We start from the raw sequence: 72,089 nt of genomic DNA on the forward strand, positions 1-72,089 counted from the left end.
ACTCAAACATTGCGTTAATACAAAAAAAATTGGACCAATCGTTTTGTGGAATAAATTGCATAAGACCGTCAATAAAAACAGAACAAATACCAAAAATCAGCGCAAGTTGTGAGTCCCTTTAAGATGGCACAAGATTGCTACAAAGCTGCTTACCCAAAATTTTTCTAAAACTTTTGTGTGAAAAATTTGTAATTTCGATTAATTTTTGAGTTACAAACTCCATACCCGGCATTTTCTTAAGATTTCTATTAAAAAGTTTGTAATTTGGAATTTTGAATTTTTGATGGATTTTTTTTAATTTTGTACGAAAAGAGAAGGCTTACTGTATTATACTGATTTTGCCTACCTTATACGAGTACCTATCATAACTAGGAATTAAATTAACTAATCAATAAAATTGAAGTTTTCATATGTTACACGGAAAAAACTTAACCTGAAGCTGATACGATTTGTTCCATAAGTTGCGAATATGGAAGTAAATTATTGTTTACTACATCCCAATTTCTAGAATAATAGGGCAAAACACTTAAAAAGTGCCATAGGGTATTCATTGGTAATCCAAATAAAATGTAAAGTGATACAAATTTTAAATATAGCTTAATGAAAGACTGAACATTGGGCTTAAAAGTTTGAAAGCAAAAACTTTTGTAAAATTACTGTGCGGTCATGAGGAAATACATATTTTATCAGCAATCTTGAAAGCCCCGTATCAATGGTTTTAATCAAATCTTATAAGTTATTAAAAAAATATAAAATTTTGACGTCGGTGCTCTCGACATCTCGAAATCTGTTACCTAATTGTGACTGTCAATTTTCTAGTCCTGTTGATCTACTTAATTCCTAGTAAAGGTGGGTATGTAAACTAGTATAACTCGAGTGCCTTGAAAGACGTGAATAATTGCAATAAGTTGTTTTTGGGGGGTGCAAAATTAAAGGCGACGTATCGTCTCATCGTCAATCATATTTGACACTCGAGAACTAGGCAGCTGCAGCAATGAAGAACGCAAAAGTCAAAATAAGAAATTTCCGTCACTCAAAACCATTTTCTTTTATTTTAGAAACTTAGTCAATTTACGCCACCTATTATGAAGCTTGACATCCTCACGCAACACACCCGGAATTCGGATTCGGAATTTTCTTATCAACTTCAGTCAGTTATGTTAGAATAATCATGTGAGGAATTCTCCCACACTAAGTTTTAGGTAGCTGGAGTCAAAGAAGGATTTTGACTCTTCAGCATCTAACTACCATTATCGCAAACTATGGTAATGACTAGTACCTGTTTGTGTTTCTTTTTTTTTTTGTATTATCCCTGTTGCTGATATTAAGTAAAATAAATAAATAAATGGAGCGTACACCCTTTTTGGGTGTTTGGCTGCGCTCCTCCTACTATTTGTGGTGTGCGTCTTGATGCCGACTCCTAACGGCAGATATTTTTATGAGGAGCTTTTTCATGGCAGAAATACATTCGGAGGCTCGCCATTGCCTGCCGAAGGGCGACCGCTATTAGAAAAGACTTTTTCTTCATATTAGTCTTTCATCGAGATTCGAACCCATGTTCTCTCTGAATTCCAAATGTTAGTCACGCACAGCCCACGGCCACGCACGCTAGGACGGCCGAAATAATAAATAATATTAGTTTGGGGAGAAAGGAATCCATTATTTTCTCGGTAGATGGATAAAGTGATAGATATCTCGTAAAGTATCGATCAAATAATTTAAAGTTAGTGCACGTTGTTAAGGTGACATTTCACGCTAAAAAATTATTTTCCGGGTTTTTGATTGATCCATTTAGTTGTGAGGTACAGGGTGTTAGCAATGGAAGTCAACAAAGAGAAAATTCGGTACATTTAACAGTTTTCCTTTAATAAAGGCGAAAATGCAAGCCAGCCCGCTGAAATTGTGAATGGTGTATAGGTGCCGATACTGTAATAGGTAATTATGTGCAATTTCGGTTTCATCGATTCCATTCAGACATTTTTAATGTTAAGATGCACCTTGCAGACCCGTCGTCAAAAACGTTGATGAAATCATGGAAATAATCGAAGGTGACCGGCGTGTTAGTAGTCGTGGCATCACCCAGAAGCTAAAGATCGACCATAAAGTAGTTTTAAATTTTACGCAGAAATAATGGATTTCTTTTTCCCCAAAGAATATGAGGTATCAACCAGAACATAATATTAGAAATTATAACACAACATAACATCACATAAGTTGACATAGCATAACAAGGATAACATACCAAAACATAACAAAACGTCACATGGGATGACATAATAGAGCATAAAGTAACATCACATACGATGACATAACATCAAATTAGGTAACCTAACATAGCATAACATAACAACCATAACATACCACAAAATAGCATTACACAATATATTAAAACATAACAAAGCATGAGATGGTATCTTTAATTCAACTATTTATTCTGTCGGATTAGATCTTGGATATTGCATTAAAACCTGGTAATTTTACTTTATTATTTCGGTATTAAAAAATTGCTAAGTTTAGTTAAGTAACTTTGTCAAAAGCTCACAGGTATGATTATTATTGCTTCGTAAAGCCCAGCTTTTATAAACCAAATAAATTTAAAAAAATCGTCTAAACTGATTTAAAAATAAAAGTAATCTAAAAACTCGTGTCGTTTAATAATTATTTAATTGCATCCCAAAATTTACATGCAATACATACAAGCAGTTTTATTAACAATCACATTTCCCCCACTCGATGTGACCTTGACAACAAACTCCAAGTTCAATTGAGTATTTAAAAAATGCATGTAATGCTGGGTATGTATGCACACACGCGCATGCTTCATCCATAGAGGAGTATGAGTGCTCGAGCGTATAAATTGAAGTGAGCAAACCATATGGAACCAATAAGCAACAACACCAAGGCAGTCAAATATCTAAATATGCAAACGAATACAGGCTGGACGAGTGTGCTTGCTGGCGGACGGGGCACGTGCGAGTGCGTAACGGTGATGCTGCAAACGTATGTGTTAAACAAAATTGTTTACACGCCCCAAAGGCGGCTATGTAACAAACAAGCAAAATAATGAATTGAAAAATAAAAAATAAAAGCAAAAATACTTAAATTCAAAGAATGACATGGGAAACGCAACCCGCACAATACAAGCCAGGGTGCGTGCAACAAACAACACAATCACAATTCCAATCAAAGCTTGTCGAACAGCGACCTCAACGCGCCGCGCACAGTAGTGCGATTGTCAATACACAAATGCCATGGGCGAGCGAGCCTAGCTGCCTCAATATGTATGTATGTATATCAATATGTATGATATGTGTTTTACAAGTGTCCAACAGTTATTGTCCGACGCCCTTGAGTGTGGCAGACTTGAGCTGAGAAATAGGTTAGCCGGCCAAAACAGCGGCAGAAAAAATGGCATATCCACATATTTGTCAATACAAGCACATGGGCATGTGTGGTTGTGAGCCTGAGTGCATGCATACATGCATATGTATGTATAGCAGTAGGTTTAATATGCTTTGAGTTTTCAATCGTTTTGTGCTTGAACCCATACGTAGATACACAAACATATGTATGTATATATGTTTGTAATTCGCTTGTGACGCACAATTGGCAATAATTAGTTGGCCACTTTTTTTACGCTCACCACATTTTGTGGGCTAACGAGCGCCACAGTTAAATCTGTTGCTGGTAAAGCACCACTTTTAGCCAAAGTAGATTACTATGCGTATTAAACATTATCCGCCGGCTTAATATACATATGTATGCATGCATGCATGTACGTAATTGCCTTTGAGTGGATACATGCAGCAGCTAAAACGTTGGCACAGCCGCAAATTCGTGTCTTCGGTCTCTCGATGATTTGCTCGGCCATTGCTGATCACCGATTTTGTGCGCCTTGAACGCGCTTTCGTTTTTTTCTGCTATTTTTTTTGGTTATTTCCATTAGTGTTTCTTATTTCTTATTTTTAATTTGGATCCTTGCTCATTTTGGTTATTTTTGCTTATTTAATTTTTGTGTTTTTCTGCTAATAGCTCGAGTGCCCCTTACTTACTTACTATGTAGTTGCAATTTGATTTGCGAGTGCAAATTAGCTAGTTAAACGTAAAAGTATCTGCATCACATTGCAAGCCGGTAATCAATTTAACACTTAAAAATTTCTCAGTGTGACCGATGTTGGTGTGCTGAGAATTTTGAGGTATTTTTTCGCAACTAATTAAAACACAATGACCGTGAACATATTTGATGAAAACATATCTTAGATTTTTCTGAAGTACCTGCACAAAAAAAACTGCTATTGAGCAAAAATTCTAGCTGATTCGCTCGTTTTTTCACTAATTTATTTATGTAGTTCAATTCCTGTGAGAACTGATAGTGCACAAATGGCAAATGTTAGAAATTCAAACAATTAAAAGCTTACATACAGGCACATACATACATATATATTATAACTGGTGTTATTTTGAATAGCCCGCTATTTCGATAGATTGCACTTTTGAAGCTGTCGTTTTTCGGTATTTGACAAGTAGAAATTAAGAAGAAAATTAATAAAAATTGAACGATACACGCTTAAACAACGCATTTAATTTATTAAAATTGACTATAAAAGTGGTGAAAATTTGGCAGAGACGGTTCATAAAACTCGATCACTTTTGGGCCATTGTGAAGCACCTTGTCGGACCCCAATACAGAAATTGGTGAAAAAATTCGAGCTGTTGGGACAAGTTAGTGATGTGAAGAATAAAACCCGTACACGTCGCTCAAGAACAGCCGAAAATATTGCTGTTGTAGCCGAAAGTGTTGAAGAAACCCCAGGTTTGTCCATTTCTCGTCGTTCTTTGGAATTCAGCATTCCACAAACGTCATTGCATCGTATTTTACATAAAGATTTGGGTCTTAAGGCTTTAAAGTCCAGTTAACACAAGAACTCAAACCGGGCGATCATCAACAACGTCGTGTCTTTGCAGATTGGGTCGTTGAAATGCATGAAAATGATCAGGAATTCCATCGAAAAATCATCTTGACTGATGAGACCCATTTCCACCTCGGTGGATTCGTCAACAAGCAAAATTGTCAGATCAGGGGCTCAGAAAATCCAAGAGTTATTGTTGAAAAGCCTCCCTATCCTCAACGTGTGCGGTTTATAGTCCGGCGGAGTCATTGGATCTTACTTTTTCGAAAATAAAGCTGAAGTAACAGCTACGGTGAATGGATTGTGCTATCGACAGATGATTAACGAATTGGCCGGAATTGGATGGTATTGGTCTGGACAACGTGTATATTCAACAAGACGGCGCTACGTGGCACACAGGCAACGAAACCATTGATCTTTTACGGCAAAACACCTCTTATTGGAAAACTTCTTACATAGACGGCACTAATTCTATTAAATTCGCCTCTTTTTCAGTTAGTACTAACCTTAAAAAGGTATCTGTTAAAATTTTATGATGTTCTATTCATTGGTTCGGGAATTATTTCGCGAAAAGTGACGCCATGTTGTTATTTTCAAAACCATGGATCAAAAAGAGTTTCGTGTTTGAATTTTACACTGCTTATTGATGGGAAAAATACCGTTCAAGCGAAGCAATGGCTTGAAAAGTGTTATGGGGGCTCCGCTCCGTCAGAAATAACACTAAAATGATAGTTTGCTGATTTCAAACGCGGTCGTAGAGGCACCGATGATGCACAACGCATTGGACGTCCGAATGATACGGTAATCCTAGAAAACATCAAAAGAATGCACAAAATAATTTTGAACGATCGAAAAGTTAATTTGCGTGAGACATCGTAAAGATATCAAAAGGTCGTGTTGGCTTGATATTGCATGAGATGGTTTTTTATAAGAACTTTTTCATGACAGTAATACACTCGGAGATTTGACATTGCCTGTTGAGGGGCGACCGCTATGAGACAAAACTTTTTCTATCATTTTACTGTTTCATGCACGGAGATTAGAACCTACGCACTCCCGGATGGTAGTCACGAACCACAGATGGCCGCCGTAGCCAAATGGGTTAGATTCACTTGGAGTACTTAGGTTGGAACCTCCGTGAAATACCTAAATAAGGAAACCTTTAGTCTAATAGCGGTCCCCCCTCGGCAGGCAAACGCAAACCGCCGAGTGTATTTCTGTCATGAAAAAGCTTCTCATAAAAAATATCCGTCGGATTAACACCGTGGGTCCATTTGAGGGACAACATCAAGGCGCACGCTACAAATAAGAGGAGGAGCTCGGCCAAACACACAAAAAGGGTGTAAGCGCCAACTATATACAATATATTATACTTGTATAAATATTAGTGGAATTTTTTTTCTCCAAAAGAGATCGCAATACCGGCGCGTATCGAGGTAATGTTTAGTTAGTAGCATCCCCTAAAAGAACACACACAATGTCGCTATATTTCTTTGTGAGTGAGTGATTTTCCTTTTCCATCACGACAACGCAGCACCTCACGCCTCAGCAGTTGTGGCCGCAAAATTAAAGGAAATAAGCGTTTCACATCCCCCTATTCTTCAGACTTGGCACCCTCGGAATCCTTTGACTACTATTTGCTCTCCAATTTGAAGAAATGGCTGGCGGGAAAGAGATTTTATTCAAACGAGCAGGTGATTGCAGAAAACAAAAGCTATTTTCAGACTTGGGTAAATCCTATTATTCGGAAGGGCTCAACAAACAAAACGTATTGGACGAAGCGCAAAAGCGTAAAAGGAAACTATATCGAAAAGTAATGAAGGTTTACCCCAAAGAGTTAAGTAATTTTTATTTTTGTAGTTTTCTAGCTCTTAAACTACCCTCGAGAAGTAACTGTGTGAACGCCAGTCAATACTTGTGTGGTTGTGATATACCCAGGCTCAATTCCTAGCCCCTTTTCCAGGCGTATGTTAACCTTTATGTTTACCTGGAGTAACAAGGCACTTTAGGCTGCTTATGGTTGAACCGCAGAAAAGTTATTAAATTAAATTATATTTCGAATTTTACTTTACCTTTCACTTCAGTAATTTGAATATAGGACTAGCATTTCAATATAACGAAAACTATATTATTTTCTCACGCAATAAATGATTGACGTTGTTATACGTCTAATTCCTTATTCAGCTGCTGAATTTTTTCTGTAGCTATAGTAAGTAAGCAGGTTTGCATATCGAAGCTTCACAAAAACTCATTCCGCTCATGACTCAACGCCTCTTGCATCGGTTGGCCGGCCGGGAGGAGATTAACCGTTGGGGTTATTATGAGTATTATTATTATTATTATTATTATTATAAAATGAAATCAGAAAAGAAAATAAGCAAGGGGAAATTGATTGGATTTTACTGCACGCACTTTTACTTTCGCACTTTCTAAGCAGGTTACGCGTGCAGCCAACAAAGTAAGCCAATGCTATCTAATGCATTAACTACAGCTGAGCTAAATGCAGACTTATACACACACATAAATATTTCTTTGAATTTATATGTGTACGCTTGTATATCGTAAAAAAAAAAATTAGCTAAAGGCTAAACTAAAGCAGTCTGCCGGAAAATACTTTCACCGCGATTGACTTTTTCCGCATATCTCACTTTTGGTATTCATATTAATACGCATACACCTCTTGCCACACCCCTTTTAGGTTGAATGGGCATTTTGTGCTTTAGCTTGCAACTAATTGTTTAAATGCTAAATGGTGTCTATGAAAGTAAAAGACTTTATTTTTAAGTTATTCGTAAATGACTGGTAGTCATAAGGGGTCTTAAGCATATAAATGATGGGTTCAGAATAGGTTGAACAAAGGTATAGCCAACTGAAGCAACGACTTGTTAAGTGACCCACTTTGAAAAAAAATGATTTTTATTTGTAGATATTTATATACATATCTACTTTCGAATTGCACACATCAGATATCTACGAGTAGTTGCAGTAAACAAGCGGCTATAAAGGCAGGAATGATAGTAAGAAGAGGAACATGGACGTGAAAGGATTAATTGGTCGCCTCTGCAGGCATTTTTTCTTCTTCTCTTCCAACCCAGAAGCTCTTAAGATAAAATTCCAGAGTAAAAGTTAAAAAAAAAATGCTCTAAGTTGTTCTACAAATCGCGAAAACTACTATTTAAACTATTTAAAGCACTTCCGAATGGCTTAAATAACCCGATTTGCCATTGACTGGATTAACTACTGAACATAGAAAACAACTCGCTATAATTTGAAATCTCATATACACCGTTGTTACCGTAGAGGATATAAAATGTTTCGATTTTCGATTTTTTCTGAGATTATATTACAAAAATAATGCATAGTGAAGAATAGTATTGGCAAAACCCATGACGACCTCTTGAATTTACTTATTTTTTAAGAAATTGATAGATGCGGTCCAGAGTCCAATTTCGTATACATATAAATAATGTTAGGTACGTAGGGAAAAATGGCAGTCAGACTCTAAACCAACTCACTTAGACCGTTGGCGACGCATTGTGATTAAAACATTTTTTTCTTCTTAAGTGCAAACCCATTGATCTGGCTGACATTTATAGGATATCCCTAAGGGGATCAGTATCATTCAATAACGATGTGCCGAAGTGTTTAAACCCAATGGCATGCTACACAGGACAGTAACAGAGAGCATATTTGACAGACTCCTCATCCTTCTCATTCTTGCGGCTTCTGCAATAGTTGAAATGAGGTACTTTGTTCAATCGTTCTAGCAAGTATCGCTTCGAAGTATTTTAACCTAATTTCTGCCTGCAATTCGTATGCTGCATTCCAAATTACAAATCTCGAAAGTCACGCAATTGTTGACATGTAATCCCGATATTTTTAGCATACATATATAAAAAACTGGGATTTTCAGATCTAGTGAATGATATTTCTCGCATCGAACCCAAACCGATTCAACCCACTCGTTTACGGTGCGGATATCAGCTACTGGTAATAAATTTGAGTACGTCTGCCACAATTTTGCTCCCAAAATTATAATTCACAGAGCTTCTCGCGTTATTAGAATTTACGAATTGTTGCTGGTACAGCGCCCCTTGTGTACAGAGATTGCAGCTAATTTAAATGAAACTGGCATTTAAACAACAATCTCTAGTCACTATTACTGACCACTAATCATTAAAATGACTATTGGCTAGCTTTTGAATGCCAGTATAAAGACGTATTATATAATATTCTTGAGAATATAATTTTGATTACCAATATTTGTAGTTTTCTTTGTATGATTGAAACCTACATACATACGTTTTAATTTCGAATAAGTGGTAGAGGGTGTGGCAGCTTAATATTTTCAGTGGAATTATTAAATTCAAATATTCAATAGATTTCGTTAAATTGTGGCCTTTAATAGCTATGTTTTTTCGCAATTTAAATCAAACGGAAAATGTTAATCAATTCGAGATCACCTTACAAATTGGCTTCGGATAGAGGATGTTCTATATAGTGTTTTATTTCTTCATATTTTTATTGCTATAGTGCATGAATTGCCGATTTAAATTAATCTGATTTAATTATATACAAAACGCCAGGTGTTCCTACATTCTCTAAATTTAGGAAAATAATTTGACAATAAAATTTTGTATAATTCATTTAATTATATCGTATCGCTTTAAAATTTGTCTTCTTTCGCATTAATAATCTTATGATAACGAAACATCAAATTATCAAAATATTTTTCAAAAACATTTGCCGGAATCGACTTCAGTTTTTGCCGCGAATAAGTTTTTATATGATGGGTCAAAAATGTTGAAATTCTGGTTTTCTTGTAATACATCCACAGTACCATACATGGATTAAAGGAGTTTCCGAAGTTCCTATTGCTTAGGCACCTATATGTTCTTCTATATAGGCGATACTCGAGTGGTATACTGTAAATATGACTTTCGGTGCATACAATTCTTACATAAAAATAGCTCGTCGATCGTTTTATATCGATACAAAATTTCTTTTATTTTACCTTAACAATGAAATCGCAAATAAGTGACCACAAAGCGTCTGAACCGTCAAGTGTTCGAAAGGTGTCAAATATGCAAAGTGTCAAGTGCAAGTGCTTAAACTTTAATGTCTGTAAGGTGACTTTATGCAATTTTCCTCTTTATACGACTTTCTTTTACTCACATGAACAAATACATGCATATACAGATCCCTAACTATTTCTACAGACTGACAGTGCACTACCCGCAGTTCGTTGAGCGGATTTATGCATATCAGAAACCGATTTTCTCACGAGGCAAAAGGTACCAGGTGATCACTGATGTAAATTTTATCGAGTCTGTCAGTCAGCAGTCAATGTCACGGAAAAAGGGACAGCAGCCATTGTTTACAGCTCAACTAAAACTCAAGTGACAGTTGAAGGTGATTTTGAATTACAGTTGTCTACATAGCATCACAATTTGTTGCCCATCAACTGAAATGATAAGAAAGAACAGCATAGAAAAGTAAACTATGGATTTACTGAAAATTTTTAAATTCACCACCTGTTACAAATTTTTTTATTGCAATGATATTTCGTGCGTTTATTGCCAAATACCTCAACAATGTTTGCCACGCGATTAGTTGTATTGACATTTAGACAGGCAAGCTGCCAAATCAATTTTAGCCAACGTCTGTCATTGTATGCATTCATTAAGGGGCCTAGCACTTAAGTTTTCAATGCAGCAACTGTACATCAATCATTTCACACCGATCATATATTGATCAAACGTGATTTAGTCTCTTGGTAATTTCCCGTCAACTTCATCGCTTGAGTGTTTGTTTGGAATTAATTTGCGCGATATGAAGTTTGTCAAATATTGATTCTTTTTTAAAGATTTTTATTTGGTATTTATGGTTTTTATATTATAAAATGGTAAAATTTAAAACTAATTCTTAATTAAATTTCTTAAATATAGGGTCCGCCATATAACTTTACGGAATTAAAAATGCTTTAAAAAAGAAACTACTCAATATTTTTCCAAACTGTTTTTTTTTATTTTGAAGTACAATCCTTCCGGTTAATGATGGAACACAACTTCATTCATATGGCTGCCTCGGCTAGCCATACACCTTCCCATACGATCGTTCTAATTTTTCAACACATTTTCGATTGTATGCGGCTGTGTTTCAGCTATGACATCGCGTATGTTGGTCTTCAGTGCATCAATTGTTGATTCGGGTGTACGCACGGTTTTTGATCGGTCACGCGTTGGTTTGTCAATAAGCAACCCAGTTTCTCTTACTTTTTTCGCAAAGTAACGCACATACGCTTCATTCGGTGCTTTTCTTCTTCCCATTGCCGTACGTAATTTTCGTACACATTCTGCAACATTACCATGATTTTCAAAGTAATGTCGCAATATTTCCCAGCGTTCTTTGAACGTGTACACAACCATTTTCGTTCAGCGGAAGAATAAAACTAATTTTCTGTCAAATCAGATGACAGCTAGGTGTTACCATTCTTCAAATAATACCTAGTTCAAATCCGTATCGATAGATGGCGGTCCCTGTATATGTGAGGTCGTTAGGTCACGGTAATTGTTAAAATATTCATCATTCGGATGCCTTGAAACTAAGTGTTCATGCTCTGCTAGCCACCACAACCTGTAGGAGGCGTTCCTACACCAGTCGATTCAACAGTAACGTAACGACGCGAATTTACATCCGCCCAGAAACAGCCACTTCCCCAACTTTACCTAAAAATGTATGGGTAGTATTTTGTACTATTGTAACAGAACAACAACAACCTTAGAGAGAAGTAAAAGAGTTTCACAGTTGTCAACAAGTATAAAAGTCGTATCCTGCTGCCGCTCAGGGTCAACAAGAAACTGCAGGTCCCTCCATTTGTAGGGCAGTCTTAACACGGACACCACAAATTGGAGGAAGAGTTTGGTCAAACATCTGGTGAAAGAAACACCGTGCAAATATAAAATGGGTGATTACTAAACAAGGAAATTGAAGAAGAAATAAGTATGCGCCAAAAATTAGAGACCGTCACTGTAAGCAAATGAGTATAGCCATAACCTCCATTAAATTTTGCAGTCCCTTTTTTGTTGTTCGTTACCCGGAAAAAATGTTTTTCGACATACTATTCGACGACATATTACCTTCACATTCTTGCTGAGCTACTTGAAAGAATGAAGAAGAAACAATATATTCGGAATAAAAAATGCAGGACCTCTAATTAGCAGGTTGATCAATAAGTTTTGCGGTTCGATAAGCAAAACACAATTTTATGGTTCAAAATACACTTCATTATTCAGTATAGTCTCCCTGAACATCAACACGCTTCCAATTTATGAATTCGATCCCTGAAGTGAGAATCTGGAAACACTGGAAAATACGTTTCCACAGCTGTTATGATCTCATCATTCGATGAAAAACGCTTTCCACGCATGCATTTATTTAAGTCTGGAAACAGATGAAAGTCGCTAGGGGTAAAATCTGGTGAATACGGTGGATGCTCAAACAATTCGAGCTCTAATTCATGGATTTTAGCCATTGTCAAAATGATCTTGTGACACGTGGCATTGTCCTAATGAAAAATATTTTTTTTTTCTTTTGCAACGAATTGTTCATTCAGTTGATCTAAGAGGTTACAACAATATTCCGAATTTATTGTTGCACTAGTTTGCAAGTAATTCACAAACAACATCCCTTTTGCATCCCAAAAAACATTATGCTAACACCTTCTTGGCCGATTTCTGGACACGAATTCGTTTCGGACTATTCTTTAGCTTCTTATTTTTGATTTAGGAACATGGTGATATACCAAGTCCCGTCCGCAATGATTCATCGATGCGCAAAATCCACTTTATCCTTTCGAGAACACTATAAATTTTGCTGAGTAAGTTGCATTCGTATGCGTTTTTGTTCCATTGTTAGCGAATGCGGCACCCATTTTGCACAGAGATTTCTGAAACCCAATACTTCAGTCAAAATATTGCTTAAATTGCCCAAAGAGATGCTTAGGGCTTCCACTAAATCTCTTTCAGTCACTCGACGATTTTCCAATACGATATCCTATATTTTTTCTACGATTTGTGGTGTTATTGCAATTTTGTACGTCCTTGACGTGGATCGTCTTCAAAGCTTTTACAACCAAGTTCAAATTCGTCAACCCATCTTTCTACTGTACTAATTGATGGCGAAAATTTGTTATTCACTTTCAACATTCGTTAAAAAATTTCGTTTGCTTTTAAACCTTGCAAAATAAAAATTCGATCACCGCACGATACCTCCTTCGTAGAAAACTTTTGAACAAAGAATGATTTAACATTACAAAAGAAATATTGGCTGGTAGCAAAGCCCTCTCTTATCGAATCGCAAAACTTATTGAACCACCTAGTACAATACTAGAACTCCAACATGATTTTGTATGTCTTCGTCAAGAACTGAACATTTTTTCTTCACAATGTTGAACAAAAAATATATTGTTTTCACAAAAAATTGTATAATTCATTCTAAAATTAAAAAAAATATATATAAGAGCTCAACTATTATTTTAACATTTTCATTCCCAATTTAAAGGAATTTCATTCATTAGTGTTGGTATTATAACTGATTTTGTTAGAGAAGCTTTTTTTTATTTACGAAATGAGGAAAATCCGAGTTTTGCGTCTGGATTAAAAACGATTTTCTGATGAGAAACGACATTCAGACCAACAAGTAGTTGAATAAATGTTTTTCAATACTCGTATCCGCACCAACGGTAGAAGTTGTATTGTGGTTACCAAACGTGGTTATGCCTCCGTGGACCCAAAACTAAAATATATTGTTGATTCGGAGCGTAGTTTGAACTTCGATGGATGTATGAATCAAACATCCATCCTGAAGCTGATAGGAGCCATCTTATTGGTGGTCCGAATACAATACGTCTTATAAAAGATTATAATAGATGGATTCGCCACATTATAAGAATGCCAGATAAGAAAATTCAAAGAAAATTGTTTACTTTACGTCTAAAAGGAGGAAGAAACAGAGGCCGACGAAGAAAGAAATGATGACGTCGCAGCAGACTTGAAAGAGATGAACGCTCGTAATTCGAAAAATGTTGTAAAAGAGGGAGTGAACTGGAGGAGGATTGTTGATGAAGCTATGGTCCACCACGGACTAAGAAAAAGAAGAAGCTATCATTCATTCATTGATTATTTGGGATTGGTATTGCGATGGGATTGGATAGGTTGGAAAGCACCGTAACTGGTGCCTACTGAGTTATATTACTCGAGTGTTTGAAAAAAAGCAGATCCATGATAAAAAAAACTACTGTTCAAGCACGACACAACTCCGACACAATGAACCGCCAAATTTTAGAATTGATTTACCTTTCTCCGTATGCTTAATTTCCATACATAAAGAGGTCTAACCAGTTGAAAAAACTGACATAGTGTGCAAAAAGACGTTGGAAATTTTTGACTGGAATTTTTAGCTGCTTAAAACTGGCACACTACTTCACTAAACTTAAACAGCCCAAAAATTGCGTACGCAGAAATTCTAAATAAAAGGTTTCAAATTTTAACTCAAATTTGTTATTTTTTTTTTTTTTAATTGTGCACAAAGTTTCAAACTTTGAGTTAAATATATAGTTTCTTTGTAGTATGAAATAATTTATTGTCGAAAACAAAAATTATTTAAAACTATATATATATATATATATATACGCGCGTACACCCTTTCAGGGTATTTGCCCGAGCTCCTCCTCCAATTTGTGGCGTGCTTATTGATATTGTTCCACAAATGGAGGGACCTACAGTTTAAGCACATATTTTTTATGAGGACCTTTTCATGGCAGAAATACTCTCAGAGGTTTGCCATTTCCTGCCGAGGGGTGACCGCTATTAGAAAAACTTTTTCTTCAGTTTGGTGTTTCACCGTGATTCGCACCTTTTCTCTCTCCATTCGGCTACAGAGGCCGAATTAAATAATTAGATAGTCGAAATTTTCCCATATTTTTATCCAAACCTTGTAAGCTTTAATTCTTTTATCATCTGATTGAGTTATTTAATAATTATGTAATTTTAAAAAATAATTTCTTTTACAATAAAATTTTAATGTATTTTGAAATAAGTCCAGCTTACATAAATCTTAATATTTTTCCGAAATATTTTGGCAGAAGCCTTAAAATCTAATAGATTTGATGATTCCGGTAGGAAGATCGCATTTTTTTAAGCACTCTAATGCACATATCTTTAAGTAGGGTAATTAAAAAGCATCGTTTGTGTCTTTATTTTAAATCGACAAATTTAAATTTCAAAGGAATCGCCGGCGTGCTAATAAGATGATATTTGAAAGGTTTATCAGTCGGATAGTTGTATTCGATATGAAATTGGCGGACCAAATTGCCCAACGTCAATTCCATTTCCATATCCACAATACGTTTGCCAACACAACTACGCGGACCAAACCCAAAAGGCAGATTAATAAATTTATTCAAATTATCTGCAATGAGGCGCTTGCCATCACTTGTCGCTGCATCCTGTTTGCGTAACCATCGTTCCGGTATGAATTCACGTGCACGCGGAAAGAAACGCTCCTCATTTGGCAGCATATTCGAACTAATAAACGCGGGCGTCCCTTTGGGCACCTGATAGCCACTCAATACTAGATCAGCACCAGTTTCACGGGCACTGCCAAAGCCAATGGGATATATGCGTAATGCTTCCTTGATGCAGGCGCGCAGATATGGCAATTGTTTCATATTCTCAATAGTGAAATGGTCGTCTTTGTGTGGTAACACAGCACAGAGTTCTTGGCGTAGTTTGAGCTGTTTTTCTGGATTTTTAGCGATGCATAGCAGAATGGTAGCGAACGCACTAGACGGCTGTTGAATAAAAAAAATATATTGTAATATAACCATATGTATGCAAGTATAAATGTAAGTGCGCTTACCCCGTCAACACCTGCCATTAGCATATCCATAGCCATTACGATAGCAGTCTGCCGATTGATTTTTAATAACTTTTCCAATACACTTCGTTCTTCACCCTCCTTGGCGGGATTTTTTTCTAAACGATCCAACGCTGCGTTAACATAACGATTTGTTACATCAAACATAAGATCCATTGACTTTTCAAAACGTCTGTATGTAGGTGTTTTTATGTATTTGTAGAATGATGGTTTGATTCCCAAATCAAAAATGGACTCTAGAAATGCGCTCATATTTTCGCAAAGTATCTTGGCCTCCTGTGAGTCGGGATTCTTGCGTATCAAACCGAATTCATGATCCAATGCAACTACAGCAACCGAATCAAAGGCGAGATGATTGATGTCGTCCAGAAAGTTTTCCGGCACTTCCAGGGTCTGTGGGTCGCGTATATCGCGAATTCTAAACAGAATTTGAGAAGTCAAAGTGAGAAAAAAATAAAATATTTTTTGGTTAAAAGTTTAATCAACTTGTTGAACTATGAAAATATTTTTATTTAAGGTCAAAACGGAATGAAAATGAATACGAGAGGAATCGACTTAGCCATTATATTCCATTCTTTTGCTTACCTTTCCGTCCATGCATTTAATAATTAGAAAGAAAGTGTAGACGGTAGGTAGATAGAAGTAGTAGTCGGTATTTAAGCCGACTCATATAGACCTTTACCAATCCTTTGTAATACCAGAGTGGCAGATTACCTGCCATTTAAACCATTTTCTTTTAAGCGCAAGCCCATTGATCTGGATAACACTTACATCCCTAAGGTCATCGGTATCATTCAAGAACGATAAACCTACTGACATGACACGCAAGGCTGCCACAAAGAAGATGTCTAACAGACTCTTCCTCCTCCTTTTTACTGTAGCTTAGATAATAGTTCAAATGAGGTACATCTGGACTGCCATTAAGACCAAATTTTTCCGTAACGTTACATGCCAGACTATCAACCCATCTCATGTTGGCTGAAGAGGCAATGCTACTTGCACAACGCAGCTTGTAGGTTCAGAGAGGTATACCTACAGTCTCCATATCAAGATGGAGCCGAGTAGTACTGTTCCCTCGCTAATTCATCTATTCCGCCATCTTGTTAATAGATGTCTGGCATTTGTGAGGAATGATTGAATTAGTGTCGGCCCCACCAGGAAATTTATTCGACGCGTGGTTACCAGAATAAATATAGATTTTTCTGAAGGTAGTCACATTTTTGCCTAACTAAACGGCTACGTGAGTAATGACTAGAATTTCAGAAATGCGCTACACTAATTAGGAAGATGAATCGAAATGCTTACTTTTGGTTTCTTGCAGTAGACGCCAGAGCAAACTTTATCGTGAAGCTTCGAGCCATCAGTAAAGAAGAAAGTATATAGTTAGCCCACTTACGTCTAGCTGGGATTCTTAAACTAAAGAACCTATTAAAATATGGTTCATCCAAACAACAGTGAACAGGATTTGTTGAACCCAGAGTATTATGGGCGAGTGTGCAACACCTAAATCGCGCCATTGATTAGTTGTGGCAAGCCGAGCAGCAGTGTTCCCTGCATTATTTTTCCCAATCATCCCAAAGGCATTTAGAGCATCAGAGGGTGTGATTCTAAGAGCGCCATACGTTGAACTTTCTGAAGGCGATTTCTAATCGCAAAATTTAGATACCTACAATAAACTTGGTATATACTCGTCTATTACCTTTAGGACTATACGCGTCTCAAAATCGACTGTTTTCGATTTGGCCAAATTTGGTTTGACTTATAGCTGTCAAACGGGTCCTGAAGCCATCGCAAGCTACTAGCAAGTGGTTTTACGGTACTTTGGTTTTTTCCAATGCAGCGCTTGCTTGAGATGGTTGATAATTTCTTTAAAATACTCGTAACTCAAGTAGAATTTGAAACTAGATCAGAGGTTGCATTGAAAGAATTTGTCAAGGAAATATATGAGTCCTATTGGAATGGCCAAGGCCTACAGCAGAAATATTTATCATCAGTCGTTATGATTTAGATACGCGGAAATGAGAGGCCTTCTTATCATTTTATTAGGGTCAAACAGGTTTTAGGAGAGTTTGGACGCGCTTTCCACCGAGCGGCAACGCAACGAGGCAAGAGTCTAAGTACAGCCCGCTCTAAGACAACCGCAATATGGAATGCTATCAGAAGAAAAAGTTTTCCATTTAATTTTCCCTGTTGTCCAATGTAATGGCCTTGATCTATATGATCTCAAACTATACCATTCTCAAATACAATTCGCAAGTGCGTAAATTCGTTTCTCTGTTCATGAAACTCCAAAATGATAAAAAAAAGGTGTTTTTCTAGCAGCGGTCCCTCCTCAGCAGGCATTGGCAAGTCTCCGAGTGTATTTCTGCTATGAAAAAGCACCTCATAAAAATTATCTGCCGTTCAAAGTCGGCTTAAAACTGTATGTCCTTCCATTTGTGAAAAAAACATTAACGCACACCAGAAATAGGAGGAGAAACTCGACCAAGCCCGCAAAAAGAGTGTAAGCACCTTATATTATACATACATATAGGCATATCAAAATTACCTTTCTATAAACTCCAAATTCACATTTTGTAGTGGCTCCAAATAGAGTTTTGCATTTTTCGGTTGCATCAAAACAGGATTTACCAAATGTCGGAATGTGCCCCACTTTTCGCCGCTATTTTGGAAGAAAAAGCAAATATTCATATATTTAAATAAACGATCTAATAAGTATAAGCGCTTATGTGCAGCAAATAGTAAATACTTAATAACGAAAATAGGTCAAAATAGAGACACGGTTTTCAATAACCCTTTTCTCTAAGCTAAAATATTACACTTTGAGCTGAGTAACAAGGTAAGAAAATACTCAGCGCAGTATTTGGGTACTAGCTAAATAATAGACAGCATTCAATATAAAAAAAAAAAATTTAAAAAATAATTATTATATAAAATAATAATAAAAAAATTATAAAAAAAAAGATTTTAAATAAAGCATTCATTATGCATTTCATGTTTAGTCCTTGGAAAACCTTCTTGACTAGACAAAGGTTACTTTAAATTTATGAAAGTTTATAAAAGTATATTTTGCTGTATTCAATTCAGATACGCGCTATTTCTAAAGAAAACTATATTACTTCTTTCTTTAATTAGAAAGCTTAATTTTTTCTAGATTTTCGGACAGATATTTGAAAAATCATATAATATTTTGACAAATATAAGAACTGAAAATTCAAATTTTACATATTTTTTCGTACTTCTCATTCAGACCCATGGTTTCCTTGAAAAAGCCATCCTTTCGCGATTCACGGTAATACCTGACGGCATCTGTGCCTGGCCGAGTTGGCCAAATACCTTCGGTGCGACAGACCTTCGCGAAGTCATCTACATTAAAGAGCACTACCGAATCTGGTTGCCCAATAACGCCAGCCATGCGATAAATATCACCAAATCGTTCACGACATTTAAGAAGAAAATCGTTTACGGAGAGATCAACGAATTCCCCTAAAGAGTAAAGAAATATAGAAAGCAATCAGATATGTACATCAATAATTGAAATGTAAAGAATTTCATTATTTAAAACAAAAACAGTTGTGTATATACTGTCAGCGTCAAAATGAAGTGAACACCCCATATTGATAAGTTTTGACTATTTATTTATTTATTTTGTAATTTGAATTATTTTTCTATAAAAATATAATATAGTTCATACCACAAGAGGAACCATATAAAGCGAAGTTTCGAACGTTGTACACAATTTATAAAAATTCGTGAAATTTTTATCAAGATTTCAAACTTGTTAATCAGAAAGTGCACCGCGTCTAAAAAATTCTTAAAAATCAGTGTAATTTTTTATCTACTTGAAACTTATACTTTCTAATGCCAAAACAATCTATTAAACTGCATACCCGAAATTTTTCTAAAAATTCTGAGTAAAAATTGGTTGAAATTTTAATTAAATGTCGCCGAATTTTTAAAAATTTTATATTCGCATGAACTAAATAATTGAAGGAAGTATGAAAAATAATTGAAATTACATTTATTTATTTAAATAGTCAAAACTTAACAATATATGGTGTACATTTTATTTTGACGCTGATGGTATGCTACGAGTAAATATGAAAATCGTTACAACTATTTTTTACAAAGTTCGCTGAACCTTTTCGACTAATACTAAACATCTATGTTTTTTTTTCAGGGGACTAAAATTCCTGCTGTCCAGCATTACTCATTTTGGAAAACATCTCTAATTCTCATAAACTTTAATTTCGTCTTACCTCCTTTCACAAAGCCCCGAAACATTTGGTATCTCGTCAGTCTGGGCATGGATTTGTAAGGTAGCGCTTGCTGCCACTCCAAATCGAATGGGTTTTGTGCTGATTTGTTCTCAGCATTTTCAATCTAGAATACAAAAAATCGCACATAATTGGTTGCTATAAAGCTGTTAACGGATATTTTCTTAACAGACTATTCAAATGAGGGTTTCACACTCCTTTGGTTTACTTTACCTTGTCATTGCTGGCTGTCGACTGCAGCACTATTTGGTATTGCTTTAATTTTTGTTGCTTTTCACCGAGTACACACATTCGAGCGAGAGATATGCCGGCATTGCGGCAAATTATTGACATTTTCAGTACACTCACATAAATACTCCAAATATGAACAAAGAATTATTCTATAGGACAATGTATTTGGCTGTACGTATGTGTGTATGTATGTATATATATCTGTTTAGCAATTTAAATCGTTTTAGTGTTAATAGAATAGCCTCACTTTGGAAGTGTTTCGTTTGAGTTATGAAATTGAACTGATAGGTTCATAGGTTCGCTGCATTCACCACAACCAGTGAGTTCAAATTCCCATAGCTGATGTATGCAAGTGCTTGATAGTTGATGCAAGCAATTATCTTTGCAGTAGCAGAACAGCACGGAGGGGACAATGAACAAGATAAGATAATTACAAGTATATGGAATTAATTGGAAAAAGTTATAAGTTGAAAATTGACATTATTTTACCAGTGGCATACTTGCTGCACTTCAATATTATATTATATCTAGACTCTGATAAAAATGTACGCCCATCGGTGATATACACATACTCGTACATATACATACACACATACATATGTACTTATAAAGGGTGATTTTTTAAGAGCTATAGGAAAGTTTTTCAAAAAAACACACGTAAAATTCAGAAAACTGCGCGAAATTTTTATTTAAATCGATAGTACAGGCCATATAATTTAATGTTTGAAGATCATTTCACGCAAATGTTGACCGCGACTGGTCTATCCGCTTAGTCCAATTTTGGCATAATCTTTCCAATGTTTCGGCCGGTATCTCACATATAAATGCTTTAATGTTGTCTTGCCTGCTTCAAGCTTGTCTGAATAGCCATGAGTTTTAACATAGCCCCACAAAAAATAATCTAAAGGCGTTATATCGCACGATCTGTGTGGCCAATTGACAGGTCCCGAACGTGAAATGAAATGTTCACTGTACTCGTGTCGCATGTGGCACCGTCTTGCTGAAACCACATGTCATGCAAGTCAAGCTCTTGCATTTTGGGCAAAAAAAATTACAGTTTCGTTACGAATCGCAGCATCTTTGAAGAAGTTCGGTCCAATGATACCTCCAGCCCATAAACCGCACCAAACTGTGACCTTTTCTGGATACACTGGTAGCTCTTGCAATTCTTCTGGCTGATCTTCACTCCAAAAGCGACAATTCTGTTTATTTACGTACCCATGATACAAAACTGAGCATCGTCGCTGAACACAATTTTTCGGCTTTAAACTTTCTTAACAGAACACGCATTTTTATAGTAAAATTCAATGATTTGCAAGCGTTGTTCGTTTGTAAGACGAAGATGTTTGACAGTGAACCAAAACACGAAACGTGCGTCAGCTGTTTAAACCAACTGTTTAAAAAGATAATAGCTAAAAAATCACCCGTTATTTGCACATTGGAAATATTAGCTGTTTTTGATTCTTCTACCCCTCAGCGAGTAATGAATAAAACAAAGAAATTCCCTTGAATTCAATGGGCATATGATTTGGCATAATCGGATTATTTTTGTTTTGACAGTTCGCAAAGAAAAAATGTGAATCAATGCATTCAAACATATGCAAATAAGCAGTGAAGTATTAAATTTGGCAAAAAATACTTGCGGGTGTGGGTTACGAGGCTGAAAACATAGTTATAATACGTTCACCTTGAAGTAGATGATCTACTTTTTCGTGCTTAACTCCCAATCCGTAATTAAACAGCGAGATTTCTTATACAAAATTTCTCTCCCAAAATCTGAGATTATAAAATAATTCTAGATAATAAGCTCACTTTTAAGCATACAACCCTCTGTTTTCTGTGTAATAGATCATTTACGCGCGGAAAGAGAAACGTCAAAATTAAAACTAAATAAAATGAATTCCGGCAAAGAAAACAGGTTTGTAGACATAATTCTAATAAAATGTTCGTTAGGTATTATTAACTATGCATTCATATAACATAAAAAAAGCGTGTGTCCATAAACATGAGTCCTCTTATCACTTATTATAAAATGTAACATCGAATTTCGAATGCGTATTGCTGCCATAATTTTTTGCAACCCAGTAGACGTCGTTTACGTATTTCCTCCAACTGTTTATTATTAGCAGCCAATTGCGCGATTAAATCAACTATTCCTTCTCCTTGCCTTTTCTTCATATCGTTAATAATAATTAAAAAAACCAAAAATACCGAAATATTCGATCCAAATAATTTCTATGAAGCAAAAACCTTTCACAACAGTATTGACAGCTGATTGTCAATTTTGCAGGTAATCTGCCATATGTGAACAGGTACTCGATATTCGAACTCATTAAAGGTATCGAAGAAAAATATCGACTCTATAAAAATATCTAATAGAAGTACTCATTAATTACTGGCATCAGACTAATTCCAAAATTCACACCGAGAATGTGCCTTTAAGATCTTCCTATTCTTCTGGTGGTTTTGTTTTTAAGAGGGTATATAGTAGATATATAGTATAGTCTAGTAGGTAGTAAATGTTTCAAAACTTCGTCAAAAGCATTTCTCGTCATTTTGTGCCTAAACACGAGACCTGAATGTAATAAAAGCTCCCGAATTTTAAGAACTGGTTTTGAATAAAAAAATATTATATATACGTTTGTATATGCAGCGATGTTTCTATGGGACTCTACATGGCCGAATCGTTTTTCCAGCTTCGATATACCAGTATTGCCAAACCACTACATCATGATTCATGTATGGCATTTTTAATGCAAGTGAATTCCTAACCTGGTACTCGAGTATATTCGTGTATACTCACCTCAGGGTTTGCATGAGTATGAAAACTAATCAATAACATAGTTTAACAAATTATAGATTATTTACTCGTAGTTACACTTAACGGTGAAACTGTTGTTGCTTTCAAATACAAAATTTTCGCTTGCCGAGCAGCGGAATTCTCAAGCCAACAAAGAAGTGGTGAATCGAAAGTAGCTATTAACAAAAAATTATAAGTTTGATATAGAGAGTGAAACGAGATGCAATAAAACCAGTTTTAAAAACATTGTCAGCTTCAACTCGCTGATCTCCGGAATTTGTAAACCAAATTTGATGTAATTTTCACTGAAGAGTAGAGGAGTTTTTTGAGCATACTAAAAGAGCTCGAAAGCATTCGAAAGAAAACTGTAAACATCCTTACAAATGAGCCGGTTCTAGTAATATTTGACCCACAACAACCTATAGAATTGCACACTGATGCTAGCTCAATCGGTTATGGTGCCATGCTTTTACGTCGTATCAACAACCAACTTCACGTTGTAGAATATTTCAGCAAAACAACTTCCGCCGCTGAATCTAGATATCACTCCTATGAGCTCGAAACGTTGGCAGTATTTGCGTCCGTCAAACATTTTCGTCACTATTTGTTTGGAAGTGGCTGTGATTTATACTAATTGCAACTCATTGAAGGCATCACGCACTAAAATAGACCTAACTCCTAGAGTTCAAAGTTGGTGGTCCTACAACAGCAACTCGATCCGGATATCGTCAACATTGTTGGCAAGCTGAATTCCAACGGGATACCAGAAGGTATAATTAAAACATACGATTTAAGAAAAGGGATGTTGTTTCGCAAAATACAGAAAATGGGTAAAACACGATGTCTACCAGTCGTGCCCCGAACTTTCAGATGGTCAGTGGTAAATCAGGTACATGAGTCGATCAATCCTAGAAAGATAACCTACGATTAACCCTAGAAAGATAACCTACGTCGCAGAGGCGCCTGCGAAATAAACATATTGCTATCTCTTTTTATTAGGCGCGCGTATTAACTTGTCCTTCTCAGTCAACTCAGTCGTTGGTCTACCCTGTCGCGGGATTACACTGACTATATTATAGTCTACTAGTTTTTAAGGATAAAACACTAGTTTTTGTGATATTTTACGGGATTTGTTCCCATAAACCGAAGACTGTTAATTTTTGTTAATTTTTCATAGAGGTCTAGTGATTTAAGTTTAAAATTGCTCAAAATATAAAAAAAATATAATATAAATGCATTTTATTTTTACAATAATGCCAAGGGTATATTCAGAAACGCATTATAATGCGCAAAGTATTTTTGCAGTGTTGGCAATGCGTTCAGAAATGCAAATATGGCAGTACTGCAAATGCATCGCTTTCCAAAACGCCATTTTTGTATCAAACGTCAAGCATTATTTGCAGGAAAAATTTTAATACTGCCGCTGATTACGCTAATATGATGTCTGATGAAGAGTGAGTATAAAACTAATTTTTTTAGCTTTTAATGCAAAGATATATTAAATATACGTTATTAAAACAATATTTTATTACATTTTTCTTGATTTTAGCGATTATCTAAGTACATCGGAAGTAAAGTTGCTTCTCAGAGTCCGACTGAGCATGGAAAGTGAATTTGCTTCAGGGAGGAGGAAAAAGAGTGTTTTGTGGAATAAGATGGCGGAAGAAATAAAAAAAGTGAATAAAGATTTCAAAATAGACGGGCAAATCGCGCAGCGAAAATTTTCTAATTGTTTCAAAAAAATGTTTTTTTTTTTTTTTTTGAAAATTGGAAAAGTAATGAATTACAATCACAATAAATTAAAAAACATTAGCGACTAGGAAAAAAAGATATATTTTTGGGAATTTTTCGTTTTAATGAACATCTTGCTATATGTGATTTTCTTTTTAGCTTTACACGTCTTTTTTTTCTTAAATTTAGCAAAAAACTATCACTTTTTACTTCAAATATATCGTCAACAACTAAACTCAATAATACTTCCATTTTAGTGTAAAACACGTTCATAAATGCAACAAATCTTTTTGCAAATCGTCAACAAATCTATCAATTGCATCACTTGTCACATTGGCGGTGTTGCCAGCGCTGCAATTACTGCGCATTTATAATGCGTTTCTGAATATACCCCAAACCTTTAAAATGACTAGATTAACTTAAATAAATATCCATTGTTAGTATAAAATTGACGCCTTAGAAAAGCATGCGCCTCTGAAGCGTTTGGTTATCTTTTACGTACGTAGGGTTAAAGACGAATTTCTTTCTTTTTTTGCTTGAACTCGTGAGGCATCATTGAATGAAACCCCATTAATGAATGTGATTGAGAATCGTTTCATAATCGCAATTAATTTTTGTTTATAATCGCGACTGGTTTGGCTACCGTTCTCCTTCAAAAGTGATTTGAGACGTTCTTCATCGAACTCAGAGAGCCATCCGCTGCGGAGCGTGTCATCGACGTCAAATCGAGTCGCCATTTGTGAACTTTGCAAACCATGTCCGTGCTGTAGACTCACCTGTGACACCTTCTCCATACACGTCGTAAATGTCCCGTGCTGCTTTGGCAGCGTTTTGAATTCGATGAAAAGCAAAGAAGAGCTGGTGTCGAAAATGTTGATATCTGCCGCCTGGGTATTCCATTTGTAAGCCTCAAAACTAATAAAAAACTAAATAACTCACAAATACAATTAACATAGTTTTATAGAGCAGAAAGAGATCTGAGATGAATACTTACCCTTTGCCAAACAGCGAATAAATCCTTGTAAAATAAAAGAAAATATAAAAACGCTATGAACTTATTCCTCCAACCCAATGTACTCGTATAGTTTCTTTGTAGTATGATATTTAAAAAATATGAAGTGGTAGTCTAAACTTCGCAATATTTTCATGCAAACCTTTTAAGCTTAAACTCTTTTGAGGTAATTTTTTAGGTAATTTTAAAAATGAATTTCTTTTATAAAAAATTTGATTTTCAGGTATTTTAAGTCCAGCTCACATAAGTAAATCTTAATATTTTTCCGAAATATTTTGGCAGAACCCTTAACACATAATATATTTGATGATCCTGGTAAGAAAACTGGAATTTCTTTTTGTAAAGCACTTTAATTCACATGCCTTTGATTAGGGTAATCAAACAATAAAACAAACATCGTTTACGTCTTTATTTTTTTAAATCGACAAATTTAAATTTCAAAGGAATCGCCGGCGTGCTAATAAGATGATATTTGAAAGGTTTATCAGTCGGATAGTTGTATTCGATATGAAATTGGCGGACCAAATTACCCAACGTCAATTCCATTTCCATATCCACAATACGTTTGCCAGCACAACTACGAGGACCAAACCCAAAAGGCAGATTAATAAATTTATTCAAACTATCTGCAGTGAGGCGCTTGCCATCACTTGTCGCTGCATCCTGTTTGCGTAACCATCGTTCCGGTATGAATTCACGTGCACGCGAAAATAAACGCTCCTCATTTGGTAACATATTCGAAATAATAAGCGCGGGCGTCTCCTTGGGCACCTGATAGCCACTCAATACTAGATCAGCACCAGTTTCACGCAAACTACCGAAGCCAATGGGATATAGGCGTAAAGCTTCCTTAATGCAGGCGCGCAGATATGGCAACTGTTTCATATTCTCTATAGTGAAATGGTCGTCTTTGTGTGGCAACACAGCACAGAGTTCTTGGCGTAGTTTGAGTTGTTTTTCTGGATTTTTAGCGATACATAGCAGAATGGTAGCGATCGCACTAGATGACTGTTGAATAAGAAAATATATTTAAATTGTTTTACTTTATAAACTATTACATGTTTGTATACACGTAGTGCCCTTACCGAATCAACACCTGCCATTAGCATATCCATAGCCATTACGATAGCAGTCTGCCGATTGATTTTCAATAACTTTTCCAATACACTTCGTTCTTCACTCTCCTTGGCGGGATTTTTTTTCTAAACGGTCCAACGCTGCGTTAACATAACGATTTGTTACATCAAACATAAGATCCATTGACTTTTCGAAGCGTCTGTATGTAGGTGTTTTTATGTATTTGTAGAATGATGGTTTGATTCCCAAATCAAAGATGGACTCTAAAAATGCGCTCATATTTTCGCAAAGTATCTTGGCCTCCTGTGAGTCGGGATTCTTGCGTATCAAACCGAAATCATGATCCAATGCTACTACAGCAACCGAATCAAAGGTGAGATGATTGATATCTTCCAGAAAGTTTTTCGGCGCTTCCAGGGTATGTGGGTCGCGTATATCGCGAATTCTAAACAGAATTTGAAAAGTCAAAGTGAGAAAAAACAATTTTTTTTTGTGTAGTTTTTGAGGAAATAAAGCAGTCAAGTAAAAAATAGTTGGATAAAAGCTTTTATACCTCTTTGACTTAGACAATATTTTTTTTATGATCACAACGGAACGAAAATGAATACGAGAGGAATCGATTTTGCCATGACATTAAAGTGTACTTTTCCGCCCGTGCATTTGTTAATTATAGCGAATATTGAGATGGCAGGTATGTAGGAGTCGATCTTTATACCAACTCACTTAGAGCGTTACCATTCCTTTGCAATACCAGAGTGTTTCCTGTTACTCCTTGTTAAGTGCAAGCCCATTGATCTGGGTAACACTTACATCCCTAAGGTCATCGGTATTATTCAAGGTATCGATAAACCTACTAACATGACACGCAAGGCAGCGGCACAGAAGATATCTGACAGACTCTTCCTCCTCCTCAGTATTGCAGCTTCTCCAACAATCCAAATGAGATACATCTAATCTTTGAGCATGCCCACCTAGCAGACAGAGGCCTGTGATCAAAGCAACTAGCAAAGAGACATTTTTCCTTGACCGATTGAGTAGCATTTTTGAGCACCTGACGTTCCAATTTTAGCAAATTCTCTTTGTAGTATTACATGTCAGACTATGAACCCATCGCATGTTGGCTGAAGTGACAATTCTACTTGCACCATCAAAGAGGTACACCTACAGTCTCCATATCAAAAGGGACCTACATCAAGTGGATGCGGAAAAATTACGTCATCTCGTTAAGAAATGTCGGGCATTTCTGAGCAATGATGGAATTAATGACAGCCCCACCAGGAGATTTCATCGCCGCCTGGCTATCAGAATAATTATAGATTTCTCTGAAGGTAGTCACCTCTTAGCATTTTGTTAATCTCAAACTGGTTTTAGGAGAGTTTGAGTGCGCCATTTGTGGAACAACATCAAGACGCACATCACAAATAGGAGAAGGAGCTCGGCCAAACACCCGAAAAGGGTGTACCCGCCAATTATAAGTATATATGTACATATATATACCATTCTCAAATACAATTCGGAAGTGCGTAGGTTCGATTCTCCGTCCATGAAACACCAAAATGATAAAAAAAGGTGCTTTTCTAGCAACGGTCACTCCTCAGCAGGCAATGGCAAGTCTCCGAGTGTATTTCTGCCATGAAAAAGTACCTCATAAAAAAATATCTGCCGTTCGGAGTCGGCTTAATTATATATATATACAAATATCTCAAATTACCTTTCTATAAACTCCAAATTCACATTTTGTAGTGGCTCCAAATAGAGTTTTGCATTTTTCGATTGCATCAAAACAGGATTTACCAAATGTCGGAATTCGCCCCATTTTTCGCCGCTATTTTGGAAGAAAAAGCAAATATTCATACATATATTTAAATAAACGAGCTAAAAAGTATAAAAGCTTATGTGTAGTAAATGGAGAATACTTAATAATAAGAGTAGGTCAAACAAAATAGAGACACGGTTTTCGATAAGTCTCTTCTCTAAGTTAAAATAATACACTTTGAGCTGAGTAACAAGGTAAGAAAATTATCAGTGCAATATTTGGGTACTAACTAAATAATAGGCAACATTCTATATTTCTTCTTAAAACAGAAATTTTTTGCAAAAAAATTATTAAATAAAATAATAATATAAAAAAAATTATTAAAACCAAAATATTTTAAATAAAAAAATTATTATGCATTTCATGTTTCATTAGTCGTTGGAAAACTGCTTTCGTCACTCCGATACTCAAATCTGGTAATCTGAAAGCTGTGAAAAACTGCAGACCCATATCTAAGCTTACTTCCTGCTCATAAATTTTGAAGAAAGTGCTGAGAGCAATATTATTTTATGCTATTTATCAATAGTATAATGGAACCACATCAGCATTGGGGGCATTCCATATTCTCATTCTAATAACCTAGTAAACAATCTAACAGCTTCTTCAGAATCTTGCATTTCGTCTGGATTTCCGATGGACTTTAGTAACATAAATCTTTCAAAAGGAAAAATATTCTACTTATTTAGTTGAAACTTGGAACAACATATATGCTTTCATTCCTCATTCTAGGATTTGGCCGGTTAATAATATTAAACTAAATCATACGCACTTTTATTTGACATTTTCATTAATAACATTGGGGCTTGTTTTCATCATGCAAAGTTTTTTCTTAATGCCGATGACTTAAAAGTTTTTAGTGGAAGCTCTAGTTAGTCGAAATTTACTTTTTACAAAGTGATTTAAACAAATTATATGACTGGAGTATTATAAATAAATTATCTCTTAGTATCAATAAATGCTTTCGTATCACATTTTCTTAAATAATAAACTCAATATCATTCGCTTCTTTCAACCGCTCAGTGTTCCTTTTCCAATCAATTAAGGTTTGAAATTGATTATGGTTTTTCCATTTCTACCCTTATCAGCTTACCTTCCAAATTCACAATTCACATGTTTGCAACTTCGCCTAAGGTCTCGTTATTTGGTCTTCTGGAACTGATCAACTTTAATATTCCTTACAGAGTCCTGCGTTTTCTTTTTCCGTTATGTGTAATAGTTGCTAAGTCAGATTATTCTAATTAGCTCGCATTTCGAGAATAAATAAATAATTTCCAAATAACGCCGCATATCCGCGCAGCGTGGTGACCTGAACTGTGGAAAGTTTTTACAATCAGCTGATATTTTAATTGCATAAGTAAATGCTACATATAAAGCCAAATTCAGCACAGCTATCTAAAACAGAGTTTGATAAGCTCTATCTTGACTAGACAAAGGTTACTTTAAATTTATGAAAGTTTATAAAACTATATTTTGCTGTATTCAATTCAGATACGCACTATTTCTAACGAAAAATATATTACCTCTTTCTTTAATTAGAAGTTACCGAATTTGTCTTTGGAAAGCTTAATTTTCTCTAGATTTTGGGACAGATATTTGAAAAATCATATAATATTTTGACAAATATAAGAACTGAAAACACAAATTTACATATTTTTTCGTACTCGTCATTCAGACCCATGGTTTCCTTGAAAAGGCCATCCTTTCGCGATTCACGGTAATATCTGACGGCATCTGTGCCTGGCCGAGTTGGCCAAATACCTTCGGTGCGACAGACCGTCGCGAAATCATCTACATTAAAGAGCACTACCGAATCAAGTTGCCCAATAACACCAGCCATGCGATAAATATCACCAAATCGTTCACGACATTTAAGAAGAAAATCGTTTACGGAGAGATCAACGAATTCCCCTAAAGAGTAAAGAAATATAGAAAGCAATCAGATATGTACATCAATAATTGAAATGTTAAGATTTTAATTATTCAAAGAAACACTAGTTGTGTATATACTGTCAGCGTCAAAATGAAGTGAACACCCCATATTGATAAGTTTTGACTATTTATTTATTTATTTTGTAATTTGAATTATTTTTCTATAAAAATATAGTTCATACCACAAGAGGAACCATATAAAGCGAAGCTTCGAACGTTGTACACAATTTATAAAAATTCGTAAAATTTTTATCAAGATTTCAAACTTGTTAATCAGAAAGTGCACCGCGTCTAAAAAATTCTTAAAAATCAGTGTAATTTTTTATCTACTTGAAACTTATACTTTCTAATGCCAAAACAATCTATTAAACTGCATACCTGAAATTTTTCTAAAAATTCTGAGTAAAAATTGGTTGAAATTTTAATTAAATATCGCCGAATTTTTAAAAATTTTATATTCGCATGAACTAAATAATTGAAGGAAGTATGAAAAATAATTGAAATTACATTTATTTATTTAAATAGTCAAAACTTAACAATATATGGCGTACATTTTATTTTGACGCTGATGGTATGCTACGAGTAAATATGAAAATCGTTACAACTAATATATTTTTTACAAAGTTCGCTGAACCTTTTCGACTAATACTAAACATCTACATATGTTTTTTTTCAGGGGACTAAAATTCCTGCTGTCCAGCATTACTCATTTTGGAAAACATCTCTAATTCTCATAAACTTTAATTTCGTCTTACCTCCTTTCACAAAGCCCCGAAACATTTGGTATCTCGTCAGTCTGGGCATGGATTTGTAAGGTAGCGCTTGCTGCCACTCCAAATCGAATGGGTTTTGTGTTGATTTGTTCTCAGCATTTTCAATCTAGAATACAAAAAATCGCACATAATTGGTTGCTATAAAGCTCTTAATGGATATTTTCTTAACAGAATATTCAAATGAGGGTTTCACACTTCTTTTTTATTGTGGCTACATACGGGAGTTGCTATTTATATTTTTGTCCTTGGGCACTTTTAGTGTTGTCAGGTGTCATCTGACCTTTCATTGTAAAGCTTGACATATTTTATCATAAACGAATTCAAGTGTTTTGATGTGCGAACCATATTAATGCTTTTCATCACGCCGAAAAAACGGTTTTGAAGCGTGAACATTTTCGTGGAAATAATTTCTCATGACTTGCGACGTGAATGAACAAGACAAAAATACATCTAAGAACTAAAATGAATATGCGATGAGCAAACACTAACGTTTAGCACAATAAAAAACTGATACAATGAATTTTCTCCACATTTTGTGGGATTAAGTAACACACAATTGCGTTGTTCTCGATAGAAATTACGTTGATGAATAAAGTTAATTTTGAACAAAAAAAAACGTGTTTTCTTTGTTAGGCCCGAGACTTTTCAGCCCAAGTGCTATGATGTGCCAAATTATAGTGAAGTTGCTGAAGTCAAATAATTGCAAAGCTATTATTTCCAGAATACCAGGAATTATAAAGGCTGTTCCGGCACTACTCCATAAGATCTGCACCAAATTTTATTAAATAATCATTATACCTTGCCTAAAATTGCTCATACGTCGTTACACTAAACCCAACCCGGGGTTGTTTTATGTTAAACCTGTGTGAAACAAAGTACGGGTGGTTAGTTAAAATTACAAATAAGTGTTGAAGTGGAGAATTAACCCTAATCCCATGTCATTCCATTTGCACCTTAATCCCATGTCGATGGGTCGGCCCTTATTTCTACTATATAACGCCAACAGAAAATTATAAAAAATTTCAGAAGGTATCTTCTAAGTTTTAACTAAATTATCTAAAGAAATTTTTTCAAAATTTTTTATTTTATCATATACAAATGGGATGAAACATGCACCGTGAAGTAGTTTCATAAAAAACGGGCCGGACGCGAACGACCATCGACATCTCAACTTGATAACTAGGAAAATATCCATGTAAAATAAGCCCCTTATAAGTTGAGAAACCTATAACCCGTTCGCTAAAATGCTATTGGAGATTTGAGAAAACTATGTATTTCATATCAAATGCATCTCAAGTTGATATCAAAGAAAAAGGTTTGTTGGGTTACTTTACCTTGACATCGCTGGCTGTCGACTGCAGCACAATTTGGTATTGCTGTAATTTTTGTTGCTTCTCACCGAGTACACTCATTCGAGAGAGAGATATGCCGACATTGCGACAAAGTATTGACATTTTCAGTACACTCACATAAATACTCAAAATATAAACAAAGAAATATACTATAGGACAATGTATCTGGCTGTACGTACATATGTGTGTATGTATGTATATATATCTGTTTAGCAATTTAAATCGTTTTTGTGTTAATAGAATAAGCCTCACTTTAGAAGTGTTTCGTTTGAGTTATGAAATTGAACTGATAGGTAAATTATTTACAGTAGGCTCTGTTTTTATGCGGCTTTTTTTTATGCGGTTTTGAAATAGTGCGGTTTTTTTTTTAATTACAAAATGCATGTCGACCTATCGGGAATTGTACATATAAACAAGATTCTAAACCAGCTAAGCAAAAACTCATCACAGATTACATCATAAATGCTAACCCTACAAGTATGGAACCGCCTGCATTACTACATATCTAGATTAGACGTGTACATTTCCTCAAGTGACGAAAGTGATTTTACGCCAAATCCTAAACGAACGCGCAACATGTGGGTATTGTCTGATTCTATTTCTGACTTAAATTCATTTTTCGATTCTGACGTTTCTTAAATAAAGATATAATTTTCAAAAATACAATATTTTGTTTATGCGATTTTATTTAATTATTTCAGATTCATGCGGTCTATGGAACGTATCTATAGTTATAATATGGGACTAGTGTCCTTTTTTATGCGATTTTATTACATTATTTCAGATTTATGCGGTTTTAGCACTTTGAAACGTATCTATAATTTTACTATAGAACTAGTAGCTTTTTTTATACTGTTTTTTTTTTTATGCTGTTTCTTGCGGAACGTATCTACCGCATAAAAACAGAACCTACTGTATTTTATTTTCGTATTGCGCGCTGCATTAACCACAACCAGTCAGTTCGAATTCCCATAGCTGAATTATCTTTGCAGTAGCAGAACTGCACGGACAGGACTATGGAGAAGATAAGATAATCACATGTACATACATATGTGGAAATAATTGAAAATATGTAAAAGTTGAAAACTGATATTATTTAATCAGTGGCATACTTGCTACACTTCAAAATTTTACATATTGTATCTATACTCTGATAAGGAATAATCTGGCCACAGAGTGCAGATAAATACATCCGATTCGTACTAGCTCTGTCTAGAGAAGAAAGCAGAACTATCGTAGATATGCTGACAAGCCACAATTTGATAGCGGCGCAGGTATGTATGTATGATAAGATTGCTTGCTAAGTAATATAATAAAATGTTGTTCTTGGTCGTAATTTTTATCTGTAAACAAAACTGAGTTCAATGCTGCGTAGATTTCTTGTTGTTTATTTTTTCTTTTCTTTCAAATAATCATATGTACATATGTATGTGGATACATACAGTGGACATACATACAGTGGAAAAGCTAATTTGTTTGTTTGTTTGTTTGTTTTTGTTTTTGCGATCTGGTAGTTTGAAAGGCAAAGGTCACTATGCTTTTCTATTGTTCTAACGGTAATCAAAAATAAGAAGAAGAAACAAGCGGGCATCCAGGATTTTCTTTGGAGGAATTCTGTGTAAAATAATCCCATATACATACATAAATATGTATGTATAAAGAGGGTTGCCCTCTATATTTGCGCATTTACAACACATTGTGTGATCAGCTGCGATTTGATACTTACATATGTATATCGAAAAGTTTGGTATTTTTTAGAATAAACTTACAAGCTACGTTTTCGCTTACGATTTACTTGGTATTTTTCTCTAAATCATCGGACAATTCCAACGTTTGGGCGATATCAATTTTTTATCTCACTGAAAAGAGAACAAGTAAGACTCGCATGTGAAAATGTTACATGTAAGTTTAGCCCAAAAAATACCAATAAACAATGAGATAAAAAACTCATATCGCCCAATAGATGGAATTAGCTCGGGGCAATTTTCGTACGATCATCTACTACGATTTTCGATATGGATTATCGAGACAGGAGTGAAATGATGAACTTACTTCGACTTTTGGTTTTGAACCACCACACTTAGCCAGCGTGAAACGATACTTGCTGAATGAATTTCGTAAAGGCTGCCTAAAATCGATTGTTGTTGTAGAAACAATCGATGTTGTTCATCAATTGGTAACGATAGATCGACATGTGACACAACGCGTGGTATAGGAAAAAGTTTATTGCATAAACATTTCGTTGGCAAGAAGGTTGGTTCTCGCATTATTTGACAATTGACCAAAAAAGGTCTAGTCGATTCGGTTAAAGAAATGTACAACAAATTCAGTTGCGGTGCTTCAAAGCATGTCTATAGCATCGGAACAGGTGACAAATCTTGGATCCATTCAAATGAACTGAAACTTAAAAAACTTCAATCGGCATTTTGGGCATTCCAAATCGAACTGAAGTGGTCGCCAGTTTTCTGATCATGAGTGATCTGAGAGTGGTACACAATCACTTTTTGCCAGAAGTTTTCAGATAATTAAGGAAAACCAACCACCGAAAGCCAATAATCCTTCACCAAAATAATGTCAGATCACTCAAGATAGTTTTTGAGCACTCAATAGATCAAATTAATGGTTCTTCCACCTTACGCCCCTTATTTAGCATTTAATGATTTCTTTTTGTTTTCGATGATAAAAAAAAATTGCGAAGTCAACGTTTTTTAGCACTTGAATAGCTTGCCTTTAAACAGCTATTTCTGGAGGTATCCACTTCGAAGTGGAAAAAGTGTTTTGAAAATTGGTTCAAGCGAATGCAGAATTGTATTGACTTCCAAGAAGATTATTTTGTAAAACAATAAAGCCATTTTCATTATTACTTTACTACGTTTTCATTGTTGAACGCAAAATATAAAAGGCAGCCCTCGTAAAATATACAAAATTAAATATTTATAGTTTATTTTAGAATAATTTATTTATAAAACGTGAGGAACCCCTTATAAATAGACATACTTATTTAGACGCATAACAACATACTAAGTGCACTGTTCTAAAAACACTATAATATTAATAATAAAACAAACAAAAAACGTATTTAAAAAAAAAAGCTGAATCTAAATCGCAATTACCAACATTTGCTGGAACGAAAATACAAAAAAAACTATAATTTGATTTCGTCTCATCGCTGGTCTGCAGCAAATTTGTGCTGCTCCATTCAACCTCTCTTGTGAAATCGTAGATCTCATCTCTTATTTTCGCAAGTTGTTACGGAAGGGAAGTTAATAAATTATCATATTCGGCAGTGTATTTTTTACCGCACAGTTCAATGACTTTTAGGTGGCGAATAAGCCAGTATTGATTTTCAACCTTTTCCACTAAGTGAAGATATGCGTCTATGCCAAACGAATTAAGTAGCGTCTAAAACACGATGGCAACCCGTAGAATTTGGAGCATAATTTTTGCCAATCACGGTAGTCTTCAATTTTTTGTTGTGAATTTGAAGCATAAAGCCCTCTCCTATGCATCGTTAGATATTAAATTTAGATATTTGAAACAAGCGAATTTAGTGATTCCAGGTAATAAGGTTCCGTTTTTGGGTACTGGCTTCTGAGTCAGTCATTACACAGATTAGAGTACGAGTACAGGTACCGCTGCCTGGTGAAACCTCATATGTCTAATAGCTCCTGGTGACGCTCGAGCATGCATGTCCTGCAGCTTATATGTATGTATGTACTATGTGTGGGTGTCGGGTGCATGACGCTAATATCTAAAATTTTTGATTTTCATCATGGAAAAGCCGACAACAAGTATGCGTGACACGAAGCAAGTACGAGTGTCACCCGTCGCGCACACATTTAAGCCTGCTGGACATGCTATAAGTGCCAAAATAGCCCGGATGTTACCCACTGTGATCTGGCTGTCGCAATTAAACAGTTCTATTGTATACATATACTTAATTCTCATTTTCTATGACACACATACATACATATGTATGTACGTATACAAATATGCCTCAGACTCTGAATCAGGACTCTATTTGCAAGCTAGAAAAATTAAACAACATCTACATATGTATGTATGTCTGAGCTTGTTTTGGCAGAAGATATTTATGTAAGTTGAAAATCTAAAGAAAACACATTTTTCTTCATTACTTTCCCGATGTGTTTTTTCTTTCTGTATTTTTGTTTTTTGTCTGTTTTTTTTTGTAATAACATTCAATATATATAATATACATATATACATATATTGTAATATAATACTTTTAACATTCAATCAGTTCACTACATAAACATAATCTAATACATACAAGTAAATCTCTCAATAATTCAAATCAATAAACTTAAATTTCAGTGGAATGCGTGGCGTACTAAGAAAATGGTTTACAAAAGGCTTATCCGATGGGTGATTGAATTCGATTTGGAAGTGTCGCACCACATTGCCTAATGACATTTCCAACTCCAGTTCCACAATTCGCTTGCCCACACAACTACGTGGCCCGAAACCAAATGGCAAATAAATAAATTTGTTCAAATTATCAGCAACTAATTTTTCGCTTTCGGTCGTCGTCGATTCAGCCGGATGGCGCAACCAACGTTCGGGTAAAAATTCCTGTGCTCGTGGAAAAAACTGTTCATCATTTAGTAGCATAATGGAAGTCATAAAAACACGTGTACCCTTTGGCACTTGATAGCCACCCAATACCAAGTCAACGCCGGTTTCACGTAAATTACCAAAAGCAAGTGGGTAGAGACGTAGCGCCTCCTTGATGCAGGCGCGCAGATAAGGCAAGTTTTTCATGTTCTCCATGGTGAACTGGTCATCCTTGTGTGGCAGCACATTCAAAAGTTCTTCACGTAACTTTTGCTGTTTCTCTGGATTCTTAGCAATGCACAAAAAGACGGCTGCTAGTACGGAAGATGTCTGTGAGAATTTGTAAAATTCAGAAGAATGAGGTTATGTACTATAATTGTTGGCACTACTATGACTTACCGTATCCACAGCAGCCATTTGCATATCCATCGCCATTATGATAGCAATTTTGCGATCAATTTTCAGAAGCTTCTCCAACACACTGCGCTCTTCTCCCTCATTTGAAGGATTCTGTTCCAAGCGCACTAAAGCGTCATTGACAAATCTACTTGTTATATCGAATATTGAGTCCATCGATTTTTCGAAGCGTCGATATGTGGGTGTTTTTATGTATTTGTAAAGTGATGGTTTCACACCTAAATCATAGAATGATTTCATAAAAACGTTTAAATTATCGAAGAGCATTGCGGCCTCTTTTGAGTCGGGATTCTTGCGAATCAAACCAAATTCATGATCCAAAGCCACCACTGCGACTGACTCGAAGGCGAGTCGATTCATGTCATTCACAAAGTTGTCTGGCACCTCTAGGGTTTGTGGATCACGTATGTCACGAATTCTGTGAAGGAATAAACATACATACTTACTCCATTAAGGCACGTCTAACGAATAAAAGTAGTGAGCTTTACTAACCGAGCAGCTAAATTAATCCTAACTTTAAAGTCACCTTTAACTACTTTCATTTTCTTATTTGTCTAATAACGTTTTCTCAAGTGACCACAATTAGGTCGGAGTAAACCCTGGAATTCTGGAAGGCTTGGCTTGTTTTTTAGTTTGGTTACAAAAACAAAAAGTCCTTCTTCTCCTTCTTAATTGGCGCGATAACCGCTTACGCAATTTTGGACGAGTTTAACAAAGCGCGCCAGTCGTTTCTTGGACACACCAAGTGAAGCCAAGTCCTTCTCTACCTGATATTTCCAACGCAGAGGAGGCCTTCATCTCCCTCTGCTACCACCAGCTGGTACCGCATCGAATACTTTCAAAGCCGGAGCGTTTGTATCCATTCGGACGACAAGACTCAGCCAACGTAGCCGCTGGATCTTTATTCGCTGCACTATGTGTATGGCGTCGTAAAGCTCATCGTTCCATCGCCTGCAATATTCGCCGTTACCAACGTGCAAAGGTTCAAAAATTTTACGCAGAATGTTTCACTCAAACACTCCAAGCGTCGCTTCATCGTATGTTGTTATCGTCCACGCTTCTGCGTCATACGTTAGGACGGGCATGATGAGAGCTTTGTAGAATGTTAGTTTTGTTCGTCGAGAGAGGTCTTAACTACTCAATTGCCTACTTAGTCCAAAGTAGCACTTGTTGGCAAGAGAAACTCTACGTTGGATTTCAAGGCGTACATTGTTATCGGTGTTAATGTTGGTTCCTAAATAGACGAAGTCTTTTACAACCTCGAAATTATAACTGTCATCAGTGACGTGGGTGCCGATACGCGAGTGCGCCGACTGGTTGTTTGAAGACAGGAGGTACTTTGCCTCTTTATCCAGTTTGGAAAAGGCAGAACTAACAGCGCGGTTGTTAAGGCCGATGATGTCAATATCATCGGCATACGCCAACTATTGTACGCTCTTATAAAATATTGTGCCTGAGCGATTAAGTTCCTCGTTTGGTATCAAACGGCTCGTAGAGGTCCTTCCCAATTCTGACGGCGCTGCTGGTGTTGAGCAACGTCATCTTGCAAAGCCGTATTAGTTTCGTGGAGATACCAAATTCAGACGTCGCGGCATATAGATAACTCCTTTCCGTACTGTCGAATACAGCTTTGAAATCAACGAAAGGATGGTGTGTGTCGATTCTCCTTTCATGGGTCTTTTCCAATATTTGGCGTATTGTAAATGTTTGGTCCATGGTAGGCTTTCAAGGCCTAAAACTCCATTGATAAGATCCAATCAGTTGGTTGACGGTGGGCTTCAGCCTTTCCCACAATACGCTCGCTAGAACCTTATAGGTGATATTTAGAAGACTAATCCCGCGGTAATTGGCACAGATTGCAGGACGGCCCTTCTTATGGATTGGGCAAAGCACACTTAAATTCCAATCTGCAGTCATGCTTTCATCCGACCATATTTTGCATAGAAGCTTATGCCTGCTCCTTACCAGCTCTCCGCTGCCATGTTTGAATAGCTCAGCCGGCAGTCCGTCGGCGCCCGCGGCTTTGTTGTTCTTTAGCCGCATTATCGCTACTCTCTTCTCGTCATGGTCGTTAGCGGAACGTCAATTCCGTCGTCGACGATTGGGGTATCGGGATCTTCACATTCTCTGTGACATGCGCAGTTATCACTGTTTAACAGGTTCGAAAAGTGTTCCCTCCATAATTTAAGTATGCTCGGGATGTCAGTCAGCAGATCGCCGTCTTTGTTCTTATAGGAAAACGCCCCGGTATTGAAACCTTCTGTAAGTCGCCGAACTTTTTGGTAGAATTTTCGGGCGTTGTTCCTATTGGCCAGTATCTCCAGCTTCTCGCACTCACGTATTTCGGCCTCTCGTTTCTTCTGTCGTATAATACGTCTCTCTTCCTTTCTTAGCTCTCTGTAGCGATCCCACATGGCTCGCGTTGCGTCCGATCGCAGCGTGGCTCTATAGGCAGCATCTTTTCTTTCTGCGGCAGCATGACATTCCTCGTCGTACCAATTGTTTTTTCGGGCTCGCCGGTTTGCTCGTGTTGCCGGTTTGTTGGGCAGTACTCTCTAAGAGTAGGAGTGAGAGTCGAGTGGCGAATCTTCTGGCTGTCTGTTGTGATTGCAGCATTTCGATGTTGAACATACTTTGCATAGGTAGATGTACGTTTTTTGGTGAACAGAGGCGCGTGCGCAGTTTGGCTGCTACAAAGTAATAATCCGAGGCGATGTTGGGTCCTCGGATCGTACGTATATATAAAACACTAGAAGCGTGTCTTCCATCTATCACAACATGATCGCTCTGGTTTCGCGTTTTTCTATCAGGAGATAGCCAGGTAGCTTGGTGTGTGTTTTTATGTTGGAATCTGGTGCTGAGACTACCATGTTTCGGGCTCCGGCGAAGTCGATCAGCCTCTGTCCATTACCGGATGTTTCGTTGTGCAAGCTGAATTTTCCGACTGTGGGACCAAAAATTACCTCCTCCCCCACCCTGGCGTTGAAGTCGCCAAGCACGATTTTTATGTATATTATTATGTTTTATGTCGTGGCAGCGCTCATAGGAACGTTCCAAGCGCTCATAGAAGGAATCTTTGGTCGCATCGTCCTTCTCTTCCGTCGGGGCGTGGGCGTAAATTAGCGATATGTTAAAAAAACGGGCTTTGATGCGGATTGTTGAGAGACGCTCGTCCACCGGAGTGAACAACAGTACTTGGCGACGAAGTCTCTCTTTCACAACAAATCCGTCACCTTTACATGGCAGCTGTAGTAGACGTCGCAAGGTCCTATGTTCTTCTTGCCTTGCCCCTTCCATCGCATTTCTTGCATGGCAGTGATGTCAGCCTTTACTCTCACGAGGACATCAACCAGCCGGGCAGAGGCACCTTCCTCATTAAGTGCCCGGACATTCCAGGTGCATGCCGTCAAATCGTTATCCTTACTTCGTTTGCAGGGGTCGTCATCAGTAAAGTAGTTCTCATCCGACTTTGTAAGTCTTTTCATTGGGGGGGATTTTTAAGTGGCGGGTCCCAAACCCTCACGTTAGCTCATTCCCGAACGGGTGTTCGGAAGCTACCCAGAGGATACGTGGGTTAATCCCACGCTTGAACTTTACGCAGAGGAATCGTCCTGACCACTCCCAAGTGAATGGCGGTAAGTAACTTTCCCCACTTGCGTGTACTTCTAAACATGGAACCATCCTCCAACAAACAAAAGGCCTAAGTTACAGAAATCGGCATATCAAATGAGATATTAATTTTCTTTCGTAGATATTCTGTGGAAACCCATGAAAAATTTCCTTTAAAGTTGTTGTCTTATCATTCATAGTTTTATATGCAATGTAGCCTTCCATTTGATATCTACATTTCCATACCTTGTACAATTTTAGATTTATACGATTTTTTTAAACCAAATGAACCTCAAGAGAAACTTAAACTTAATCAAATGTAAAGTATGGACATAATTTTCTTACTAAAATCCCATGTACAGAGATTTTACAATTACCTCTGTATAAACTCCAAGTTAACCTCTTGCATGGGTTTCAAGTAGAGCTTAGCATTTTTCGGTTGCATTAAAATGGGATTCACAGCATGTCGGAATTTGCCCCATTCTTCGCCGCTATTCAAGTAAGAAATAATTTAAAAAGCATAATGATTTATAGATCAAAAACTCCGTTCATTATCCGTATTCAACCTACTGCGCGGCCAAGCCAACCGTTTCACTAAAAAACCCGTCCTTTCGCTCAAGGCGATAATGTTTCACCACTTCACCGCCGGGTCGTATAGGCCAAATACCCTCAGTGCGAAATATTTTTTGAAAATCGGTTACATTAAAAAGTACCACTGTGGTTGGCTGTCCAAAAACGCCAGCCATGCGAAAAGTGTCACCGAAACGTTCGCGACATTTTAGGAGCAAATCATTCAGCGACATATCAGCAAAGTCGCCTAAAAAATGAAAAGCATCACAAAGTTCGTTATTAGAAGAACAAAAGTTATTAAATTCTAAACTTACCGCCTTTCATAAAGCCACGCACCATTTGGTATTTGGTGAGGCCTGGTATGGCTTTGTAGGGTAGCGCCTGTTGCCATTCAGCATCCAAAGAATCCACAAATGATTTGCTGTCTATATTGTGAGTCTATTGAAAGGTAAACATAAACAAAAAATTTTAATTAAAATTTGTTCAAAAATAATAGACCAAAATTCGTTTAAGTACTCGGGTCAGTTAATAAGCAAAAATATAAGAAAAATATGAGAAAATATAGGAAAATAGTTCATTAAATTTGTTTAGTCCTATACACTTATTTTCAACGTAAACAAAAGGGATATCGGAAAGCCCTCAAAATGAGAAGGCATATATCGTCTTGATTCGACGTGAACAGTTTTCCAATGCCCTTTTTTTATTCTTAAATAAAAAAGTTACATGGGGGCCAAATTGGTGAACTTGGTGAATCCCTTAGTAATTAAGGGGAGGTATTTAAAGTTTAAACTTTTTTTAAATTCATAGTCACTATTAAAGAATTCAGCAATAAATAATCTCTAAAGTTGGAAAAATGTAGAAAAGGCAACATTTTTGATCTTTCTCGATTCTGACTCGAAAATAACTAAAGAAACCCTAGGTATTAGTGTACATCCCTGTCTGTTGTTATTTATGATGTACACTAGAAAACTACTTCTTTTAAGACGTCTCCAGAGATTCACTGTCACCCACTAAATTTTCAATACCTTTCACAATTTTGTCAATCTCAACTATTGTATTTGTAATTCATGAAAGTTGAGTGTCTTTGTAACCAAATTTATCTGACGTCCAATTTTTCATGCCAAATTTAAAACTGTAATCTATAGCTTTTGAGAGAATACAGACACTAAGTATTCCGCTACCAGCTACTCAGTTCTCTCTCAGTGAATTTGATAATCCCTGTTCTTCTTCTTATTCTTCTTTACTGGTGCAATATCCGCCTAAGCGTAGAATATCACATCATTGCAATAGCTATCTGGTTGAGTTAAACAAATACGTTCCAGCAAATGATAACCTCTTTTCAATAAGCTGTGCAGAGAGCAAAAGTTTCTATCGAGCAACTGGTGAGGTAGAATTGTGAAACTTCCCGGACTGTTTCATGAGAAAATTCGACCCCACACTAATCTTCAAGCTCACTAGCAAGATTTTTTGTTGAAATCTGCGGATTCGCGCCTACTTCTCTACACCAAATACGTTCGGCGTGGTCAGGTATTTTCCATGGTCATCAACATACAGATTTAGTCTCCAGCCTATTTTCATTGTATACATTACATACATATTAAGCTACAAATAATTTGACTGGTTTAACAAAACATTTCTGATAACTACTGCAAACTTTTACCTATTGTATAATTTTAATATATGTAATATAAGCGGCCGCCATAGCCGAATGAGTTGGTGCGTGACTACCATTCGGAATTCAGAGAGAACGTAAGTTCAAATCTCGGTGAAACACCAAAATAAAGAAAAAGTTGTTTCTAATAGCGGTCGCTCCTCGGCAGGCATGAAAAACCTCTTCATAAAAAATATCTGCCGTTCGGAGTCGGCTTGAAACTGTAGGACCCTTTTTTGCGGAACAACATCAAAACGCACGCCACAAATAGAAGGAGAAACTCGGCCAAACACCCAAACAGGGTGCATGTGCAATTTAAATATAAAGGGTTTTCCAATAAGAGGTGTTATTCCCGTAAAAAATCAATGGTTTCGTTGCTTGTGTGGAACGTAGCGCCGTCTTGTTGAAAATAAACGTTGTCCAGATCAATACCATCCACTTCAGACCATAAAAAATCGTTAAACATCTCTCGATAGCGCAATCCATTCACTGTAACTGTTGCTCCAGCTTCATTTTCAATGACTTCGCCGGACTATAAACCGCACCAAACAGTCACACGTTGAGGATAGATGGCTCTTCAACAATAAGTCTTGGATTTTCTGAGCCTGGTGCGACAATTTTGCTTGTTGACAAAGCCAACGAGGTGAAAATGGCCCTCATCACTCAAGATGATTTTTTGATGAAATTCCAGATCATTTTCATGCATTTCAACGACCCAATCAGCAAAGACTTGACGTTTTTGATAATCGGCCGGCTTGAGTTCCTGTGTTAATTGCACTTTATAAGCCTTAAGACCCAAATCTTTATGTAAAATACGATGCAATGACGTTTGTGGAATGCTGAATTCCAAAGAACGACGAGGAATGGACAAACCTGGGGTTTCTTCAACACTTTCGGCTACAACTGCAATATTTTCGGCTATTCTTGAGCGACGTGCACGGGTTTTATTCTTCACATCACTAACTTGCCCCAACTGCTTGAATTTTTTCCACCAATTTCTGTATTGCGGTCCGACACGGGGATTCACGATGACCCGAAAATGTTCGAGTTTTACGAACCATCTCTGCCAAATTTATACCATTTTTATAGTGAATTTTTATAATTTCAATGAGTTGTTTAACCGTTTGAGTGCGATTCGTCGATATAGCGACGATAACTAATTACTCCAAATTTGCGGCGCGTTGCTATAGCGACGATTGCATCCCTGTGCATTTGGCGTTCGGCTAGGAACGTGTTGAATATTATTTTGCGATATTTATAAAAAATTTATGTCATATAAAAGTATAAATTAGTTGAGACCGTTAAAAACAATTTTTATTTTTCGTTCAATATCGATATTTTGAAAATAAATTGCGCAAATGTGTAGTATGTAGTGTAAAAGGATCTAAAAATCCAAAGCGTTCCCGGCTAATATGCAACATTTGCAAAAAAGGTGTGCATGGTACATGTGTGGGGAACCACAAATGTGCCAAAATTTGAATAATAATGCCGGAACTTGTTGTAAAAAAAAAAAAGATGATATTAAAAAAATGTAAATAAGTTTTTCTTATAATCATAACTAATAGTTTAGTCTACAAAATAAAAATAAAATTATTGAAATATGTAATTTTTTGTGTTCTCTATGCTTATATTTGTAAAGCCATCATATTTCAGTTTTCTTAGACCAAATTTTGCTTCGCAATTTTCGTATGTATTAAAGAAAATCGCTTAGCACTCAAACGGTTAAGCGTGTATCGTTACATTTTTATTAATGGCGTAGTTTCTACTTCTCAAATATCAAAAAATAGCAGCTTCAAAAGTGATATCTACTGAAACAGCGGGGTATTCAAAATAACACCTGTTATTGGAAGACCCTTTATAATATACCGACCGAGTCAGCTCAAACGATGTCCATTTTCCAGGCATTTTTGTATTGTTTATATAATATTTTACGTACGATTTGATATTTTGATCAACAAAGCACTCTCACTATCATTTTCTGACAGGTCGGTGATTAACGCGTGTGTAAAAACTTAGTGAGATAACGGTTTATCGAATCACCTTAGCGAATGATGCCGCAAATGATATGTAAAACACTTTCTGAACAGCTGAGAGATACATTTGTTTTGTTTTTTTGATTTTGTTTGTGCTTGCTTTGTTTGTGCTTGCTTTGTTGGTGCTTGCTATGCAAGTTAATGAAAGAATTTTGTGAGTGTAAATGACTTGAATATTTGAGTATGTCAAAACATTTTCTTGACAAACTGTATAGTATACAACAAACCAAATACATATGCATTGTCACCAAATCAAAGTCAAGTGAGGGGATGATCGATAAAATTCCTTTTGCTTTGTTACAAAAACCCTTTCGAACGAGTATTCGTACTGAAATGGAATGGAATGCGTCAGTTGACTGCCACGATTTTTAATCAATTCAACTAATTTTTTTACAGAAACTTAAACTTCATTTCGACCTCAAATCGATTATTTAAATCGAGAACTTGATCGAGAATAGTTACAGAAATGACCCACAGATACGCCATGAACTTCATGAAACTCAGCTTTGATCTCTTTCGATTTCAGGTCTTTAATATATGTATAAATATTTCATCTCCACATTTGTATCAACGATAATAAAAATTAATGAAATAAATGTAGCTAAAAATCTGAACACTTATTATATAGTAACCATTTACGTTGCAATGAGCGCCATCTTTTGCATTTTCCAAAGTCCTATCGATCTATGCTTGTACTACCATTGTAAGTAGAACACAGTAAAAACAAATAATTCACCTTGACATTGACAGCAGTCGATTGTAACGCAACTTGCATTCGTGGTACTTGCTGTTGTTGTTTTCGTACGTTTGTGCACCTCGACGCTATTACTCGTACAACGCCGGCATTGCGTGCACTTCGAATGGATAACATTTTCAAGTTGGCTGGCGAGAAAAGTTCCGCCTGCAGTTGATATGTATGTATGTATGTGTGAGCACGTATGCGTATGTCAAAACCAAAATTCTCGTAAATAATGAATATCCGTATTCACAGATGCAACAAAATCTCTTATCGCAGTACTATTGTCTTGTGTGTTCGCGCTTGGAGCAACCAAATTTAACTAAATATAATATACATATGTATGTATGAATTGAAGGGTAACAACAATTCATCCATACGAATTTCACGGGAGTATTGCACGATAGCAACGTAGGCGATGCGGTTTTTATAGAAATTCAACAGTGTTCTGAGTCGGTTTGGGGCGTACAAAGTTATCAGTGCAGTGGTGTCATCAAAGTGGGTTAGCTTCGAGGTTTAAAACAACATTTCGACAAATGTTTTTGAAAACTATTTAAAAACTTTAAAATTCGTAGTATTTATATCTTCTTCTTTTTAATTGGTGCGATAACGGCTTACGCGATTTTGGTCGAGTTTAACAAAGCGCGCCAGTCGTTTCTTTCTCGTACTAACCGGCGCCAGTTGGACACTGCAAGTGAAACCAAGTCTTCTCCACCTGATCTGTCCAACGCAGAGGAGGCCTTCCTCTTCCTCTGCTACCACCAGCTGATACCGCATCGAATACTTTCAGAACCGGAGCGTTTGTATCCATTCGGACGACATGACCCAGTCAACATAGGCGCTGGATCTTTATTCGCTGCGCTACGTCTATGTCGTCATAAAGCTCATACAGCTCATCGTCTGCGATATTCGCCGTTGCCAACGTGCAAAGGTGCAAAAATCGTACGCAGAATCTTTCTCTCAAACACTCCGAGCGTCGCTTCATCGGATGTTGTCATCGTCCAAGCTTCTGCGCCATACGTTAGGACGGGCATGATGAGAGCCTTGTAGAGTGTTAGTTTTGTTCGTCGAGAGAGGACTTTACTACTCAATTGCCTACTTAGTCCACAATAGCACTTGTTGCCAAGAGAGATTTTATGTTGGATTTCAAGGCTAACATTGTTATCGGTGTTAATACTTGTTCCTAAATAAACGAAGTCTTTTACAACCGCGAAATCATAGCTGTCAACAGTAACGTGGTGAACGCGAGTGCGCCGACTGTTTGTTTGATGGCAGGAGGTACTTCGTTTGTTCTCGTTCACCATAGTAGTATTTATATACCTCTTATATAATAATAAAGGTCAATTGGTGAATTAGTTTAATTATATTGTAATATATTACTCGAAGTATATGGTGTGTATATACTCGTATGTACTAAAAGCCACCTTACTTCTTTAACACTCCTCGTATATTACTGAATGACCCATAATGATGGCATACATTGGTACAACGTACTGGTGGTGCTACCAAAAATTTGACTACATCTACATATAAGTTTCTAGTATAAACTGGCAGCTTCCATTTTTTTTGTTTGAGAAGCAAAAGCAATTTTGAGCTATTCAACAACACATCGGAACGGTTTGTCGCACACAAATTAAATTTCCAAATATTTTACTAGTTTTTATGCTAAATAAAACAAATCACTTTCTTGCTTCCTTTAAAATAAAAAATTCTCCGCCTATGTTTTTTAATTTATGTGGGCACACCTAACGCTCTTTGCTACAAGAATGGCTTATCTTAAAAACATGCAAGTGCAAAAAATTCACCAAAAACGCTCAAAAGCGCTTTCTTATGCTGCAGAGAAGACGAACCCGGTTTAAACTATAAATCAATGTTTAGTTTCCTACTAAGAAATTTTTCAACATGTATAATATTTCTGCTTAATTGAAGTAGATTAATTAAAGCACGATTATTTAGTTATGATGTTCTCTTCATTCATGCTCTCGCCGCTATTAAATATAACGATATTATTATATTGGGCCACTAGAAAACAAAACCTGTTTTTAAGCGCTCAAGATTTTATAATTTGAGAAAATCATGTACTTAATCCACCAAGTGCAAGAGAGTAATAAATATTAGGAATATTAATATGGAAAAATTATATCTCAATCCCAGAAACTGCTTAGCAGTAAAAAATTGTATTTTTGTTTAAAGCAGAGATTGTAGCTATTTGTCATTAAAATATAATTAAATTGCATATGAAGAAAGTATACACAAATAAAAGAACGCCTTATAAGGCAAACTTTCGTGTGACAAAACCAAATTGGAATCACTAATTTATTATACATATTAGGTTGAGGAAAGCGAAATCCATTACTTTCGTGGTAGATGGCTTTAGAGATCAATATCTCGGAAAGTATCAATCAAATAATTTAAAGTTTACACTCCTTGTCAACATTCCACACTAAAAAAATCGTTTGCTGTTTTTTGTTTGTCCCATTCAGTTGTGAGTTACAAAGTGTTTACAATGGAAGTCAACAAAGAGAAACGGAGAATATTTTCATTTCATTTTATTCGTTTCTAAAATTAAATTTCTTTGTATGATACGAAGCGCAAAAGCGTCTCACTACATGAGACGAGCATTATGCGAAAACAGCTGATAAGTTCGCAGCCTAAGGCATTTAATGAGTGAAAAGTATGGTTTTATAATTATTTATATATATTATATATACTATAATATTTTTAATGTAATCCCACGCGAGTGAAACACACTTTTAACATTGTGTATATACTGCCTTTATTCAACTGAAACAATTTTACATAAGTTTCTCTTCAAAAAGTGTTTCTTCGGCCACCTTCAATTTACTATCATCCATAAACTCTCATCCCTTACCTTTTTTTACTTTAAAAAGAAAAAATGGCACTAGGAAGCCGGTTTGGGCTATGGGGTGGGTGTCCTATATTTGGATATTTTTTAATTTTTGAAGCATATTTCGTAACTGTAGCGATGTGTGTTGTCTTGCAGAGACAGTCCTACGCCTGTTAACGTAAAGGGTGTGATTTTCATACTAACAATAACTGTGAGTAACGAGTCGACGAGTCATCGCTAAGTGCCTAACATGGGTCCCGGGACACGTGGGTATCACGGGTAATGAGACCTCTGACTCCCTTCTGCGGCCATCACAGCCACGGTTAGCAAATGGGTAACTACCACCCACAAGTGAGCTTGGCAGTCTGAGAGAGCCTGCAGATGGACTAAACTGATGTTACCTGTCATGTCCGATCGACTGTCGCAAACCCTTCTGTTATTAAGCAGAGGAGAGTGTAGACGGCTGGTTGGACGATGACGGGCCACTTTCTGTGGGCAAAGCACATGAAAAGGTTGGGCATCTCAGACAGTGTACTCTGCCCAGCCTGTGAATAGGAGGATGAGACGGCGGTGTGCCTGCCCCGCCTTCGCTCGAATCAGGTTTGAGGTCTTTGGCACTGATATGTTAAGAAGCGATCATCTTGGCTCCTTGGCATCACAAGATCTACTCAGATTTCTAAGGAGATCGAGTAGATTTAAAGAAAATTAAAAGGGAATCCAAGTGTAGTACAATGGACTTAATTAATGTCTGAGTGCTGCACTTGCTAGTTGTCCCGACAAAAAAAAATAGTGCTTTAGGTCGCGACAGTACGATACGTCCTTCCTAAAAGTGAGTGATTTCATGTTAAGTAGTTTTGTTAAGTTTTGAACCTTTCCAAAAAATTTTGGGAAACGTAGTTTAGTATTTGCAGGCTTGGGTATTATAAGCGATATATTAAAATTAATATATTTTCAATATCAATAAAATATTCAAAATTAATATGATGAAAATTCTTTAAGCGAAATAAATTTTTACTTGTTTTTTTCTGTTTTCAGGATAAAATATCATTTTAAAATATTTTAATTTTTTGCTAAAGAATTCTATTAAATATTTTTTTTTGTGATTTTTCAAAAACATGCCCAGACCTAGACCTTTGTTTTTCTTAATAATAGCTAAGACTATGCTCAGTAATTTCTCTAAGTTCCATAACGGTATTGCATTAACTTTTCGAGTTATATCCACCAAATACGAACAGCAAATCAGTGAAAATTACTGGAAAATACAATCAATGATGTTTGCTCCAACTATACGAATACACCCGTATGTATAAAGTATATAAGTATGTGCGTGAGCGGTTGCATACAAAGTGCACCAAGTATTTTTGTCATTTTCGTAAATGAAAATTGATTTATTAATATTTGGAAAAAATTTGAAATTTATTCAAGGTAGAAAATTTTTATATAATATAGAATTTGTAAGTGAAATGAATTTATAATTTTTTTTAAGTTCTTATGATAAAATATGCTTTTTATTTTATTTTTAGCACCGTAGGCCTAAGTAGCTAGTGTGCTCTATCAATTAGTGTTATATTTCATATGGCTCTAATAAATAATAATAATAATAAAATTTTATTTTTAATTTTTTATTTACAATTTTTGAGAATTTTTTTTTGTCATTTTTGAAAAAAATTAGTATTAATTCACGAATGAAAAGCTATACAAAAAATTGGTCCCTTAATGGGGGTTTCTCGCTTTATGACTTCCGTGAAAAATAAATCGATAAAAATGTGGAAAAGTGAAAATTTTATTTCTTACGTTGTGTATCGTATCATGTTTTTACATATACATACATAAAAATAAAATTAAAATGCACCCAAATTAAACACTTCCGGGAGGCTGGTACGTGAAATACCTTCACAAATCAAAATTGGCATACAAATCATTTAAAAAAATTGACAGCAATTTAGCAGAACAATGTTGCGTTATCATACGTACGAATGTACGTACGTAGGAACGTGCCACCGGATACCAATTCGTTCGCCGAACTAGGGTTATAAATTTCACGAAAAACACATAAATCTAATTTATTTGTTTGGCGAGAGTAAAGTGTGCAACAAAAATCAGCTTAGCAGTCGACAAGAAGCAACAACACTACTGATAAAACTGCCAATAGCCATCAGCTTTAGTTGCAATAAAAATGCACATACGGACACTCGTAGAAGGGGAATGCAAGAGAAAAGGCACATCAATCAAAAATATGTAATTGAGTCACATAAAATGCACGAGACTGCTTCCGCATTTATTACATTTTAAAAGAAAATTCGAATAAGAAATAAAAATTTTAAAAATTTATTATATTGTATATTACATTTACATTACATTAAATAATATAAAGTAAGGGTTGTATAATTTTGTTATTTGAAACAAAAAAAAAAAAAGAAACAATTGTTAGGCTCACTCTAGCGCACCGCCCTCTATGCAGGTAAATATTTTCCACACCTGCTTTAGCTTGAAAATATATTTGTTTATGATTATTATTCTTGAACTTTGTTGAACATCCAAGTACATACAGTGAGCTTAATACCTATGGCTTATTTGTGCGAACGACCAAAAAAATTAATTCAATAAACTTTCACAAAAATATAGCACTTCTTCTTCAACAACCAGGGGCAGTGCGCCAACTTAAATTCAATCAATCTTTCCATTACATCAACAGCACTGGCTGGCTGTAGATATCTGCCCGTTCTATACATATTGGCGTACACCCTTTCTGGGTGTTTGGCCGAGCTCCTCCTTCTATTTGTGGCGTGAGTCTTGATGTTGTTCCACAAATGAAGGACCCTGCAGTTTTGAGCCGACTCCAAACGGCAGATATTTTATTTTTGAGGAGCTTTTTCATGGCAGAAATACTCTCGGAGGTTTGCCATTGCCTATAGAGAGGCGACCGCTATTAGAAAAAACTTTTTCTTAATTTTGGTGTTTCACCGATATTCGAGTCTACGTTCTCTATAAATTCCGAATGGTACGTGACCAATCCATTTGACTACGACGGCCTATTGGAGGCCTTACAATGATATCAAAACGACACTTTCGTGCTACTTGGGAAATGCTAGGGTGGTACTTCAAATATTTTACCTACCCACCTATCACACTTTTTAAGGATGTTTGTAGAAAAATTCCGAGTATGCAGTTTTATAGTCCATTGAATATTGGTATAATAAATGCATGTCCCAAGCCGCTGAAAATCGTGCTAATTTTTGATATAATATATATTTTTTTTTGCTGGTCTTGCGCATTTTTACCGTCCTTTTTTCTAAACATCGTCATCAAAAAAAATTCATCAATTTTTGAGCTATTTGAAACTTGCACTTAAACTATCTAATATAGTATAATTTGTTGGCATAATATATGCTCGATATTGTTATTTGGTTATATTTATAAAAATCAATCCTTTATCGATCAAAAAAATTACCTACTAAATCCAAATTTTATGTATTCTTTATTTACTTAAAACACCACAATCCAATAATCCATTTTCAACCTATCTAAAGAAACCTAGACCCAGTTTAATCTCCTAGCAAACCAACTTAGTAACTGGAGACCCGTTAGCTCAAACTTCAGCAAAGGCACAGTCCCCTTTTCATAAGATTATGCTGCAAAGGGCACAGCGCACGTATCAAATAGAATTCTGTGGAGGCACAAAATTTCCAACAGAAAGACTTAAAGTTAGAATAGAATCAGCAGGTGGAAGCAACGAAACAAAGCACAGACTAAGCTCAGACGCATTTTGAAGTTTTTATCTTACATTTTTCAAATTTAAGGGAAAAATATTCCTCAAAAGCCGTTTTTGTTTTAATAAAAAAATCTAGTTGGTTTGCGCGATTTTTTACGGCGGCAAATAATTTCTAATTCAGTAACTCCCTTCAATCCTTACCTTTACTACTACTATGTTTCATTTTTTCTTTAATACCTTCAGGAGTTTCAACTTTTTTACCACTAACTGTAATTTTCTTTTTTATCTTAATTTTATTGTTGCTTAACTGTACCCAGCGCGCGTTGCAACGCCAACAACTAAAATAAATTTAAGAAAAAAACTTTAAAGAAGAATCAGTACACAAATATTCAATTCATTCTAAACCATTTTATTGATTTTGTTTATTTCGAAGTTGCTACTCTGCAGCGCCACCTGGTGTCAAGTGGCAGCAATGAGCATATTCTACAAACCTTCTTCGTGGAAAAATACATATACATACATATGTATAATATATACGAATTTTTATAATAATCGGTCCAGTAGTTATTGAGTTCATCGAAGACATACAGACAAACTTTCATTTTTATATATAAAGAAGATTTTTTGTAGTCTAGGATTTAAATATGTAAGCCATCTTAAGGTAGATCATTATAAAAATAACTCATGGTTGTGTGTTTGACTTAAATTAAATAAATAAATAAAATTAATAGATCCACTCAAGGACTAAACATTTCGCTTTTGCGTGCATTGTGGCAAATTTGTCTATTATTTGATCTCAACACTGTCGCAATAATAAACGTAATGCCACTCGCAGGTGGACAAAACGATAGAAGGGCCAAAATTTTAGTACATCAACCCCCTTGGAAAATGATTTGTTCGCCTCCCCTGACAACAGTTTAAACGCAATTAGCTTTTTTGTGTGCAAATATATCGGGTGACTCTGTTTGTTGCATCAGCCAATAACATTTTTTTTTATTTCAAAAGACGTACATACATATATACATACCCCGCACGATAATGGGTAGCAGATCAGCATGAGGACCAATTTTGACAATTGTGAATTTTTTTATTATTTTCGGGCGTTCATTATTTGTGTATAATATTCATTTATTGCAAAACAAAATCAATAAAATGAGAACTTGGTGTTGCTAAGAGATTCCGTTGATTTTTTGACGGTGTTGCACATTTTCTCCATGTAACGAACACACGACTTTTTTGTTTAGCTATTCTGTTCCAATCAAAACGTGCATTGAGCTGTGTTTTTATATTTTGGTCTGCATATCAAATCACCTCATATATACATATGTAAGTATACGAGTACATGCAGTATTGTATATATTTATGTATGTTTGTTTGATAAAATATCTTGCTAAGTAATATAATAAAATTGTTGTTATTGGTCATAATTTTTATCTGGAAACAAAACTGAGTTCAATGCTGGTGAAATAATAAAACCCGTATTTTGAATTGCGTATGATCTTGAAAATCAATATGAAAAAGCGAATAAAAATCATTAATTCTATTTATTTTTTAATTTAATATTACCTATATTCCTTTTGCATCCGACCTCTAAAAGAAGGCCAGACATTTTTTTATAAATTTCTTGAATTATGTGGAATCAAACCACATAAAATATCCTACAACGACCTAAAGTAAAGTAAAGAAGGAACTGGTATGAATTGGTCCCGGAAAAGTAGTTAGGGAGTTCCACCTAACGTTAAACTGCTGGAAAAACACATAAAACCGTGGCGCGTCCAAATTGGCTGACAGCAGTAGAAAAGCTGATTTTTGTCTTTTTTTGCGATCTGTGAGTTTCAATGGCAAAGTGAATTACTTTTCTATTGATCTAACGGTTATCGCGCCAACCAAGAAGAAGAAGAAGACCAAAAAGCAAGCGCCCGTCAACTTTTGGGCGAGATAAATTGTTTACCTCACTGTAAACGTATCGACTTCAATTGATGCGATGGAGCCGAGCACTGTGAGAGAAGCGCCCGCAATACGCGGAGAGGCATGGAAAAGTGATTCTACAGCAAGACAACGCTCGGCCTCACGTTGCCAAACCCGTTAAAACCTACCTGTAAACACTGAAATGAGAAATCCTACCCCACCCGCCACATTCTCCAGATATTGCGCCGTCAGATTATCACCTGTTCCAATCGATGGCACATGGTCTAGCTGACCAGCAGTTCGATTCATATGAAGACATCAAAAAATGGCTTGATGCGTGGATAGTCTCAAAAGATGAACAGTTTTACCGCGACCGTATACGAGATATACCAGAAAGATGGGAAAAAGTAATAGCCAGCGATGGGCAATACTTTCAATGATTCACTTGTAACCATTTTTTCAGAATAAAGTTGTATTTTCTTAAAAAAAATAGCGAAAACTTAGTTGTGCATCTAATAACATTCAATCAGTTCACTACATACACATAATCTTATACATACAAGTAAATCTCTCAATAATTCAAATCAATAAACTTAAATTTCAGTGGAATGCGTGGCGTACTAAGAAAATGGTTTACAAAAGGCTTATCCGATGGGTGATTGAATTCGATTTGGAAGTATCGCACCACATTGCCCAATGACATTTCCAACTCCAGATCCACAATTCGCTTGCCCACACAACTACGTGGTCCGAAACCAAATGGCAAATAAATAAATTTGTTTAAATTATCAGCAACTAATTTTTCGCTTTCGGTCGTCGTCGATTCATCCGGATGGCGTAACCAACGTTCGGGTAAAAATTCCTGTGCTCGTGGAAAAAACTGTTCTTCATTTAATAGCATATTGGAAGTCATAAAAACACGTGTACCCTTTGGCACTTGATAACCACCCAATACCAAGTCAGCGCCGGTTTCACGTATATTACCAAAAGCAAGTGGGTAGACACGTAACGCTTCCTTGATGCAGGCACGCAGATAAGGTAAGTTTTTCATGTTCTCCATGGTGAAGTGGTCATCCTTGTGTGGCAGCACATTCAAAAGTTCTTCACGTAACTTTTGCTGTTTCTCTGGATTCTTAGCAATGCACAAAAAGACGGCTGCTAGTACGGAAGATGTCTGTGAGAATTTGTAAAATTGAGAAGAATGAGGTTCTGTACTATATTTATTGGCACTACTATGACTTACCGTATCCACACCAGCCATTAACATATCCATTGCCATTATAATAGCAATTTTGCGATCAATTTTCAGAAGCTTCTCCAACACACTGCGTTCTTCTCCCTCTTTTGAAGGATTCTGTTCCAAGCGCACTAAAGCGTCATTGACAAATCTACTTGTTATATCGAATATTGAGTCCATCGATTTTTCGAAGCGTCGATATGTGGGTGTTTTTATGTATTTGTAAAGTGATGGTTTCACACCTAAATCGTAGAATGATTTCATAAAAACGTTTAAATTATCGAAGAGCATTGCGGCTTCTTTTGAGTCGGGATTCTTGCGAATCAAACCAAATTCATGATCCAGAGCCACTACTGCGACTGACTCGAAGGCGAGTCGATTGATGTCCTTCACAAAGTTGTTTGGCACCTCTAGGGTTTGTGGATCACGTATGTCACGAATTCTGTGAAGGAATAAACATACATACTTACTTTCCATTAAGGCACGTCTAACGAATAAAAGTAGTGAGCTTTATTAACCGAGCAGCTAAATTAATCCTAACTTTAAAGTCACCTTTAACTACTTTCATTTTCTTATTTGTCTAATAACGATGGCTTTGCTGCTTTCGAGACTTCGACTAAGCGTGATTGAGCTTTACAAAAGGAAGATATAAACTAATCCTAACTTTAAAGAGACCTTCAACGCCGTTCAATGCAGCTCATATGTTACAAAATTACGTTTTTTAGTTCTTTTTTACAAAACGGTACGAGTTTAAGGGATCATAAAGTCTCCATAAAGATAGTGGCTTAACAAAAAAAGGCCTAAGTTACAGAAATCGGCATATCAAATGAAACATTAATTTTGTTTCGTAGATATTCTGTAGAAAACCCATGAAAAATTTCCTTTAAAGTTGTTGTCTTATCATTCATAGTTGTATATGCAACGTAGCCTTCCATTTGATATCTACATTTCCATACCTTGTACAATTTTAGATTTATACGATTTTTTGAAACCAAATGAACGTCAAGATAAACTTAAACTTAATCAAATGTAAAGTATGGACATAATTTTCTCACTAAAATCCCGTGTACAGATATTTTACAATTACCTCTGTATAAACTCCAAGTTAACCTTTTGCATGGGTTTCAAGTAGAGTTTAGCATTTTTCGGTTGCATTAAAACGGGATTCACAGCATGTCGGAATTTGCCCCATTCTTCGCCGCTATTCAAGTGAGAAACAATTTAAAAAGCATAATGATTTATATGTCAACGAATTCGTTCATTATCCGTATTTAACTTACTGTCCGGTTAGGCCAAGCATTGTACTAAAAAATCCGTCCTTTCGCTCAAGGCGATAATGTTCCACCACTTCACCGCCGGGTCGTATAGGCCAAACACCCTCAGTTCGAAATATTTTTTGAAAATCGGTTAAATTAAAAAGTACCAATGTGGTTGGCTGTCCAAAAACGCCAGCCATGCGAAAAGTGTCACCGAAACGTTCGCGACATTTTAGGAGCAAATCATTCAGCGACATATCAGCAAAGTCGCCTAAAAAATGAAAAGCATCACAAAGTTCGTTATGAGAAGAACAAAAGTTATTAAATTCTAAACTTACCGCCTTTCATAAAGCCACGCACCATTTGGTATTTGGTGAGGCCTGGTATGGCTTTGTAGGGCAGGGCCTGTTGCCATTCAGCATCCAAAGAATCCACAAATGACTTGCTGTCTATATTGTGAGTCTATTGAAAGGTAAACATAAACAAAAAATTTTAATTAAAATTAGTTAAAAAATAATAGACCAAAATTCGTTTAAGTACTCGGGTCAGTTAATAAGCAAAAATATAAGAAAAATATGAGAAAATATAGGAAAATATAGGAAAATAGTTCATTAAATTTGTTTAGTCCCATACACTTATTTTCAACGTAAACAAAAGGGATATCGGAAAGCCCTCAAAATGAGAAGGCATATATCGTCTTGATTCGACGTGAACAGTTTTCCAATGTCCCCTTTTTTATTCTAAAATAAAAAAGTTACATGGGGGCCAAATTGGTGAACATGGTGATTGCCTTAGTAATTAAGGGGAGGTATTAAATTTTAAACTTTTTCTTAAATTCATAGTAACTATTAAAGAATTCAGCAATAAATAATCTCTAAAGTTGGACAAATGTAGAAGCATTTTTGATCTTTTTCGATTCTGACTCAAAAATAACCCTAGGTGTAAGTGTAGACATCCCTGTCTGTTGTTACTTATGATGTACACCAGAAAACTACTTCTTTTGAGACGCCTCAAGAGATTCACCGTCACTCGGTAAATTTTCAATACCTTATCTCAACCATTGTATTTGTAATTCATAAAAGTTGAGTGTCTTTGTAACCAAATTTATCTGACGTCCAATTTTCCATGCAAAATTTAAAACTGTACTCTATAGCTTTTGAGAGAATACAGACACTTAAGTATTCCGTTATCAGCTACTCAGTTCTCTCTCAGTGAATTTGATAATCCCTGTTCTTCTTCTTATTCTTCTTTACTGGCGCAATATCCGTCTAAGCGGTTTTGGCCGAGCTCAACAAAGCGCGCCAGTGCTTTCCTTTTAGACAATCGTGCTAACCGATACCAATTATATTAGAAATGCCAAGTCCCTTCTCTAATTGATCGTTTCAACGCAGTGGAGTATTTGCTTTTCCTCTGCTACTACCCTTCAGCATCACATTGAATACATTCAGTGCTGGAGCGTTTGTAGACCTTCGTACGACATGACCTAACCAGCCAAGCCGCTGAATCTTAATTCGCTGTATTATGTCTTAAGTCTTATGTCATGCAGCCCAATGCTCTATCGCCTAAGATATTCGCCGAGCCCCAGAAATTCTCCGCAGAATTTTTCTCTCGAGCACTAAGCGTCGTCGCGTCAGGTGCTGTTATTGTTCATACAGCTGCGCCTCATAATAGGACGTGCATGAGGGGGATGACGGGAACTAGAGAGTGTGGTTTTAGTTCGACAAGAGAGGACTTTAAGAGTTTACTGTTCAATTGTCTACTCAGTCGAATGTAGTACTTTTTGGCAAGTGAGATTCTCCGTTAGGCTTCAAAGCTGACTTTGCTATTGTATTGACGTTGGTTCCCGACGAAGTCATCTACCTTTCCAAATTTATAACCGCCAGGAGAGACGGTGTTACTGGGGTGCAATATGGTTGACACACTCGACTCACTTCTTTAGCTAGATTGGGAAAGGCTGTAGTAATAGCTGTTGCGTTGAGGTTTTCGTTTTAGGTTTTTTATTTATAAACGACTTTTACTTTGTATTACCGTATCTGTCTACATTAACTTAGCCTAACTTTCCATATTGCTCACAAATATTTTTTATTTTAGTTTCCTTCTCTTAGTTCTCTCGCACACCTCATCTAGGAGTTCGTCAGTCTTGGTATACTGCAATGCCCATACCTATGGCTTCAACTTTTGCGCGCACTTTGGTTGTTCGATTACTTAAAACCATAAGCTGGATTCTATCAATCGATTTAGCCGTAGTCGCTCACTTAAATAATTGTAAAGTGTTGCATATGTAAGAGCAGTAACCCGTTTCTGTAAGAAATCGACAAAATTGCTCGAGAAAAAGTGTCGTTTAGTGAGAGAAATGGACAAAGAATATTTAAAATTGAATCAAAAATTTTTTGGGGCAACATTGAGAAGAGTAAGCCTGAAAACCAAAATGTGTATACAGAAATTTTAATATTGAAAAATAACAATCTATACATCTGCAAAAATGTGCAGTCATTTTGTGTTGTGCTAAATACATCAAAGTGTGCCCGACATTTGCGTTTGGGAAAGCAGCGCACTAAAGTCCCATTTGCTGAATGAGTACACTGCCAATGGCTCTAAAGTATGGTTGTTAGAGCATCTATCCCTTGCAACCGTTGCTAATGACGTCATTCAGAATGCCGGTATTTAATTATTGTACATATTTTTAATTCACATATAAAATTTAATTAAGTAATTGTATGTCCATTTTATGTCCACTTAAATATGTAAGGGCTGATAACACCCGCTGACTTAGACAAAGAGACAAAGAGTTATAAGTATTCAACTATAAAGTATTCTATTTTCTGCATTACCCCGAGTAGTCTGCTACTTATAAAACTAATCAATTATTGAACGTTATAGTCCTGAAGTACCTTGTGCCATTCGTAAATAAGGCCTTTCAGCTCTGCTTGACCTTTGAGTGTTTTTGGTTTTTGGCCGTTTTTTTTTAAATACATTTTAACATTTTATATTAGATTAATATTTGGGCCTTGAGCTGGTGTGTCCAATATTTTACTTCAATATAAAAGAAAGTAATGGATGTATTGGATCATTATCCTGGTAGATTTTAAATTGATGTTTGTTGTAAGCAATGAAACCAAATTTGGTTGCATTATTTGCTAAATGGCATTACAGAATATTCAAATATTGTCATGTATCCATCTTATCTTCTATAAACATCAAATCATCCATCCCCTTCCTCACACCATGACTGAAAGTTTGCCAAATTTCATTATTGGTATATATATTCTGCATTCCCACTGCTTTTAATGGCTGCCTCTACACCCTATTGGGTCTGGCGTTGTAATACAGCATGATTTTAGTCTCATCGCAGAATATCACATCATTGCAGTAGCTATCTGGTTGAACTACATAGGTGCATTCTAGCAAAAGATAACCGCTTTTCAATAAGCTGTGCAGAGAGCAAAAGTTTCTTTCGAACAACTCGTGAGGTATAATTGTACTTTTGTGAAACTCGCCGGACTGTTTTATAGAAACTTCGGTCCCACCTTCATCGAAATCTGAGGGTTTGCACTGATTTTCTCAACAAAATACGTTCAATGCCGTCAGATATTTTCCGCAACCTTCCACTTGCAGGTTTTGACTCCAGCCTATTTTCATTTTTTGCACGGTTTATTATGTTATAAATAACTTGCCAGGTTTAATAAAATGTTTCTGATAGCTGTTGTATACTTTTTCCTATTGTGCAATTATAGTAGACCAACTGAGTCAGCTCAAACGATATCCGTTTTCCAGGCATTTTGGCGTTCTTTATAATTTACGTACGATTTGATATTTTGATCAACAAAGCACTCTTACGATCATTTTATGACTGATTGGTGACTAACGCGTGTGTAAAAACTCAGAGAGATAACGGTATATCTCATTACCTTAGCGAACGATGCCGCAAATGATGCGTAAAAACACTTTCTTGACAGCTAAGAGATACATTCGTTTTGATTTTGCATTTCTTGGTGGTACCTATGCAAGTTAATGAAATCCTTTTGAAAGGCTCTCCAAATCCATCTTATCAATTATCTTCATATGTCCAAACATTTTCTTGACATACTGTATGTATAGTATACGACAAACCAAATATACATATATGCATTGTCACCACCTCAAAGTCAAGTGAGGGGAATGATCGATAAAATTCCTTTTGCTTTGTTACAAAAACCCTTTCGAACGAGTATTCGTACTGAAATGGAATGGAATGCGTCAGTTGACTGCCACGATTTTTAATCAATTCAACTAATTTTTTTACAGAAACTTAAACTTCATTTTGACGTCAAATCGATTATTTAAATCGAGCACTTGATCGAGAATAGTTACAGAAACGACCCACAAATACGCCACGAACTTTATGAAACTCAGCTTTGATCGCTTTCGATTTCAGATCCTTAAAATATAAATATTTGATCACCACATTTGTATCATCGATAATAAAAATTAATGAATTAAACCAAAAATTTTATCACTTATTAAATATCTAGTAACCATTTACGTTGCAATGAGCGCCATCTATTGCGTTTTCTAAAGTCCTATTGATCTATACTTGTACGACCATTGTAAGTAAAACACAAAAAAAAAAACCAATAATTCACCTTGACATTGACAGCAGTCGATTGTAACGCAACTTGCATTCGTGGTATTTGCTGTTGTTGTTTTCGTACGTTTGTGCACCTCGACGCTATTACTCGTACGACGCCGGCATTGCGTGCACTTCGAATGAATAACATTTTCAAGTTGGCTGGGAAGTAAAGTTCCGCTTACAGTTGATATGTATTTATTATGTGTGTGCACGTATGCGTATGTCAAAACCAAAATTCTCGTAAATAATGAATATCCGTATTCACAGATGCAACAAAATCTCTTATCGCAGTACTATTGTCTTGTGTGTTCGCGCTTGGAGCAACCAAATTTAACTAAATATATAAATTGTAGGATAACAACAATTAATCCATGCGAATTTCGCGGGACTAATGCACGATAGCAATGTAGGCGATGCGGTTTTTATTGGAATGTAACAATGTTCTGAGTTGATTTGGGGCGTGTAAAGTTATCAGTGCAGTGGTGTCATCAAAGTGGGTTAGCTTCGAGGTTTAAAACAATATTTCGGTAACTTCTTTTCAAAACTATTTCAAAATATTAAAATTCGTAGTATTTATTTGCGCCTATTATTTAATAATAAAGTTCAAATAGGTGAATTTTTTTAATTATATTGTAATAAAAAAGAACATTGAAAACTCGTGGGTTGACTTCTGCCACTCGAAGCATATGGTGTGTACATATGTAAATGTAAATATAAAACTATACTTACGCAAACTCGAAAAAATCTTATAGCCACATCGACAATCAAGAGAACGGGCCAATAGGTTGTGTTACGATAGGTTGAAATGGCTGCCGTAGACGAAACCGACATACTTAGGCTGCTGGTTTCGGCCAATTTTGATATGTTTCATGATTGCGAATGATGCAAGGAATGCAATGGAATATAGTGAGGTAATTTTTTTTAACTTTACCTCTTTCAACACGCTAAGCTTCGGAATAGATATATGGCATTTGATTTGATCTCCATACGATGCGGGCTTTATTTCTACAAGTAGGTCCGCTTTCATGCCTTCATAGGTATTTTCCGTTTACGGAACAAGAAAAAGTCACAAAGGTCAAACCCAGTGAAAACTGTGGTTGTGGCCAAGGTAACGGTATAATTTTTGGCCAAAAAAATTCGATTTGTTGATGAATTTTTTCCGACAGCAGAAAAGCCTCGAGCACACCAAAATGAGTCTATATGTCAAAATCAAACTAAATTTGTCATATAGTTGTAATTGTAAAAAAAATTTCAGAACATTGTACCAACACAACAAAATATCATGAAATCGGAAAACAAATGTATGTTGCCCACAAAATTTGAATTTCGAGAACACAGCCAGTATATTACTGAGTGACCCAATATTAGGGGAGCTACTAAAAATTTTACTACATCTATAAGCTTCTATTATAAACCTCTTCTTCAAATTGACTGGCTGTGCAGTTTCCATTTTTTTGAGAAGCAAAAACAAATTTGACCCATTCAAGATCAAAAATTTCAACCGTCACAACACACACCGGAACGGTTTGTCGCACACAAATTAAATTTCCAAAAGTTCTAATAGTTTTTAATCAAAATAAAAACAACCTCCCTTTAAAATAACAAAACTCGCCGCCCATGATTTTCAATTTATATGGGCACACCTAACGCTCTTTGCTACAAGAATGGCTTATCTTAAAAATATGCAAGTGCAAAAATTCACCAAAAACGCTCAAAAGCGCTTTCTTATGCTGCAGAGAAGACGAATCCGGTTTAAATTATAAATCAATGTTTAGTTTCCTACTAAGCAATTTTTCAACATGTACAATATAATATTTCTGCTTAATTGAAGTAGATTAACTAGAACACGATTTTTGAGTTATGATGTTTTTTTCATTCATGCTCTCGCCGCTCTTCAAGATAACGATATCATTATAATATGTGCTGCTATGTTTTTGTTTGCATTCAAATAAACAAAACCTGTTTTTAAGGTCTCGAGATTTTATAATTTCACAACAATAGGTATTTAACCCACCAAGTGCAAGAGAGTAATAAATATTAGGAATATCAATACACCACTACCTAAAAAAAATGGTTAGAAAAAAACATTAAATTGAATTTTTGTTTAAAACAGAGGTGGTAGATATCATTAAAATATATATTAATTAAATTGCATATGAAAAAAGTATACACAAATAAAAGAACGGTTTGCCTTATAAACTTTCGTGGGACGAAAAAAATTGGAATCACTAATTTATTATACATATTAGGTTGAGGAAAGCGAAATCCATTACTTTCGTGGTAGCTGGTTTCAGAAATCAATATCTCGTAAAGTATCAATCAAACCATTTAAAGTTTATGCTCCTTGACAAGCTGACATTCAATACTGAAAAAATCGTTTGCTGTTTTTTTGTTTGTTCCATTCAGTTGTGAGTTACAGAGTTACAGTTAACAATGGAAGTGAGCAAAGCGAAAATTCGGTACATTTTACAGCTTTCCTTTCCAGTTCGCTGAAATTGTGAATGGTGTTTATGGTGCCGATACTGTAACACCTAACAATTTTGGTTTCGTCGATCCCGTTCAGGTATTTTTGTTCTTAAAGAAAATGCCGATAATATCGATAAAATCACAAAAATAGTCGAAATTGACCGGCATATTTTTAGTGGTAGCATCGCCCAGGAGCTAAAGATCAACTATGAACTGTTTTAAATCAATTGCGCAAAAATTTTAAGCAAAAATAATGGATTTATTTTTTCCCAAACAATATATATAAAGCGTGTCTTATAAATATAGCGCAACAACTTACTGACAAGTTTCGACAATTTGGTTTTTTTTTTTTTCGTTTGTAAAACAAAGAAATTCTGCAAAAAAAGAAAAATGCGGCAAGGTTTCATCACAATCTCAAACCGTTTTAATCAAAATTTTTAGAAAAATTTAGAGTATGCAGTTTAATAGCAAATCGAAATTAGAGTATGCAGTTTAATAGCAAGTTTCAACTTACTCAAAAATCGTATTGATTTCGGATAAATCCTTTGCTGACGACCTGTGCATTCCGTACAACAAATGACCCAAAACCGGGCAAAAACAAAATTAAAAAAAATTGTCGTAAATCAACTGCATTTTCGATCTACGTCAACTATAAAAATGCATACACTAAATCTATTTAAAATTCTCATTAAAAGTTTAATATTTAATGAAAATTTGCTGATTTTTTTTTTAATTTTCACAAAGTTTGAAACTTAAATTATTTTCAAGATTTTTTGCTAGGAAGGTTTTATATTTTCATAAAAAAGTTATTTAAGTTATATTTCGTTGTTTTTCGAAAGTTGTTGGCTATATTGGGGGATCTCAAAACGAACGGAGAATATTTTCATTTCATTTTATTCATTGCTAAAATTAAATTTATTTGTATGATACACAGGCGCAAAAGCGTCTCACTACATGAGAAGAGCATTATGCGAGATACGGCTGATAAGTTCGCAGCCTAAGGCATTTATAATTTTTATTTTTAATGTAATCCCACGCGAGTTAAACACACCTCTCACATTGTGTATATACTGCCTTTATGCAACTGAAACAATTTTACATAAGTTTCTCTTCAAAAAGTTTTTCTACGGCCTCCTTCAATTTGCTATTATCCATAAACTCTCATCTCCTTACCTTTTTTTACAAGGAAGCCGGTTTGGACTATGGAATGGGATGGGTGTCCTATATTTGGATATTTTTTTACTTTTAAAGCATATTTCGTAACTGTAGCGATGTGTGTTGTATTGCAGAAACAGTCCCACGCCTGCTAACTTAAAGGGTGTGTTTTTCATACTAACAATGACTCTGATTAGTAACGAGTCGACGAGTCATCGCTAAGTGCCTTAGTTCGCGACTATACGGGACGTCCTTCCTGAAAATGAGTCATTTCATGTTAAGTAGTCCAAGTATTTTCGACCTTACCTTAAATTTTTGGGAAAAGTAGTTTAGTATTGAAACATGGTAGTCTGCAGCACCAGATTCCAGCATAAAAAGATACACCAAGCTACCTGGCTGTCTCCTGATCGAAAAACGCGAAACCAGATCGATCATGTTGTGATAGATGGAAGACACGCTTCTAGTGTATTAGACGTACGTACGATCCGAAGGCCCAACATCGACTCGGATCATTACCTTGTTGCAGCCAAGCTGCGCACCCGCCTCTGTGCAGCAAAAACGTACATCTACCTACGCAAAGAATGTTCGACATCGAAAAGCTGCAATCACAACAGACAGCCAGAAGATTCGCCACTCGACTCTCACTCCTGCTCTCGGAGAGCACTGCCCAACAAACCGGCATGCGCGAGCAATGGAGCAACATTTCTCGTTCACTACGTACCGCCGCCGAAGAAGAAATCGGATTCCGGCGAGCCCGAAAAAACAATTGGTACGACGAGGAATGTCATGCTGCCGCAGAAAGAAAGGATGCCGCCTATAGAGCCACGCTGCGATCGGGCGCAACGCGAGCCATGTGGGATCGCTACAGAGAGCTGAAAAAGGAAGAGAGACGTATTATCCGACAGAAGAAACGAGAGGCCGAAATACGTGAGTGCGAGGAGCTTGAGACCAAATATTCACAATACGTCAAATCTTGGAAAAGACCCATGAAAGGAGAATCGACACACACCATCTTTTCGTCGACTTCAAAGCTGCATTCGACAGTACGGAAAGGAGTTACCTGTATGCCGCGATGTCTGAATTTGGTATCCCCGCAAAACTAATACGGCTATGTAAGATGACGTTGCTTAACACCAGCAGCGCCGTCAGAATTGGGAAGGACCTCTCCGAGCCGTTTGATACCAAACGAGGTTTCAGACAGGGTGACTCGCTGTCGTGTGACTTCTTTAACCTGATGTTGGAGAGCATCGTACGAGCCGCAGAACTGAATCGCTCAGGCACAATATTTTATAAGAGCGTACAATTGTTGGCGTATGCCGATGATATTGATATCATCGGCCTTAACAACCGCGCTGTTAGTTCTGCCTTCTCCAAACTGGATAAAGAGGCAAAGCGAATGGGTTTGGTGGTGAACGAGGACAAAACGAAGTACCTCCTGTCTTCAAACAAACAGTCGGCGCACTCGCGTATCGGCACCCACGTCACTGTAGACAGTTATAACTTCGAGGTTGTAAAAGACTTCGTGTATTTAGGAACCAGCATTAACACCGATAACAATGTCAGCCTTGAAATCCAACGTAGAATCTCTCTTGCCAACAAGTGCTACTTTGGACTAAGTAGGCAACTGAGCAGTAAAGTCCTCTCTCGACGAGCAAAACTAACACTCTACAAGACTCTCATCATGCCCGTCCTAACGTATGGCGCAGAAGCTTGGACGATGACAACATCCGATGAAGCGACGCTTGGGGTGTTCGAGAGAAAGATTCTGCGTAAGGTTTTTGGACCTTTGCACGTTGGCAACGGCGAATATCGCAGGCGATGGAACGATGAGCTGTATGAGCCTTACGGCGACATAGACATAGCGCAGCGAATAAAAATCCAGCGGCTTCGTTGGCTGGGTCATGTCGTCCGAATGGATACAAACGCTCCGGCTCTGAAAGTATTCGATGCGGTATCAGCTGGTGGTAGCAGAGGAAGAGGAAGGCCTCCTCTGCGCTGGAAAGATCAGGTGGAGAAGGACTTGGCTTCACTTGGTGTGTCCAATTGGCGCCGGTTAGCACGAGAAAGAAACGACTGGCGCGCTTTGTTAAGCTCGGCCAAAATCGCGTAAGCGGTTATCGCGCCAATTAAGAAGAAGAGAGAGGAGCTTGAGATGCTGGCCAACAGGAACAACGCCCGAAAATTTTACCAGAAAGTTCGGCGGCTTACAGAAGGTTTCAAGACCGGGGCGTTTTCCTGTAAGAACAAAGACGGCGATCTGGTGACTGACGTACAGAGCAATCTTAAATTATGGAGGGAACACTTCTCGAACCTGTTAAACGGTGACAGCTGCGCATGTCATAGAGAATGTGAAGATCCCGATACCCCAATCGTTGACGACGGAATTGTCGTTCCGTTACCCGACCATGACGAGGTGAGAATAGCAATATCACGGCTAAAAAACAACAAAGCCGCGGGCGCCGACGGACTGCCGGCTGAGCTATTCAAACATGGCGGCGAGGAGCTGGTAAGGTGCATGCATCAGCTCCTATGCAAAATATGGTCGGATGAAAGCATGCCTGCCGATTGGAATTTAAGTGTGCTCTGCCCAATCCATAAGAAGGGCGATCCTGCAATTTGTGCCAATTACCGCGGGATTAGTCTTCTAAATATCGCCTATAAGGTTCTAGCGAGCGTATTGTGTGAAAGGCTGAAGCCCACCGTCAACCAACTGATTGGACCTCATCAGTGTGGCTTCAGACCTGGAAAGTCCACCATTGACCAAATATTCTCAATACGTCAAATCCTGGAAAAGACCCATGAAAGGAGAATCGACACACACCATCTTTTCGTCGACTTCAAAGTTGCATTCGACAGTACGGAAAGGAGTTACCTGTATGCCGCGATGTCTGAATTTGGTATCCCCGCAAAACTAATACGGCTATGTAAGATGACGTTGCTCAACACCAGCAGCGCCGTCAGAATTGGGAAGGACCTCTCCGAGCCGTTTGATACCAAACGAGGTTTCAGACAGGGTGACTCGCTGTCGTGTGACTTCTTTAACCTGATGTTGGAGAGCATCGTACGAGCCGCAGAACTTAATCGCTCAGGCACAATTTTTTATAAGAGCGTACAATTGTTGGCGTATGCCGATGATATTGATATCATCGGCCTTAACAACCGCGCTGTTAGTTCTGCCTTCTCCAAACTGGATAAAGAGGCAAAGCGAATGGGTTTGGTGGTGAACGAGGACAAAACGAAGTACCAACTGTCTTCAAACAAACAGTCGGCGCACTCGCGTATCGGCACCCACGTCACTGTTGACAGTTATAATTTTGAGGTTGTAAAAGACTTCGTGTATTTAGGAACCAGCATTAACACCGATAACAATGTCAGCCTTGAAATCCAACGTAGAATCTCTCTTGCCAACAAGTGCTACTTTGGACTAAGTAGGCAACTGAGCAGTAAAGTCCTCTCTCGACGAACAAAACTAACACTCTACAAGACTCTCATCATGCCCGTCCTAACGTATGGCGCAGAAGCTTGGACGATGACAACATCCGATGAAGCGACGCTTGGAGTGTTCGAGAGAAAGATTCTGCGTAAGATTTTTGGACCTTTGCACGTTGGCAATGGCGAATATCGTAGACGATGGAACGATGAGCTGTATGAGCTTTACGACGACATAGACATAGCGCAGCGAATAAAGATCCAGCGGCTTCGTTGGCTGGGTCATGTCGTCCGAATGGATACAAACGCTCCGGCTTTGAAAGTATTCGATGCGGTACCAGCTGGTGGTAGCAGAGGAAGAGGAAGGCCTCCTCTGCGTTGGAAAGATCAGGTGGAGAAGGACTTGGCTTCACTTGGTGTGTCCAATTGGCGCCGGTTAGCACGAGAGAGAAACGACTGGCGCACTTTGTTAACCTCGGCCAAAATCGCGTAAGCGGTTATCGCGCCAATTAAGAAGAAGAAGAAGTTTAGTATTTGCAGGCTTGGGTAGTATAAGAAATATATTAAAATTAATACATTTTCAATATTAATAAAATATTCAATATTAATATGTTGAAAATTCTTTAAGTGTAATAAATGTTTAATTGTTCTTTTTTCAGTTTTCATGATAAAATATGCTTTTGAAATATTTTAATTGTTTGCTAAAAATTTCAATTAAATATTTTTATGTCAACTCTCACAAACACGCACAGACTTAGACTTTTGTTTTCTTAATAATAGTTAAAACTATGCTCAGTAATTTTTCTAAGTTTCATAAAGGTATTGCATTATCTTTTCGAGTTCACCCCTCGGCAGGCAATGGCAAACCTCCGAGTGTATTGAGTATGGGAATAAGTTTCCGTCCTTTCTTAGCCAAAGTTACGAGTTATTTAAACAATTAAATAATATATAATTTTATATGAAGGATGTGGCATTGGAAGCTACAACTTTACTCCATCTCTCAGACAGCATACGAATTCCTCTGAAGAAAACTTCGAGTTCTTTTGACTTGATCGATTCATTAAGACAGTTTGCGATGCTCTCGTAAGAAGTGAACGGCTCTCTAATAAGGGCTGACTGCATTGATCGGAATAGATGGTAATCCGAAGGTGCAATGTCTGGGGAATACGGCGGGTGGGGCAAGATTTCCCGATTCAAACGCATTAGCGCAGTCGATAACCATCGCCAGTGATGATTTCAGATGGTTTAAGGAGTTCATAATAGATGATACCCTTCTGATCTCACCAGATGCACAACATAACCTTTGAAGCATGAATATTTTATTCGCAGTCGATGGACCTGGTTCACCTGGCAGGCTCCAACATTTCCAACCCTTAGGATTATCATAATAGATCCATTCTTCATCGCCAGTGACTATGCGATGCGGAAAACCTTTTTTTTCTGCCGTTCAAGAAGCATCCATCTCACACGTCACCAAACGTCTCCTTCAATTGATGTTGTACCCAGTTACCTGCTTTCTGAACCATTCCCATTGCGTGCAAAAGTTACCGACGGTTACCAACTCTTTAGACATATCATCAAGGGTTCGACATGCGTCCAGTGATGCCATTTTTTGTTAGGCCAAAACAGCTGAATCGACTCAAGAAAACAGCTAAAAAAAGCTGAATCTACGGGGAAAAAAGTCGAAAAAAAGCTGATTTTTATATATTGAATTTTTTATTCAAGAATATTTAATTTATCCAATAGTACTAGATTTTCAATATCTTCCTTATCGCTCGCATAATATTCTCTCTGTTCTATTTTATTCAGACAGCTGGGCGGTAGCTGGTAATCAAAACAGCATTTGTTTTCTCGGTGCAGCCCAGACCTAAAATTTTAGATAAGTTAATTTCTAATTTAAAAATAGATATAAATATAAACCTTATGCTTAATATAGCGTTTAACGAATCAACGCTCATCCTATTTCGGATTTTGGATTTAACCAAATTCACTTGGCTAAAAACCCTCTCCACTTCGGCATTCGACCAAGGCAGTGACAATATTTGAAGAGCAACTAAAGCCAATTCATGAAATCTGCAGTTTCCGCCAGAATCCCGGTATTTGAGTACTTCATTCCAGAACTTAACCGTGTCGTCGACATTTTCCCATTGTACTTGCCTAACTTCATAGTACTGACGTTCAATTTGGTCAATATTGGGAGTATTAAAATACTCCAGGATCGGAGTGATGCTTTTGTTTTTGATTTTCAAGATGTTTTCAACAAAAAAAGCATCAATCTGTTTTAATATATTAAAGTTGTCCGGCAATCTAAAATTGACAACATTGTATTTATAACAATTAAATAAAAATAATTAAATATTTACCTTTGCTTCAACTGTTTGACCAGCTCCACTACAAAACCCGTGCAGCATTCTCTTAGATTTTTTTCTTCTTCTTTTATGCTCAATGCTTTGATTTCTTTCTCAAAATCATAGCCGAGATATAAATCGGTTTGTATGTGTTTCTCAAATTGATCGTCATTAATAATGTCTATTTCACTATCAGGAGGAATTATTTTTTGTTTTAATGAGCTGATAGCTAATATGAGATCATTTAACAGCTTCGTGGCATTAGTTGAATTGCTTTGAAAGCATTTATTTATTTTTTGCATGTCTTGCAATATTGGTTTCAAAAATAGCAAGTACAAATGTATTTTGTTGTCACAAAACGATTCATACAAAATTTTAGCTGTTTTGCATTTTTCCTGCAGAGCAGCTATTCCAAAATGCGTTTTTAGGTCATGCCACTGATCCAAAATTCTTGTAACTGCCATTTCAATGGATAACCATCTGGTGTCCCAAACCCTTGGAATTTTCAGGGGAGCCTTTTGGTGAAAAATATACTAATTAATTTTATTTAATATTAATCAATGTTTGGGGCAATCACTTGTACATTACATACTTGCTATGGGAAAACAATCACTTGGCATTAGCAGAAACTAGATATTTGGAACGATTTAAAAATATTAGTACATAAAACGATTAACTACACAT

At 36.5% G+C, this 72,089-nt stretch overlaps 2 protein-coding genes and 1 pseudogene across 3 annotated transcripts; all 3 read right to left on the bottom strand.

Annotated features, from left to right (window-relative positions):
- Positions 1-14,614: 14,614 nt before the first annotated feature.
- On the bottom strand, positions 14,615-20,642 carry LOC128867630 (probable cytochrome P450 12c1, mitochondrial). The gene is made up of 6 exons (XM_054109044.1): positions 20,339-20,642; positions 20,108-20,231; positions 19,088-19,334; positions 18,397-18,510; positions 15,831-16,266; positions 14,615-15,762 (listed from the first exon to the last, which is right to left on the bottom strand). The coding sequence occupies exons 1-6, from the start codon at positions 20,456-20,458 to the stop codon at positions 15,166-15,168; spliced, it is 1,638 nt and encodes a 545-aa protein (XP_053965019.1). The 5' UTR covers positions 20,459-20,642; the 3' UTR covers positions 14,615-15,165.
- A 5,665-nt stretch (positions 20,643-26,307) lies between these two features.
- Positions 26,308-46,826, bottom strand: LOC128867064 (uncharacterized; annotated as a pseudogene).
- Positions 46,827-55,365: 8,539 nt separating this feature from the next.
- LOC128867573 (probable cytochrome P450 12c1, mitochondrial) lies at positions 55,366-62,412 on the bottom strand. Of its 2 annotated transcripts, none has more exons than XM_054108937.1 (6): positions 62,021-62,412; positions 57,737-57,860; positions 57,423-57,669; positions 57,230-57,343; positions 56,149-56,584; positions 55,366-56,079 (listed from the first exon to the last, which is right to left on the bottom strand). In XM_054108937.1, the coding sequence occupies exons 1-6, from the start codon at positions 62,153-62,155 to the stop codon at positions 55,477-55,479; spliced, it is 1,659 nt and encodes a 552-aa protein (XP_053964912.1). In that variant the 5' UTR covers positions 62,156-62,412; the 3' UTR covers positions 55,366-55,476. The 2 variants fall into 2 exon arrangements, with proteins under 2 accessions (XP_053964912.1, XP_053964913.1); XM_054108938.1 differs by lacking the exon at positions 62,021-62,412 and adding an exon at positions 60,076-60,156.
- Positions 62,413-72,089: the final 9,677 nt, after the last annotated feature.

The sequence above is a fragment of the Anastrepha ludens genome, chromosome 6, assembly GCF_028408465.1.
Source record: "Anastrepha ludens isolate Willacy chromosome 6, idAnaLude1.1, whole genome shotgun sequence".
In the NCBI taxonomy this organism is placed as follows: domain Eukaryota; kingdom Metazoa; phylum Arthropoda; class Insecta; order Diptera; family Tephritidae; genus Anastrepha; species Anastrepha ludens.

Coding starts and splice junctions, on each gene's coding strand:
- LOC128867630 (XM_054109044.1), bottom strand. CDS start 20,458: ATGTCAATAATTTGCCGCAATGCCGGCATATCTCTCGCTCGAATGTGT. Junction 16,267..18,396: donor AATTTGGAGTTTATAGAAAG/GTAATTTTGATA, acceptor AATTCTGTTTAG/AATTCGCGATATACGCGACC. Junction 15,763..15,830: donor TAATGGCAGGTGTTGACGGG/GTAAGCGCACTT, acceptor TTTATTCAACAG/CCGTCTAGTGCGTTCGCTAC.
- LOC128867573 (XM_054108937.1), bottom strand. CDS start 62,155: ATGTTATTCATTCGAAGTGCACGCAATGCCGGCGTCGTACGAGTAATA. Junction 57,670..57,736: donor GCGTGGCTTTATGAAAGGCG/GTAAGTTTAGAA, acceptor TTCATTTTTTAG/GCGACTTTGCTGATATGTCG. Junction 57,344..57,422: donor ATGCTTGGCCTAACCGGACA/GTAAGTTAAATA, acceptor TCACTTGAATAG/CGGCGAAGAATGGGGCAAAT.